General features: G+C 37.1%; 6 protein-coding genes, 2 long non-coding RNA genes and 2 pseudogenes across 13 annotated transcripts in view; 4 read left to right on the top strand and 6 right to left on the bottom strand.

The window, feature by feature from the left end:
• The window catches only part of LOC109950430, a 1,591-nt gene extending 1,182 nt beyond the window's left edge, over positions 1 to 409 (top strand). The window contains exons 4-5 of the long non-coding RNA XR_002272619.1: positions 6 to 69; positions 172 to 409. This is a non-coding gene — a long non-coding RNA (uncharacterized LOC109950430). The remainder of the gene's footprint in view (positions 1 to 5; positions 70 to 171) is intronic.
• Positions 2,168 to 4,276, bottom strand: LOC18770180 (heat shock cognate 70 kDa protein). Of its 2 annotated transcripts, XM_020569067.1 has the most exons (3): positions 4,206 to 4,276; positions 3,860 to 4,101; positions 2,168 to 3,775 (listed from the first exon to the last, which is right to left on the bottom strand). In XM_020569067.1, exons 2-3 carry the CDS (start codon positions 4,065 to 4,067, stop codon positions 2,418 to 2,420), a joined length of 1,566 nt encoding a protein of 521 aa, XP_020424656.1. In that variant the 5' UTR covers positions 4,068 to 4,101; positions 4,206 to 4,276; the 3' UTR covers positions 2,168 to 2,417. The 2 variants fall into 2 exon arrangements, with proteins under 2 accessions (XP_020424656.1, XP_020424655.1); XM_020569066.1 differs by lacking the exon at positions 4,206 to 4,276 and having other exon boundaries at positions 3,860 to 4,173.
• Positions 20,063 to 22,731, bottom strand: LOC109950398. Its single transcript, XM_020568988.1, has 5 exons — positions 22,522 to 22,731; positions 21,134 to 21,271; positions 20,439 to 20,534; positions 20,237 to 20,352; positions 20,063 to 20,120 (listed from the first exon to the last, which is right to left on the bottom strand). Exons 1-5 carry the CDS (start codon positions 22,729 to 22,731, stop codon positions 20,063 to 20,065), a joined length of 618 nt encoding a protein of 205 aa, XP_020424577.1.
• On the bottom strand, positions 23,752 to 26,523 carry LOC109950429. 4 transcript variants are annotated; one of them, XR_002272615.1, is made up of 5 exons: positions 26,189 to 26,523; positions 25,573 to 25,643; positions 24,603 to 24,767; positions 24,242 to 24,490; positions 23,752 to 24,160 (listed from the first exon to the last, which is right to left on the bottom strand). It is a non-coding gene; the product is annotated as an uncharacterized LOC109950429 (long non-coding RNA). The 4 variants fall into 4 exon arrangements; XR_002272616.1 differs by having other exon boundaries at positions 24,603 to 24,731; XR_002272618.1 differs by having other exon boundaries at positions 26,283 to 26,523.
• On the top strand, positions 28,508 to 30,057 carry LOC109950397 (nucleolin-like). Its single transcript, XM_020568987.1, has 3 exons — positions 28,508 to 29,056; positions 29,379 to 29,510; positions 29,749 to 30,057. Exons 1-3 carry the CDS (start codon positions 28,508 to 28,510, stop codon positions 30,055 to 30,057), a joined length of 990 nt encoding a protein of 329 aa, XP_020424576.1.
• Positions 32,577 to 35,428, top strand: LOC18771024 (annotated as a pseudogene).
• Positions 35,678 to 39,493, bottom strand: LOC18771496 (annotated as a pseudogene).
• Positions 47,497 to 48,572, top strand: LOC18769929. 2 transcript variants are annotated; one of them, XM_020569068.1, is made up of 4 exons: positions 47,498 to 47,840; positions 47,967 to 47,990; positions 48,094 to 48,237; positions 48,349 to 48,572. In XM_020569068.1, exons 1-4 carry the CDS (start codon positions 47,559 to 47,561, stop codon positions 48,454 to 48,456), a joined length of 558 nt encoding a protein of 185 aa, XP_020424657.1. In that variant the 5' UTR covers positions 47,498 to 47,558; the 3' UTR covers positions 48,457 to 48,572. The 2 variants fall into 2 exon arrangements, with proteins under 2 accessions (XP_020424658.1, XP_020424657.1); XM_020569069.1 differs by lacking the exon at positions 47,967 to 47,990 and having other exon boundaries at positions 47,497 to 47,840.
• LOC18771172 (heat shock cognate 70 kDa protein) lies at positions 49,318 to 51,588 on the bottom strand. The gene is made up of 3 exons (XM_007202834.2): positions 51,311 to 51,588; positions 49,644 to 51,029; positions 49,318 to 49,537 (listed from the first exon to the last, which is right to left on the bottom strand). The coding sequence occupies exons 1-2, from the start codon at positions 51,516 to 51,518 to the stop codon at positions 49,669 to 49,671; spliced, it is 1,569 nt and encodes a 522-aa protein (XP_007202896.2). The 5' UTR covers positions 51,519 to 51,588; the 3' UTR covers positions 49,318 to 49,537; positions 49,644 to 49,668.
• Positions 53,839 to 60,312, bottom strand: LOC18770120 (heat shock 70 kDa protein 18). The gene is made up of 6 exons (XM_007204084.2): positions 60,242 to 60,312; positions 59,898 to 60,128; positions 58,743 to 59,734; positions 56,940 to 56,957; positions 55,807 to 56,011; positions 53,839 to 55,460 (listed from the first exon to the last, which is right to left on the bottom strand). The coding sequence occupies exons 2-6, from the start codon at positions 60,103 to 60,105 to the stop codon at positions 54,058 to 54,060; spliced, it is 2,826 nt and encodes a 941-aa protein (XP_007204146.2). The 5' UTR covers positions 60,106 to 60,128; positions 60,242 to 60,312; the 3' UTR covers positions 53,839 to 54,057.

Genomic DNA, 70,875 nt, shown 5'->3' with positions numbered 1-70,875 from the left:
AACAGGCAAATTATAATTTGTGGACCTCAGACATGCATGAATATTTTGCTGGTCAAGCTACACAAGATGGTATTGTTATAAGAACTTTTTATTTATTTATTTATAGAATTTTTATTTATTTATAAGAACTTTGTTTATGCTTGTTTGACCAATTGAATTTTGTGGTAATAGGAATAGTTGATACATATTAGAGAAGATTTGCATATGAAGCCTCGGAAGATGAGTAGTGAAGTCGTATACTTTTGAAGAAGAGAAGTGAAGCGAAGTCTGGGAAGATTAATCATCTTTCGTTTCTACTACTACTAGACTCTGGAAATTTTTGGGAAGACTTTAATATTGTATAAAGATTTCACTATTTGTGTTTTGTAACCGTTGCTAATATTAAAATGTGTTATTTTGTTTCTACTCAGATTTGGGGGACATTTTTGTTTATTTAGTAGTATAAGAAATGCAATCAAACCCTTTGTGTTAAAAAAAAAAAAAAAAAAAAAAACCGAACATTACTTCTTCTTTTTTTTTAAAAAAAACAGACATTTTCTTTTTAAAAAAAAATTAATAAAATGGTAAGAAAGTTATGATTTTTTTTTTGGGATAAATTGAATACATTTAATAAGGGTAAACTTGGAAAGTAAAATTTAGCTTGTATAATATATTAATGGTTTTATGTGTAAGGAGAATGACACATGTCAAGCAAAGAAGGGAGAAGGTCCAAAGAAGAAGGTTAGAGAGAAGGTTGCTAGCATTCTCCAAAACAAAAGGCAAAAGTCACGATGACTACTACAAATAAATGAACGGTTATTTACTCAAATGGTCCATCAATTATATATTAATCGGTAAATTAGTCCTACCGTTAAACTCTATCAATATTACCATTAATTTGAGAGTTAAAATCCTCAATTTATACTAAAATATTAATTAATTAATTAAAATCTATATAAAATACTATAAAAATTAGATAAGACCATTTGAGCAAATAACCCAATAAATTAAAAAGGGCAGCTGAAAAGTCTTGGTCGTGATAGAAAGCTAAAAAGGTAAGGAAGAATGCTCATGACAGTGGCCATAAAGGATCAAAACAAGAAAAAATATTAGATGGTATGCATAACAAAACTAACACAATATAGCAAAACTGGAAAACAAAAATGTTCATTTAATTTGAAAACATTTTTCGACAACAAAAACAGTAAAATCATGTTCAGTAATAATTTGTGAAATTGTTATATACTCATTTCAAAAATTATTTGTCAGAAACCTAAACTCACATTACCCTTCATGTTTTGCCACTGACACGATTTAATTATTTCTTTACAAGCACAACTAAAATGACTCACTAAAAACAAAGAGGAACAATCCTATAGCTCTATTTTTTCCCAAAAATCTAGTTTGACATATATAAAAAATGAGTCACTAAAAACACATAAAAAAATGTGTCAAGACATAACTGGTAAATAAGTTGACTACTTCCAACTTCCAAGGGAATGAATATGAATAAAATATTTTCCAACAAAGAGATAAAATAAAATAAATTTTTTTGGAGCTGCATGGTCATTTATCTGTGTCATGCGAGGTTAAGAATTTTTATTTTATCTTTTGGGGTCAAGTAAAGAACTTCATTGAAAGACTCCCTTCAGAGTAGGAAGAAAGGTTGTGCCACTCATATCTCCTCATCCAATCATGCTGCGTTTCCATATTCTTAGTGAGAAAGAATGCATTTTAATAATTGAGTAAGTGGATATATTATTTCCATTTAGCTGTATAAAAGCGAATTGATGGTGTTCATATACTAATAATAATAGTTTGCCTTAATTAATTAGCTTTTAATTCAGAGTTATTTATCTTCAGTTGGTTGGAGGAGATCTCAGGTTCTACTCACATAAACGACTGATGAGGTGAGAATGATATATTTTTGCGATGATGAGTTTGATATCTAGTTGTGATTTTATTGTGGGTGTATTGGACAGTTGTGTGAATCTATTGACCTATTATAAAATTACCCTTGTAAATATATTTCTATCATTTGTATAAAAAAAGAAGAAAGAAGATAAATTGCCCTAGACGTCTGTAATATGTACCAAATTAAACTTTTGAACAACGTTATAACAAATCCCCTTGATGATTATAAGGAGCAAGACACAAATTTAATATAAAAAAATGAAGCTCTCCTGAATGCTTGCGGGAAGAAATATGTTTTTACTTGTAAGATGTCTGCGCTACAAATCAGGCAAGTCTTTTACAAAGCACAGTCCCCACACCCAACCCAGAGAAGGAAAAACCAGCCAATCACGAAATGCACAAGCAGCCAGCAAAAGAAGTTCATATCGACTTCCTTATTCCATGCTATCTTAAACATAGATATGAAATCAAAGAAAATAATTATTTTATAGATGCTATCGTAATCCTTAATATTCCCTTAAGAGTTAGTTCTTGGTTCTGTCACGGTTGATTTTGATCCCTTTCTTCTGGCCAGTGGACATATCCTCCGCAGAGACGCTCAAAACTCCATTTGCGTCCATATCAAAGTAAACAGTGAACTTGGGAACATGCTTGGGAGCCCGAGGAATGCCATGGAGGGTAAATTTACCCAAAAAGTTATTATCTTTGGCTATTCTATTTTCACCCTCATAAATGGGGAAGGTAACAGACTCTTGGTAGTCATAAACAGTAGTCACACTTGTTGTCCTCCTCACCGGAATTCTTGAGTTTCTTGGAATCACAACATTCATGTAAAGCTTGGAACTATCATGTTCCATACTCTCCAACCCAAGTGATAGAGGGGTGACATCCAAGAGAGTGAAGTCTTGAAGCTTCCCAGTTACGTTCCCACTCAAGGCTGCAGCTTGAACAGCGGCTCCATAAGCCACGGCCTCATCAGGATTAATGCTCTTGCACAACTCCTTACCCTTGAAAACCTCCTGCAATAGCTCTTGAACCTTGGGGATTCTAGAAGACCCACCAACAAGAACAACGTCATCGACCTCGCTTATGTCCATTTTGGCATCCTCCAAACACTTGTTAACAGGCTCCATGCACTTGTTGAAGATGTCCATGTTCAGTCCTTCGAATTTGTCGCGTGTAAAAGTTGTATGAAAATCTTCACCCTTATACCAAGAGTCAATTTCAATATCAGTGTCAAAGGAAAACGAAAGTGCCTTCTTTGCTTTCTCACACGCAGTTTTGGCCTTCCGAAGAGCTTTGGCGTCTCCACCAATGTCCACGTTCTGTTTTGTCTTGAATTCTTCGACGCAGTAGTTCACCATTCTGTTATCCAAGTCTTCACCGCCAAGGTGAGTATCTCCGGAAGTGGCCTTCACGTCAAAGACACCATGGCCTATGCTAAGTAGTGACACATCCAACGTACCACCACCCCAATCAAATATCATCACATTTCTCTTTTTAAACCAACCGGCCTTCTTGTCGATTCCATAAGCAATGGCTGCAGCAGTTGGTTCGTTGATAATACGCAGCACATTTAAGCCCGCTAGTTTGCCAGCCTCTATTGTAGCCTGGCGCTGTGAGTCGTTGAAGTAAGAGGGGACAGTGATAACTGCATTTTTTGCTGAAATCTTTGAGCAAAGGTAGGACTCGGCAATCTCCCGCATCTTTGCCAAAACCATGGAAGAGATGTCTTCAGCAGCAAATTTTTTCTCTTCACCCTTGTGGTTAACCACAATCAAGGGCTTGTCAGCAGGACCTTCAATGACCTTGAATGGCCAGCACTTGACATCTTTTTGAACAGTTTCTTCATTAAATCTCCTACCAATTAACCGCTTTGCATCTGTAAAATCATTTTTAGATTATTATGTCAGGAAGGAAACAATTAAACAATTAAGTATAATTGATCATATCATTTTAATCTTACCGAAGATTGAGTTGGCGGGGAACCTCCCGACTTGGTTAAATGCTTCATCTCCTACCAACCTCTTACTATCAGTGAAGGTAACATAAGATCGAGTTGTTCTGTTACCGTGATCGTTCACCAGGATTTCTACATGATCAGCCTGCCACGCTGCCACGCACGAATAAGTTGTCCCCAGATCGATCCCAATTGCATGGTTATCTTCTGTCATTATTAATTTTCTCGGCTGAAAATCTTGAAGAAGACTGTAATAGATTAACAAGGAATTTAAGTAAGTGCAGAAAATAGATGTGGAAGAAAATTTATGCACGGAGGAAGTGAAAAGTCTAATAAATCAAAGCTTACGCACTACAATTGTAAGAGAGACTTCAGATCTGCTGTACCCAAATCCTCTGTACCCTATTTGTCACCTATCCAAAATTTTGACATTTGTCCCTCCACTTAATTGAACCCTCCATACCACCAATGTGGTTTTGACACGTTCAAATTATTTGAATATTCTTTTTTATTAAAATTTTGTCATTGTTAATGAAATTTGTACTACAGACGGAAAAGGAGGGTTTAGGGTTTAGGGTGTATTGAAAGTCTATTGAAAGTCTATCAATGATTCGTATGAGAGAGAATTTAGAGTGTATGTATCTTCCCAGTAGTTATTGCTTATTTGTTAACTTGGAATCAGAATGAATGCATGACACTACCCCGTCACCATGGAGTCTGATCCTTCTTTTTTCAAGAGTATGGATGCGGGCCCCACTCTTGTTTTGATTCCTAAAGTGTTAGCAAACACTGAAATGATCATGATTTGCCTCTTAATCGGTTTTCGTTTGCTGCTTGGATTCCCAGGCTTTTGTATCGTTTCTTCCTGCTTGGGGTTAGCTTAATGAGATCAAATATCAAAGAACCTTGTAGAACCATGCTAGCTGTCTTTAGCTCCCCAAATTCCCCCGCAAGACGACAAATAGCCCAAAAGGACCCGGGTCTTACGAAGTTCAATAGAACTCTCGAGTCTTACAAGTAAAGGTAAGATGATTTCTAGTTGCCATTGTAGTCTACCAAGCAGGGACGGGCCTAAAATTTTAAAATAAAATGAGTTAGATTAACCTTAAGGTGAGTTGTTAGATTTTGAATTAGGCTAAACTTTAAACATATATACTAACTAATACTATAGATATAAAAAAAGAGGGTGGGGAGAGGAAATCTCACTTGGGCTATAGCTCTGATTTTGATTGTCCATGTCATAAGACCGTCCCTTCCAAATAAAAAGGAAAAAGAAAAAAGAGAGGAAAAAGTATGAGTTCAACATTTCTATTTGAGGAAAATAGATGACAAGTATTTTCTTAAAAAAATTTCTTCTTGTGGTGATGCCAATACTGAGAGTATAAATTTAAATCCCACACGGAGAAATTGGGAAGACACAGAGTTTTAAAAATGTTGCCATGAGTTCGTTTTGCAATTAGTTTTTGAATCACATATGGCATAAAATCTTTGGGACTATTTCAATGTGATATAAAAAGGAGTATGAGTGAGGGTTTAAAGGAAATATTTTTGCTCACCACTTTAACCTTAATATATACTCTCACCACCATTCTCAACACTTGACATGTGTCCATTGGCATAACCATAGTTAATTCTTTACTTTGTATTTATAGAACCATGGTTATGTCAATAGATACGTGTCAAGTGTTGAGAATGATGATGAAGGTACACCTTGAGTTAAAGTGGTGAGCAAAAATACTTCCAAAGTTTAAATAGCTAATTATATGTGTTATTAGATTAATTCAAGGGTCTAACTCCATAAATTTTTGTACGTGCATTTAGTTCATTATAATTGTCCTCTATGATAATAAGGAAGGGAGACACACACAAAATTGCTATGAGATATCAAACATTCCGATTGAAGCTATAAACTAAATTGTGACAAATTAGCATATGTGGGTTACGCCAGTTGGTCAAGACAACGTGTTTGCCCTTTTGCACCCTAGTTAGACATCCGCTATATGCATTAGAATAATTTAGCATATCGTATTCCAAAAGAAAAATTGTGATGAATTATAATTTAGATGTTAGATTCAAAAATAGCCAAAGTTCAGGCATGAAAAGTGTATTGAGAAAAAAAAAATTTAATCAAAGAAAATTCAGAGCCTATTGAAATTCTATCGATGATTCGTATGAGAGATAGTGTATGTGTCTTCTCATTATTGTGTATTGTAAGATCCCACATCGACCAAACGGAGAGGGGGTGATGTGCCTTATATGGCACACCTCGCATCCATCTAGTACGAGGCCTCTTGGGCGCTGCTGAGAATGTAGGCAGGCCCAGGAACAAAACCGTGCGGGCTGGCGCCGTCCAGGCCCAGAGCGGACAATATTGTGCTAGTGTGGATGGGGCCCACCTCCAACTTTCACGAGGCCTTTTGGGAGCTCACTGGCTTCGGAGTTGTAAGAACTCCGAAGTTAAGCGAGTGGGAGGCTGGAGCAATCCCAGAATGGGTGACCACCCTGGGAAGTTGCTTCGTAAGCTCCCAGAAACAAAATCGTGCGGGCAGTGAGGGAGGCCCAAAGCGGACAATATCGTGCTACGGCGGAGTCGGTCCGGGGTGTGACAATTTGGTATCAGAGCCACTCTGCCGTGTGGTGCGAGTGTGCCGACGGGGACGTCGGATCCCTTAAGGGGGGTGGATTGTAAGATCCCACATCGACCAAACGGAGAGGGGGTGATGTGCCTTATATGGCACACCTCGCATCCATCTAGTACGAGGCCTCTTGGGCGCTGCTGAGAATGTAGGCAGGCCCAGGAACAAAACCGTGCGGGCTGGCGCCGTCCAAGCCCAGAGCGGACAATATTGTGCTAGTGTGGATGGGGCCCACCTCCAACTTTCACGAGGCCTTTTGGGAGCTCACTGGCTTCGGAGTTGTAAGAACTCCGAAGTTAAGCGAGTGGGAGGCTGGAGCAATCCCAGGATGGGTGACCACCCTGGGAAGTTGCTTCGTAAGCTCCCAGAAACAAAACCGTGCGGGCAGTGAGGGAGGCCCAAAGCGGACAATATCGTTCTACGGCGGAGTCGGTCCGGGGTGTGACAATTTGGTATCAGAGCCACTCTGCCGTGTGGTGCGAGTGTGCCGACGGGGACGTCGGATCCCTTAAGAGGGGTGGATTGTAAGATCCCACGTCGACCAAACGGAGAGGGGGTGATGTGCCTTATATGGCACACCTCGCATCCATCTAGTACGAGGCCTCTTGGGCGCTGCTGAGAATGTAGGCAGGCCCAGGAACAAAACCGTGCGGGCTGGCGCCGTCCAGGCCCAGAGCGGACAATATTGTGCTAGTGTGGATGGGGCCCACCTCCAATTTTCACGAGACCTTTTGGGAGCTCACTGGCTTCGGAGTTGTAAGAACTCCGAAGTTAAGCGAGTGGGAGGCTGGAGCAATCCCAGGATGGGTGACCACCCTGGGAAGTTGCTTCGTAAGCTCCCAGAAACAAAACCGTGCGGGCAGTGAGGGAGGCCCAAAGCGGACAATATCGTGCTACGGCGGAGTCGGTCCGGGGTGTGACATGTATATTACTTATGACACGTTTACTAACTTGAATCAAAATGAGCATGAATCGGAGTAAATACTGAATTATTATGTATTTTACTTATGACACGTTTACTAACTTGAATCAAAATGAGCATGAATCGGAGTAAATACTGAATTATTATGTATTTTACTTATGACACGTTTACTAACTTGAATCAGAATGAGCATAAATCGAAATGAATATTGATGACCGATGTTTAGTCGTCGTCTGTTGATTTTCAGGAAGATGATTTTCTGTTGTGTTTTCTTTATCTTATTGACTGACTGTGCAAGGTCGTTGCTGAATTACTGTGCAAGGGATATCTTTAATCTACTTTCTTATATTCCAAAATGATATGATTCCTTCCTAGGATCCTTATCCTACTTTTGTTGCTTTAAAGTCTTTTTCTAGGTCACCAGAAAAGCAAATGAAGCTACTTTTTATTTTCTGCTCAATTATTAGTTCTCCATTATTTGCTGCTTCAGCCAAAGGGAAGTTGCCATCCAACAGCCTTATGAGCGAAGAAACCATGCAGTGCAGCTCCCCAAATTCCTCCTCCAGAGCCAACAAAAAAGAGCAGCCCCACAAAAGTGTACCCTGAAAACCCGATCAAGTGACACATACCCCAAAACATGTGATAAAACATGGAAAGTTTGTCTCCCACCAAAACAAAAGAAATATTACCTCAACTAGGAGGACCCCTTCCTCTTAGTAAAGCAGCCGAATCGTACCGTGCCCACTTTTAAAAAGCAACGCTACTAAAGCAGCCGAATCGTACCGTGCTCATCCCTAAAAAGCAACACTACTAACTAGCAATGAGAGAATTATTGGAAACTTCACCATCAACACAACATGACATTGACGGTGACCATGAAAGTAACATATATGTAGCTTAAGACCCAAGGAAATCAAAAACATATGCAGTTGCATGCAAGTCAGCTGAAAGTCTTTGTAATGATGAGAAGCCGACAGGTCACCCACCACAGATGTGAACTCAAAATGACTAGCGCTAAAAAAGAAAAAGAGCACGAAACCCAATTCATTATGTCTCTATATCCAATCACAATTAAGGAATAAGAATAAAAGATTCCTTGTATTAAGTTCTTTTAAATACTGTTTTATATTTGTACAAGGCAAGTTTTGGGCCCGTGAGTGGTGCTCAAGGATTATAGGGTTCAACATTTATATTTGATGGGAAAAAAAAAAACCCATGTCATAATCTTCTATATTGTAGTTCCTCTTCAATCGTGAATTTGGTTGTCGAATTTTGCAAATCTCGGATATGATATGGTCTGATTGTGGTTACTGGCCCGAGAGTAGTTTTTCATTCGTCTACCCTAATTTGGTTTATTTTGTAATGGGCCTTGATATTGGCTTAGCCCAAATGTGCCTTATTTTTGACTCTTTTTTATGCACTTACATTTATTTTGTTCTTTTCCGTTTCAAATCCACGTCGATGTTGCTAAGGAGCAGGGTTGGTACTGCATCCGTTTCAAATCCACGTGATTGTATTCAGTTTGTGAATCTTTTAACTAAGATTATGCTCTTATTCCAGATCATGAATTGTGGATCGACTATTTTGGTAAATTATATCCACAAAAAAAAGGTCTCCAAGTAATTTTTCATTAAAAAAACCCAAATGTAAAGGCCTAAAGGGGAGCCCAACCTAAACATGAAAAAAGACCAAATGGATTAGAGAACTTAGTGGGTTTTCGGGTCTGACCCAGGAAGTTAACAGAGTCTTGCTTACGGTTTGGTTTTCGCGCCCAAAATTTCAGGGCGGACTACATCATCTCCTATTCCACATATCTCTCACTTCACTTCCTCTTGATCATTCTTGGGCTGACACGTTGCTGAGAATATGTTGGAAAGTAAGGAATAAAAATAAATATCTTGATCATCGAAGCACCATTTCAGAGTTCACGAGGTCGAATTAATATTTTTTCTTTCTTTTCGCTGAATCTATTTTGGGTAAGCATAAGTTAGTTTCATGCAACACAAGCATAAGTTATTGGCTACTGCAATTTCTCAAGCTCAAGTACCTTGTCCTGACAGTATAATAGACAGGTTCAGTAATCTTCCAGATGAAGTTTCTCATCAAATTCTTTCTTTTTTCAATTTTAAAGAACTCATTCGAGTAGGCAGTGTGTCCAAAAGGTTCAGAGGGCTTTATCTCTCATCCCTGTCATTGGATTTTTGGTCATGGTATTCAAACAAGCAGGAGCAGTTAAACATGCTGAATTCTTTTGAAAGGTTCTTGATTCATTGCGGGGATAACAAGATACAGCACTTTCGCATATGTTTGAATCTATGTTCAACCTTGTGTGATGAGATTTTCCGAGTGATCACATGGATCCACATTGCAGCAAGGTGTAATGTTGAAGGGCTTGATCTTCAATTAGAAATAACGAAAACAGATATGCCTATGATGGAATTGCCATCTTGCATCTTTCTTTGTGGATCTTTGAGGTCTCTATTGGTGGACTTGTATAAAGTTCTTAAAGTGCCCTCCTTTTCCGGTTCCACTAATCTCCAACACTTAAGCTTGAGTAGTGTTAGAATGGGTTTAGAATAGATGAGGGGTTCTCCAAATTGATCTCAACTCATCTTTGGAATAATTTAGGTTTGTGTCTCATTACAGTGACCTCTGCCAACTTAACATCTCAGGTGAAAAACTTGAAGATATACATATAGAGTCGGGATTTCTTTAACATGGCAGCAGATCACTGAATATTTATGCTCCAAGTCTCAAATATTTCAAATGGGTTGGGAATTTATTGAAGAGCCAAAATCTTGGGAAGGGAAACTAATGTGTTCAGAAAAGGAGGAGATTTTTTGAGGCGTAAGGCAGATGCTGATGACATTGACAATGCAATTGAGTTTCTCTGTAGTATATGTAGGGTTGAAGTTCTTTATCTAAGTGATGACATATCACTAAGGTAAAATGCACTACCCTACAGACAAATATTCTCTTTTGGCGAAAGTAAGACATTTTGCGTTATACATTTCTGTAGATCAAATTTGTTTCATTGTTTCTTTTCTCTCCCTCACCTCTCCCATCTTGTTAATGTATGCATTTTGAGTTTTTTCTTTTGGCTTCCCTTGACAATTTTGTAATAGGACAATCATTGTAGATTCCCAAGCTCTAAGTTTAGATTAAGAATTATTTCTTTAGGTGTTCTTATCTGCCCACATTCTGATGGAAAACAATACGTTTGACAAAGGTAAATTCTACATTACACTACATTGCATTCACTAAATTTCTGAAGATTATGACTAGTCATCTTTCCTTCATATGACTAGTCATCTTGCATTCGTATGACTAGTCATCTTTCCTTCGTATGATTAGTCAACCTTTGTTTCAATTAGGATTTCCAGCTCACTGTTTCCAGCTGAGGCTTAACCAATTTTTTGTCATTTTCTATGAATTTCTCAGCTGCCATGTGTCTATTCTGACCTAGGAATTTTTAGTAAAAGCCAAAGAATTCCTCATTTGACAGCCGTCACTTTTATAGGCAAGTTTTGGAAAGTTTCTCTGTAAACATTCTCTTTTTCCTCAAGTGTAACCTTCATTTGAGTTTTCCAAAATGTTTCTTTTTGAAAACTGCATTTGAAATATGAAAACCTCATCATGCTAGATCAAACACTCTCTCATATATATCTAGGTCAGATTCAAGATTGATTTCTTCAAGAGTATGGTTTCTTGAAGAAATTAGTCATCCTCCTTTGAATCCAAATTTTGGTTTCTGTCTGAGTTGGAGCTTGCAAGCTGGTGCCATGGGATGAATGAGCTGGAGAATGAGCTGTCATTGCCATGAAGAACTGAGCTTCAAGCTTTGCTAAGTTGGAGAAGAAGACTGCACAAAGGAGGTATAGCTTATCTTCCTAAATAGATCTAGGTTTTTCTTGAGCTTGCTTGTGTTCCTTTGTAAGAATTTTTTTCTACTTAGTGGATTGCCTGGTCGGTTGATGACTCCCAGTTTTTCCCAATGGTGGGTTTCTGTTCTTGGTGGTTGACTAGTCATCGTATGAATTCTGGGTTTGTGTTCTTGGTGGTTGACTAGTCATCGTATGAATTGTGGTTGACTAGTCATCGTATGAATTCTGGGTTTGTGTTCTTAGTGGTTGACTAGTCATTTTATGAATTCTGGGTTTGGGTATAGCCGCCCGGCTATACTCTGTGCTTTTTAATATATATATTCTTTTTAAGTAGACACGTGGCGCCTGTCCTCCTTTTTATATTAAAATAGTATAGCCGCACGGCTATACTCAGTTTTTAAATTTTTTTTTTTCTTTTTTTTTTTAAATAAAATAAAATAAAATTTTTATGAAAAGGTAGGCTACACCCTTTAAGTAGCATAGTATGTATTTCACTTTTTTAATTACTTTGATTAGTAATTAACTTTTGTGAATATTAAAAAAGAGAAATTGAATTACTATTCATTAAGTAATATAATTCATGATGTTAATTAAAATATTTAATCATAATCAGTCATTAAATAAATAATAATTAAAATATAATTTCTAATTCAACTAATTAAATCTCCAATGCCCATTATGTAGTTACTAAAAATAAAATTTTTAAAAATTAATTAACCTAAACATCCTAAGTTTATATTTATTTTTCGAAAACAAGACCTCTCGCGACGACATTTCGTCGGCAAAGATATTTTCGTCGGGGGAAACCTAATCCGGCAAATTTTGTCGGCATAGATCTTTGCCGACGAACTTTCGTCGGGAGAAGTGTTCATGTGTTTTTTTTTTTTTTTTTTTGAAAAGTATAAATTTTAAAATTTTAAAATTAGTTTCTTTACTTTTTCTTTTGGCCAACTTCCTCCATTTAATATATGTAATTAAGTAATATCTTATCCTTTTTGAATTACTTTAATTAGTCGTAATATATATGTGTGTGTGTACGTACGTACGTACATAGTTTCCAATAATACATTCGTGTTCTATACGCATCTCCTTTTTTTAAAAAGCAAACGTACAATAGTCGTATTGTACATGTTTGTACGTATTTGTAATGCTTAATACACATACTTTTTACAAAATTTTCATTAAGACACACAAAGTTCACGTATTATACAAATAATTTTCACATATTATTGAATAAGAATAATGTAAGTTATAAAAATTATATTAAAATATTGTATAGTGGCCTATTAATATCTACTTTGGATATGTTTAAACTAGCAAATTAATATCTATAAAGTACAAGCTAATGCTTTCTTTTATTTATTTATTAAATACTATATTTACATAGTATAGCCGTGCGGCTGTACTATATTTTTCTTTTTGAAAAACTAGTCTACCCGGGCGGCTATACCTTTTTGGGACACGTGGCGCCTAATCGCTGCAGGCTCCTCTTCTTTTTTTTTTTTTTTTAAAAAGGTACGGCCGCACGGCTATACTCTGTGCTTTTTTAATATATATATTCTTTTTAAGTAGACACGTGGCGCCTGTCCTCCTTTTTATATTAAAAATAGTATAGCCGCAAGGCTATACTCAGTTTTTAATTTTTTAACTTTTTAATTTTTTTTTTTCTGAAAAAATAAAATAATTTTTTTATGAAAAGGTAGGCTACACCCTTTAAGTAGCATAGTATGTATTTCACTTTTTTAATTACTTTGATTAGTAATTAACTTTGTGAATATTAAAAAAGAGAAATTGAATTACTATTCATTAAGTAATATAATTCATGATGTTAATTAAAATATTTAATCATAATCAGTCATTAAATAAATAATAATTAAAATATAATTTCTAATTCAACTAATTAAATCTCCAATGCCCATTATGTAGTTACTAAAAATAAAATTTTTAAAAATTAATTAACCTAAACATCCTAAGTTTATATTTATTTTTCAAAAATAAGACCTCTCGCGACGAAATTTCGTCGGCAAAGATATTTTCGTCGGGGGAAACCTAATCCGGCAAATTTTGTCGGCATAGAGCCTTGCCGACGAAATTTCGTCGGGAGAAGTGTTCATGTGTTTTTTTTTTTTTTTTTTTGAAAAGTATAAATTTTAAAATTTTAAAATTAGTTTCTTTACTTTTTCTTTTGGCCAACTTCCTCCATTTAATATATGTAATTAAGTAATATCTTATCCTTTTTGAATTACTTTAATTAGTCGTAATATATATGTGTGTGTGTACGTACGTACGTACATAGTTTCCAATAATACATTCGTGTTCTATACGCATCTCCTTTTTTTAAAAAGCAAACGTACAATAGTCGTATTGTACATGTTTGTACGTATTTGTAATGCTTAATACACATACTTTTTACAAAATTTTCATTAAGACACACAAAGTTCACGTATTATACAAATAATTTTCACATATTATTGAATAAGAATAATGTAAGTTATAAAAATTATATTAAAATATTGTATAGTGGCCTATTAATATCTACTTTGGATATGTTTAAACTAGCAAATTAATATCTATAAAGTACAAGCTAATGCTTTCTTTTATTTATTTATTAAATACTATATTTACATAGTATAGCCGTGCGGCTGTACTATATTTTTCTTTTTGAAAAACTAGTCTAGCCGGGCGGCTATACCTTTTTGGGACACGTGGCGCCTAATCGCTGCAGGCTCCTCCTCTTTTTTTTTTTTTTTTTAAAAAGGTACAGCCGCACGGCTATACTCTGTGCTTTTTTAATATATATATTCTTTTTAAGTAGACACGTGGCGCCTGTCCTCCTTTTTATATTAAAAATAGTATAGCCGCACGGCTATACTCAGTTTTTAATTTTTTAATTTTTTAATTTTTTTTTTTCTGAAAAAATAAAATAAATTTTTTATGAAAAGGTAGGCTACACCCTTTAAGTAGCATAGTATGTATTTCACTTTTTTCATTACCTTGATTAGTAATTAACTTTGTGAATATTAAAAAAGAGAAATTGAATTACTATTCATTAAGTAATATAATTCATGATGTTAATTAAAATATTTAATCATAATCAGTCATTAAATAAATAATAATTAAAATATAATTTCTAATTCAACTAATTAAATCTCCAATGCCCATTATGTAGTTACTAAAAATAAAATTTTTAAAAATTAATTAACCTAAACATCCTAAGTTTATATTTATTTTTCAAAAATAAGACCTCTCGCGACGAAATTTCGTCGGCAAAGATATTTTCGTCGGGGGAAACCTAATCCGGCAAATTTTGTCGGCATAGATCTTTGCCGACGAAATTTCGTCGGGAGAAGTGTTCATGTGTTTTTTTTTTTTTTTTTTTGAAAAGTATAAATTTTAAAATTTTAAAATTAGTTTCTTTACTTTTTCTTTTGGCCAACTTCCTCCATTTAATATATGTAATTAAGTAATATCTTATCCTTTTTGAATTACTTTAATTAGTCGTAATATATATGTGTGTGTGTACGTACGTACGTACATAGTTTCCAATAATACATTCGTGTTCTATACGCATCTCCTTTTTTTAAAAAGCAAACGTACAATAGTCGTATTGTACATGTTTGTACGTATTTGTAATGCTTAATACACATACTTTTTACAAAATTTTCATTAAGACACACAAAGTTCACGTATTATACAAATAATTTTCACATATTATTGAATAAGAATAATGTAAGTTATAAAAATTATATTAAAATATTGTATAGTGGCCTATTAATATCTACTTTGGATATGTTTAAACTAGCAAATTAATATCTATAAAGTACAAGCTAATGCTTTCTTTTATTTATTTATTAAATACTATATTTACATAGTATAGCCGTGCGGCTGTACTATATTTTTCTTTTTGAAAAACTAGTCTAGCCGGGCGGCTATACCTTTTTGGGACACGTGGCGCCTAATCGCTGCAGGCTCCTCCTCTTTTTTTTTTTTTTTTAAAAAGGTACAGCCGCACGGCTATACTCTGTGCTTTTTTAATATATATATTCTTTTTAAGTAGACACGTGGCGCCTGTCCTCCTTTTTATATTAAAAATAGTATAGCCGCACGGCTATACTCAGTTTTTAATTTTTTAATTTTTTAATTTTTTTTTTTCTGAAAAAATAAAATAAATTTTTTATGAAAAGGTAGGCTACACCCTTTAAGTAGCATAGTATGTATTTCACTTTTTTCATTACCTTGATTAGTAATTAACTTTGTGAATATTAAAAAAGAGAAATTGAATTACTATTCATTAAGTAATATAATTCATGATGTTAATTAAAATATTTAATCATAATCAGTCATTAAATAAATAATAATTAAAATATAATTTCTAATTCAACTAATTAAATCTCCAATGCCCATTATGTAGTTACTAAAAATAAAATTTTTAAAAATTAATTAACCTAAACATCCTAAGTTTATATTTATTTTTCAAAAATAAGACCTCTCGCGACGAAATTTCGTCGGCAAAGATATTTTCGTCGGGGGAAACCTAATCCGGCAAATTTTGTCGGCATAGAGCCTTGCCGACGAAATTTCGTCGGGAGAAGTGTTCATGTGTTTTTTTTTTTTTTTTTTTGAAAAGTATAAATTTTAAAATTTTAAAATTAGTTTCTTTACTTTTTCTTTTGGCCAACTTCCTCCATTTAATATATGTAATTAAGTAATATCTTATCCTTTTTGAATTACTTTAATTAGTCGTAATATATATGTGTGTGTGTACGTACGTACGTACATAGTTTCCAATAATACATTCGTGTTCTATACGCATCTCCTTTTTTTAAAAAGCAAACGTACAATAGTCGTATTGTACATGTTTGTACGTATTTGTAATGCTTAATACACATACTTTTTACAAAATTTTCATTAAGACACACAAAGTTCACGTATTATACAAATAATTTTCACATATTATTGAATAAGAATAATGTAAGTTATAAAAATTATATTAAAATATTGTATAGTGGCCTATTAATATCTACTTTGGATATGTTTAAACTAGCAAATTAATATCTATAAAGTACAAGCTAATGCTTTCTTTTATTTATTTATTAAATACTATATTTACATAGTATAGCCGTGCGGCTGTACTATATTTTTCTTTTTGAAAAACTAGTCTAGCCGGGCGGCTATACCTTTTTGGGACACGTGGCGCCTAATCGCTGCAGGCTCCTCCTCTTTTTTTTTTTTTTTTTAAAAAGGTACAGCCGCACGGCTATACTCTGTGCTTTTTTAATATATATATTCTTTTTAAGTAGACACGTGGCGCCTGTCCTCCTTTTTATATTAAAAATAGTATAGCCGCACGGCTATACTCAGTTTTTAATTTTTTAATTTTTTAATTTTTTTTTTCTGAAAAAATAAAATAAATTTTTTATGAAAAGGTAGGCTACACCCTTTAAGTAGCATAGTATGTATTTCACTTTTTTCATTACCTTGATTAGTAATTAACTTTGTGAATATTAAAAAAGAGAAATTGAATTACTATTCATAATTAAATCTCCAATGCCCAAGAGCCCCAAGGCCCAAGGCTCAAGTCTTTGATTAATATTATTATTGTTTATAGTGCCAAATTCATGACATCCTTTAGTAGAGCCAATAGCCCACTCCACAGTTACCACACTTACTAATCCATCATATTGCTTGCTTTATAAAGACTTTTATAGGGTTGTGGAGTTTCGATGTGGGATGTTGAGAAAAGGCACCTCAAATCAAGATCCAACATAAAAATCTTGCTAGGATCATGGGGCTGCTGCGTCAAAGAAGATGAGAAGTTACTGATTTATGAGTTCATGCCAAACAGAAGCTTGGACACTCATCTATTTGGTTAGTTTCACTGGACTTTATCTTTGTAATTTGCCTACTTTACTTAAAGCCACAATTCAATTCACTTGAACTAAATGTTCAGGGCACACGGAATCAAAATTATTTTCGATTGATACACAGAATCACTGAATTATTTTCAATACACAAACAGTCAAGCAAGACATCCTGCAGATTTAATGCTCAGAACTGTAAACTGAACTGTATAATACATGAGTACATTTCAGTTCTCTATAAAGTAGAAGAGACAATGTTGAACTGGACCTGAAATCAATTTTGAATCTGATTATACCCCTTTTTCACTATTGTTCATACAAATGTTTCAATATCTTCCATAGCAACGTTTTCATTATACAATGCATGGGATATATGAATGAAACTATTGGTTATATTTCGAATGTTTGCATTTACAAGATCCAGCGAGGAGACCTGAGCTTGATTGGGGCAGACGCTTCAATATTATTCAGTGTGTTGCTAGAGGGCTTCTTTATCTCCACCATGATTCGTATTTGAAGGTCAGTAACATTCTCTTGGATGAGAACATGAACCCCAAAATTTCAGATTTTTATTGGCACTTATCGTTCAAGGGACACAGCATCTAACAAATACTCAGAAGGTTGTGGGAACACTGTAAGCATCATTCCTTTTCCTATTCTTGGAAGAGCATCACAACTCAGATTTCAATGTTCAGCATATTGTCATTCATATCAGTGTATTAGTGAATTTATATGGAAGCAGAGATAACATGTAGGAAATCTAGCTGTACCATTCATTTTATTTAGAACCCTGCAATCTTAACTGAAACATTTGTTGCATGCCATTAAGATATAAATTTTGTGGCACTTTTCTGATAAAGAATAAATATTGTCAGTTAAGTACTAATGAATTGCCTTTGCATTGGCTATATGTCTCCAGAGTATGCCACAGGAGGGATATTTTCTGAAAAATCTGATGTCTATAGCTTCGGGGTCTTGATATTGGCGATTATTAGCGGCAGGAACAATACCAGCTTCTATTACTTTGGAAAACATCTAGGTGTCCTAGCTTATGTAAGTTCACACTCTAAATCCTACAAGCTAAGTACAGCAGAGTCTAACAAGTCTAGCCAACATACTCGAAATTTTGTCGGGCATGGTACTGTGGAATGAAGGCAGGGGATATGACTTGGTTGATGAAGTATTGGCTGATTCATATTCCTCATCAGAAGTGATGAGATGTGTGCACACTGGGCTTCTCTGTTTACAAGACAAGACAATGCTGCAGATAGGCCAACCATGCCAGATGTATTTTTTTTTTTTTTTGTGTGTGGATATAAGTTGTGTGTTGTATTCATTGCAAAATTTAGCTTCAGTATAGGAACCCCAAAAGCACGATACAGTATATAAACATGTTAGTTTATGGGAGAAGAGGTTTAGGAAATGGTTGGTTTAGTGTTTAGGACAATAGCTTAACTTGGAATGGAAAACTCTTGAAAGAGTAACCAAGTAGTTCTATTTGAATGAAGTAGAGGAAAGGTGCAAGGCTTTGGATATAGGACAGCTGTAGTTTTCAGCTTAATTACTTGAGTTGGCTGTAGGCATATTTATACAGATGCTAAGTCGGCAATTTTGCTTGGACAAGTCGGTTGCACAGTAACCGACTTATCTAAAGTCATTTTTAACCACAAGTTAGTCCTATAATTCTAGAATTCTCTAGTTACAATAACAATAGATAATTATTAGGATGGTTCTAGTAAGAGTCAACCAACTTTTACTTAGTAATTCTCTCAATTATTTTAGAATTTTCTAGTTTTATCACACAAGTGTGCATTAATATTTAACACTCCTCCTTAATGCACATTTGTGTTATTCCGAGTATGTTTCGTAGCAGTTCGAATTTTGGTCTTTGAAGTGCCTTAGTCAACATGTCTGCGATTTGCTAATTTGTCATGCAGTACTTGAGCTCAACTTCTTTCTTTGCTGAAGTGATGCTTGATGACGATATGCTTTGTCCTGCTATGGAACACTGGATTCTTTGCCATTGCTATAGCAGACTTGTTGTCACAAAGTATTTCAGTAGCTTTTGTTTGGCACTCTCCCATATCTTCAAATATTCTTCTGAGCCATATAGCTTGACATGCTATACTTGCTGCTGCTACGTACTCGACTTTTGCTGATGATTGTGCCACGGTATCTTATTTTCTTGATGACCATGAAAATATACCAGACCCAATTGTAAATGCATAGCCTGATGTGCTTTTCATGTCATCCACTGATCCAGGCCAATCACTGTTGTGTAGCCAAATAGTCTTGGATCTGTAGTGGGCTTATACTGTATGCCATAGTCAATTGTGCCTTGCAAGTATCTTAATATTCTTTTTGCTGCTCCATAGTGTATCTGGCTTCGATTTTGCATAAATCTTGATAGTAAGCTTGTCGAGACCAAACAAGCAGGGTCTTGTTGTTGTCAAGTATAGTAAGCTCCCAATGAGACTTTTGTAAACTGATTCTTCTGGTTTACTTGATCCATCTTCCTTTCTTAATTTCTAATTGGTGATAAGTGGAGTAGCCACAGTCTTGCCTTTTGAAAGTGAGAACCTATCATCTCAGGTGAAATTTTTTAAGTCATGTAGATTTGTCATACAGAACTTTAAAATCTTGGTCGCTTATGTATGTTCCTGTTGAAGCCTCTGCTTTTCATCTGCTACGAGTATATACACCCGCAATGTAGAGAGAGAGAGAGAGAGAGAGAGAGAGAGAGAGAGAGAGAGAGAGAGAGAAAAGAGCTAAGAAGTGGTATTTTGATACACTGATTATATATAAAAATATCAAACAGCTTGCACTGAATTAGTATGAAACCTTCAACTTGAATGTCAGTATAAAATCTAATTCCTTGTTTAAGCGAACAGCAGGAGGTTGTTTACTTAGATCAAGTCCAGGCCTGTCAGTCGGGTAGCTCCTGCAGAACCTAAGTGTACGAACCTACACGGATCACAAGCAAAGAGATTCTTTAAAGACTAAAACAGAAAGTGCACCTAGCAGATCAATTATGTTTAGTCATAAGAAGATAATCCAACAAAATGAAAAGAATGTGAAACCTGGGAGTAATAGGCTCTTTTAGATATGCTCGTATGCTTGATAATGGGAGCTTAAATGCCCCTTCCACAAAAGTAGGATTCAGTTTCCCATCAAATTCAAACTTGCTAAACATGAGCTGCCATAATTTTGAATCCCATCAATAAACATAGAAGAAAATGAAGTGAAAGAATAGACTAAAATAAAATGGCTGTAGAAATGTGCCTGCAATGACACAATATTGCTGGGGTCAAAAGGTGGTGCATCTGATACAGTTCTTGCTTGAAATATCGGCTTCAAAGAAGAAAATGGCACACATACCTGGAAAAAAATGTGACAGATTACTAATGGAGTCTGAAATATGTAACTACAATTTTAATGTCGATCAAGGAGCTAGTGTGTTACTTACTGTCTGCCACTGGTCTCCAACAGTGTCAAAGCCTGCTGTGTAACCAACAGTATCCCAATCACGACTTGTGCGAACAATTAGCAAAGATAGATGCACAGAGAGATGAAGTTTGAAAAATCGCTAGGCAATAGGCTAAAAGAAAAAAAGAAAAGAACCCGACCCGCCCAGCGCCGCCTAGACCCGCCCTGCAGTGCATAAGTTTGAAAAATCGCTAGGCAGTAGGCTTAAAGAACAAAAGAAAAGAACCAGAACCACCCTGGCACCCAGACCCTAAACCCTAAAGAACCAGACCCACCCTGGCACTCAGACCCGCCTAGACCCGCCTAGCGCCGCCCTGACCCGCCTAGGCCCATTTTTTGTAATGCAGAATATGGATTGGAAGGAATGGTTTCAACAAGAGGGGATGTGTACAGTTTTGGAATTGTAGTGATGGAAACATTCCCAAGAAGGAAGCCAACAGATGAGATGTTTGTTGGGGAAATGAATTCTAAGCAATGGATTGCAAACTCACTATTACCAGATTCAATGATAGATGAAGCTGTGGATGCCAATTTGCTTGGGATTGGGACAGAGCAGGAAGATGATGATCAATGTGTGTCGCCAAGGCTGAGTATGAAGAGCTTGGATCTGCTCGATGTCGTAGGAGATTCTTTTAATCTGGGACTACAAATTAAAGTTACTAAAAAAGAGAAATTTAGATTATGATGTTCAATGGGTATATCCGAGCGGCTATAACTTTGAAAAATTCTTTTTACAAATTATGGCCGCACGGCTATACTTTTGAAAAATTCTATTCACAGAATATCGCCGGGCGGTTATACTTAAAAAAAAAATTCTATATACTGTTGGAAAATTCTATTTATGGAGTATAGCCGCCTGGCGATACTGTGGAAACATTTTATTTATAGGATACAGCCGAGCAGCTATACTGTTAAAAAAATTCTATTTCTAGCGTATAGTCGCGCGGCTGTACTCTTTTCTCAAAACACGTTCTCAACGCTAGGCAGATCCTTTTTTCTTTTTCTTTTATAAAGAGTATAGCCACTTGTGGGCTGTTGACCTCGTAACCCTTGGGGCAGATACAATATTTGCTTCTCTTCATATGCTGTATGTAGTTCATTTTTTGATTGCAACACCAGGAGGCATTGGACCAAAGATCTTCATACCAGGGTCTTTGTCCTTCCAGTGCTCTAGAATAATTGGACGTAAATAGCCATTCACATTTCCAACATAAAAGGCAAGAATCTGCCTCTTAGAAGGGGGGTTTGCCTCCAAGATCTCTAAGAGGATTTCTCGCAGAAGGAACATATGTTTCAGGAAGGTATAGCTCGTCGGCTATACTCGAGTGTATTTTTCAAAATAATATAGCCGCGCGGCAATACTCGGGTATTTTTTTATTTATCAGAAAATCGTATAGCTGCTTGGCCTTACTATGGTAATTGTTTAAAATAATAATAATAATGATAGTATAGCTGTCTGGCTATACATGTTTTGACACGTGGACACCCGCTAGGCGGGTCCCATTTTTTCCCTATAAATAGTATAGCAGAGCGGCTATACCCGGGCGTATTTTTCAAAATAGTATAGCCGGACGACTATAATAGGGTATTTTTTTTTATTAAAAAAAAAAATTTCCTGTAGCTGCACGGCTATACGTGTTCTCACACGTGGACGACTAGGCGCTGGGCGGGTCCCTTTATTTATTTATAAATAGTATAGCCGCGCCGCTATACTCGGGTATATTTTTTTGTCTAAATAGTATAGCCGTTTTAAAATTATTATTTAATTTAAAAAATATATAGTATAGCCGAACGACTATACGCTTAACAGCTTAAAGCTGTATCCTCTCGTTGTTGCAGCACATCCATCTGAAACCAATCAGTTTGCATAAGGACTTACAGATGGTGGAGTGCATGTACTTAAGCCATTAGAATCAGAAGGAAGATGGGGCACTTCCCCTCCGATTGAGAATGGTGCTGGGCCAAGCACCACTTCTGGAGCAGCGTTCAGATCAACCCCAAAGGTGACATTTCCATGTGCATGACTCCCAATGAAATGAGGATCTTGAGTGTATATCTTGTGTGTGATCCCTTCTCTTGGTCTCACCATAATTTATTTATTTATTGAGGGGAAGCTGCAGATTTAGGTATTTATAGTTTTAGAATACTCGAATTAACCCAGTAAAATTCATTATAGTAGCATTTGAAGGTGAGGCAATTTCCCCTCATTTAGGATAATTGGAGAAGTGATGCAACTATAGTTATAAGTTTTGAAGACAACGCAGCACCATCGGGAAAAAGGTCGAGATCAGACAATGAGGAATTCAGCAAAAGATTTTAGTTGCTTTGGTTGGTTCGTGTCTAGACTGTTTTATCCCTTTTTTCTTCTGAAGTTGTTAACAAACACGATTACTCATTTATTTTCTCTACTCTTTAGTTAATCTCAGGTGTTAATACGAAATCTGCTTTTTGCATCAATATCTTTTCTCCTTAAGTTAATGTAGACACGAACTTAAGCCAATGTTTCATTCACATGCAATAGATTTTCTTCTGTATTAAAATTTTAAGAAATTTTTTCTTTTTGAAAGTTATAATCAACTGGAACAAAAGTGGGTTAGTTTCCATTACTCAGATAATTCTCAACAAAAAATACAAAAAAATTTATCATTATTGGTCAATGAAATACAAAGATTTTAAAATGGAAATTGTAACACCTTTCTTCTTCTCTCCACAGTATTTACTGACCATTTAATCATCTCACAACATTTGGGTTCTTTTAGTTTTCGTTATTCTTCTTCTACGAGAAAAGTTACCACTCCTCATTGAGCATGTTGCCCTCAAACACGAAGTGATATCCTTTTTTCATAGGATTCCAAACAATTGAAATTAGAAAATCCTCCAATACAAGGCTTACAATATTACTATTGTTTGTTTTTTGACTGAAAAACTAATATTTTTTTATTCCAAAAGGAAAATTAATTTTCATTGATTTACATATATAGTCATCCACATTATGAGGAATGATGTTTTAGTTTCCTCCAATATTTTCATGTTTATGTACAATACAAATTTTTTATAGAATGTAAAAGGTGAAGTAGCATTGGGTGTTATGAAAATGCATTGCATTCTCATGAGACAAATGCAGTATAACATTTACGTTGGGAAAACGAATTTAAACAGATAGTTGGGAACTAGAAATGATACGGTTTTTCATCCAACATTTATGTACATTTTAGTTTCATGAAAAAAGGATTTTTGGTATTGTGGAATAAACGTGATTGTTAGGTAACTGTATTTCATAAAGATTTTGCTCCTAACTCAATCTATGAGTAATGGAACAAGATGCGAAAGCTAAAATAAAGAAGGAAAGAAAAAAGCAATGAATGTATCATGCATAAGCTTTGTCGGCATTATACTTCGTTGGAATACAGGCTTCTCACCTTCCTTGTTTTGCCCAGCAGCATCACACGCTTACCGGATTCCCAGTAAAACTCCTCAATATATTGCTTGAGTTCCCATGCATTGTGCTCAACAGATGCCTTCATAAAAGAAAACATATGAAAAGGAAAGACAAATTTCACAAAACTCACAGCAATGATCACAGAGTAATGACTCATTACCTCACTCTGAATTTTTGCAATATGACAAGCTAGATCCATCTTCGAAAAGAATTTCTTTGTTCCAACAAAGTATACGATGCCGTGATTGCCAGAGGCTTGGAAAATCAAAGTTCCCATAACTATAGGTGCCAAAACACTAAATGTCGATTGAACAGGGGAGAAGAACAAAGTCCAAAAGAGAAAAATAAATTTTCTTCACCCGGAATAAGCAGATAGACAAATGAGCTAGGCAATGTGTGCTCCCCATTCCTGAAGTATATAGCACCATAATAGATTAAACAGATATGATAACAAAATTGAACACAGTTATTGAATAGGTCCAACCATCTAGTGCAGTGGAGCTATTATATTAGCTTCGTACCTTATTCCTGCAAGCAGTTCCAAGAATCTTGCTGTACCATCCTCCACACCAGGCATGCCAAGAGCGCGCGGCAACCATCCAATATCGTCAGATGAACCTTGCAGTGTTTTCTGTACTCGAGCTGCCAGGCTAACAAATGCAAAAATGAAGCTCAACCATGAGAACCTAAAAGAATGAAACAATGAGTTGTAATTAAAAGCAATGAATTATTTGCATTGAGTAAAACAGAATCCAATCTGAACTAAAACTAAAAGAAGCTATTCATAGACTCTATGGAATACGAGTCCATCAGTTTGCATCATTGAAATATACTTCTTTTACCTACAAATTCGAAGATGAGCACATCTAAGGGCAACTCCAGCGACATGACAGAGCCTCGGGCTGGGGAAAAAAAAGCCAAAATCTGTTTCCAGCGAGGAGCCCAAGCCCAGGCGCAAGGTGGGACCCAGCAACCTAGGTTGGCCCGAGCTCCAGCCCTCGTTTTGGTGCTGACGTCAGCGCTACAGTGCCACTACAGTACTGCTATAGTGCCACTACAGTGCTATGCGCTACAGTGACGCTAAAGTCCACGTGTTGTGCTCTGGGCTCTCCGATTAGATTTTTTTCTCCAATCCAACGGCATCCAATTTTTGTGCAATAAAAAAATGAAAAAAATCGAATTTTTTTTATAAAAAATACCAAAAAATTACTGATTTTTTTTCTTCTATAAATACCAAAATTTTATCCGATTGAGATATGAATTTCATAATAAATATTGACATGTACAAACCCAAAAATATTATTCGAAAATATTATCCAAATTAATTGTTTAGGTAAACAAATTTGTGAAAAAAACAAAAAAAATGAATATAATTGCCCTTTGCCATGGCAATGGGTAGAAACACGCAACCACTATTCACGTGAATAGTGACTGCCCTAGCTCCCCCCTTGCCATGGCAAGAGGTAAATGGGTGGAGTTGCTCTAACGTACATGACAGAACTTCTCCAACAAGAACTGCTAATCTCCAAGCAAATTGTAAACCGTGTAATGGTAGTGTCAACCTACATCAAGATGAAGCAACATCACCAATCTAACAATGAAGATGACTAGATTGAGATTTGAGAAATGCAAAACAGTTACAGTAAGTCATACTTCTGATAAACACTTGTAATTAGAAAGGGAAGATGGTGAAAAAGATTAAATATTACAATTAATCATTCAGTTCACTTAGATGGGCTCATGATGTTTTCTCATGAAAACTAGATTAATTGCCTGACCTCAGTTTTTTAAAGCATACTCAAGTCTTCAAAGATTGATATTGCAGGAAGCTAATAGCACAGAACGGTATTACCCTTTAAAAGAAAAAAAGAAAAGAACTCGACCCGGCCCCCAGTGCCGCCTAGACCCGCCCTGCAGTGCATAGTTTGAAAAATCGCTAGGCAGTAGGCTTAAAGAACAAAAGAAAAGAACCAGACCCACCCTGGCACCCAGAGCCGCCTAGCGCCGTCTAGTGCCGCCTAGACCCGCCTAGACCCACCTAGACCCACCTAGCAATTTCAGTTACATTGGCAGGCATTCTAGTCTAGTTCATGAATCAAAGCCTTACCAGAGTGACTGAGAAACACTAACATTCTGGAGGCATTAGCAACAAGAAATGCTATTCTTGTTTGGTTCCCGAGAAATGAAAGATCACGACTGACCTGAGCACTGGAAAGTACAAAACTTGAGGCTGAATTTCCTTTGAAACCAAACAGAAAAACCCAAACCTGAGCAGATCAAGCTTTTTGCAAAGAACAGTATGTATGAGTATGACCCAAAAAAGGAAATAATAAGAAACCTTTTGCAAAGAACACGGCTTTTCTTTGTTTTTGGGAAGTAAAGAACACGGCTTTCAAAGTTGGGTTTGGTTCCCTGAAAGTCTGTTCAAGGAAGGAAGAGCGTTTCATTACTCCAGTCTCATCCAATTATTGATTAAAATATTTTTCCTTAAATAAAATATCAATTTTACTGTCACGGAGGCTCAGAGACCGCCTCCAGGCCAAGCATTCAATATATTTTTTTTTTCGCTGACGTTCATTGGTTTTTGCTATCACTTTGTCTTCACTCTGCAACGCCATCTGGCTTACTGATTGTTTCATTCTCTTATTATTATTTTTTAGTTTTTTTTGTTGGCTTATTAAAATGACAACTATAAAAGTGGAAGTACACTTTGGTTATTAGTTGTTACTCAATTTACACGACTGCCACTATTCAGTGTTGTTGACTATTAACTGGTTGTGTTTGTTTTCTATTTCTGAGTGGTGTTTGTTGTTTTTGGGCAGGAGTTTGACTTGACAAATGAAAGGTTCCTTGTGCCGGAGATGATCTTCCCTCCTGCTGATTTGGGTTTGTCTTATATTCTGGTTTCGAAGTACACACTTTTGGGGTTTTAGTTTGATTCTTGAAACAAATACAACGTATGATTCTTTGTTGTTGAATGAAACAATACAGTATCCTTTTGTTGTTCATGTTGGCTAGGGGTTATTACTTCTGCAAGTTGTTGCTTGATTCATGTAGATTAGTTGATTCTGTAGAATACGATACTGTGTGGCATAATATGAGGTATTTAGAAATTCTATAACTTTTGTGAACATTGTATGTGATTTAGTAATGATTTTTGCTCATTCCTTTGGGATGGGAACTCTATGATTTCTCACAAAGCAAAAGCGCTAACTTGGACCTGTTTTGCATGAATGAATCAGGTTGGGCTAGCAGAGTGCATAGTTCGAGCCCTGATGGGACACATTTATGTAAGCATAGGTGTCCTTGTTTGTTTAGTGTCCGTTTAATTTGATTCTCATATTGTGAAGTAGACACCTGCTAGTTCATCACAAGAAAGTATTATCGAGAAATAGGAAATGAATCTTAAGCTGGTTATGATCAATCAGGTTTCTGCTGCAGGTGTAGCATACTCTAAGCACATCGTGCACACATACTCCTATGGTGGTAAATTAACTTTAGTATTGCTGTGGTTGTCCTCTTGTTTTTAGATCGAGGCTCATGTGTGTTGTCACGTGTGGGGAGGATACGGTCGTTAAGGTTTGATCTATGACTTAACTAATTCTAAAGTCATTATGCAGGTTCAAGTTCAATGTCAGTTATGATTTTTCAATATTCTACAGGTGTGGGATGCAGTCATTGGGACTACTAATTAACATAATTGAAAAAGAGAAATTCAGATAATGGTATTCAATTGGTATAGCCGAGCGGCTATTATTTTTAAAAAAATTCTATTTACACATTATAGCCGTTCGGCTGTACTTTTGAAAAATTCTATTTATAAATAGTATAGCGGCTATACTGTTCGGCGTTACTGAGGTCTCTTTTTTAATTATGTTTTATAATTGTTTTTCCTTGATTTTTGTTTATCGATAAGAGTAGTTTAGAGCATTATCCATTACTATTAGGCCATTACCCGTGTCTCTATTGTCCCCTTTCGAGTTTTTACTTTTCCAGAGTTATTACCAGAGTCACTAATTTAGTCGCTAGTTTACTGTCATGTTGATTAATGGCTATAAAGTTCCAGTATAGGGTAATAATACTACTTGTTTCCTATGAAATCCCCTTTGTAATGCTTGTCTACCACTGTAAAGTTCCAGTATAGGGTAATAACACTCCTAGTTCCCTATGAAATCATATTTCTAACGCATATCTGCCACTGTAAAGTTCCAGTATAGGGTAATAACACTACTTGTTTCCTATGAAATCCCCTTTGTAATGCTTGTCTACCACTGTCAAGTTCCAGTATAGGGTAATAACACTCCTAGTTCCCTATGAAATCCTATTTCTAGTGCATTTCTACCACTGTCAAGTTCCAATATAGGGTATTAACATTGATACTTTACTGTCATGTTCCTATTTCTAATGCAGGTATACCAATTAAAAGATGAAGAAAGAACAAACTAGAAGAACCTCCAAACCAAAAGGACAACAGTCATCATCCAAAACAAAAACAAACAAGAAGCCAAGCAGATGGGAGGACCCAAATTATGTGCAGATCAAGAGCAACATGCTCTCCTTTGCAACAACAATTGACAATATCAGACAAAGACTTGAACGTCGGAACGATGTCTTAACACTGCTATCAAAGACACCTTTTTGGACATTGATAGATGCATATATGCAGAGAAGGTTAACAAAGGTAGAGTGCATGAAGTCTAACTATGACATCGTGAGACTCATACAAGTTTATGACACAAAGACAAAGAAGGTCAGGTTTAATGATGGTGACAGTGAGATGAAAAGCCAAGATGTGGATGAAATTTTTGGCTTGCCAAACAGAGGCAAGAAGCTACCAAGCACAACAACCTCAACAAGGCCAGATTTGCAATTTGTAAAGAAATACTTCACGGGTTATAAGAAGATAACAAAGAGTTCAATTGATAAGTGCTTGAACTTAGCACTTGAAGATGAAACAGAAGAGGGTGCTATGGATGTAACAAGATTGATAATCCTACAACTCTTCATGACCAATCTCTTATGCAACTCTGGTTGTACACTTGCTTGGACATATACAACCACAATAGACACCTTAGAAGAGATGGGGAAATATAATTGGGCTCAAGGAGTTTTGGATTACATGTATTTTGGATTAGAACAAGCAAAGAAGAACAAGAAGGACAAAAAAAAAAACAGCCAAGCGTGAGTGGCTGCCTATCCTAATACCGGTAAGAACAAAAATCTCCAAACTGCAAATTCGTAGCATTATTCTAATGATATGAATTGACACGTGATATTGCAAAAAAAATATTGTGCAGTATTGGCTGTGTCAAATATCTAACTTGTTCACTCCAATTCCTGGAAGAGAAGAAATGACACCAGCGGCTGTCAAATGGAGTCTTCAAGAACTCAACGCGAAGCTTAATCATATAAAGAACAACCAGATAAGGGTACTCTTTCCTTTCAAATAATCTGCAGCTGATATGACAACATTGTTAATACCATGTCATAGACATACATTCTTAATACCATGTCATAGAAGTAAACTATGAATACCATGTCACATAGGTAAACTATGAGTACCATTTCATAGAAGAAGCACACTATTAAAACCATGTCATAGAATTACATTATTAAAAACCATGTCATAGAAGTACACTCTTAATACTAACTCTACTCAACAAATAGATAAAAAGCACTAAAGCTCAAGAGCCGGATGATGATTCTGAAGAAGAGAATGAAGAGAATGATGACGATTCTGAAGAAGAGAATGAAGAGGAGGATGATGCTGCTAAAGAAGTGAATGAAGAGCATGATGATGCTGCTGAAGAAGAAAATGAAGAGAATGATGATGCTGCTGAAGAGGTCAATGAAGAGCATGGTGATGCTGCTGAAGAAGAAAATGAAGAGGAGGAAGATGCTGAAGTGAATGAAGAGCATAATGATGCTGCTGAACATCAAGTCCAGCAACACCACCAGAGAAGACCTCCAAACTGAAATTCCAGAATACCGGAATTCAACGTTGTTTGAGGAAATTGTTAGATCAATTCTAGAATACAAGGAGGATGAAATACAGCTTACAAAAGAGTATATGATGGCGATCAATAATGCTGCTGAATATTGGACAAAGAAAGGAAAACATCAAAAGATCCATGATGCAATAGCATCTTGCATAAAAAAGAATAAATTGATTCAGATGTTGTACAATGAAAAAGAAGAATTAAGGAAGCAACAACAGCAATTGCAGAAGATGGTTAAGGAAGCAGCATATCGCAAGAATGCCATACAACTTGATGTTTATGACGAAAAATCCTACGTAACAAAGCTAAAGCTAGAAAATGATCAACTTCTTGCAGAGAAGATTTCCTACTTGGATATTATTAATGAAAAGGAAGCTGTTATTGCCTTGTTGAGAGATCAAAAATTAGCGCAAGAAATGCAGAGTAAAGACGATAAAGGAAGGCCTGGGTGCCATGTGTCGAATGAGTAAAGCCGAACGGCTACACTATTTTTGAAAAAAAAAGTGGGAAAATGAGTATAGCTGCGCGGCTATACTATTTCTTAAAAAATTCAAAAAAGAATATAGTATCGCCGGGCGGCTATACTATATATGCATGTACACACAGACCCGCCTAGCGCTTATGCACCACGCGTCAAACCAGTAGCACACGTTTTCTTTTTAAAAAAGTATAGCTGCACGGCTATACTATTTTTAAAAGCAATTAAGGTGATTTTTTTTTAGTATATATCATTTTTATTCAATAACATGTGAGAATTATGTGTTCAATGGTTAATATATATATATATATATTTAAATTAATGAAAAGGTTAGCCTTGGGCTTTGGGGCTCTTGGGCTCTGTGATTTAAATTAAACCCGATTAGTTAATTAATTTAATTTTATTATTCAATTTGCTGTTTAAAATGTAATCACTAATTAAAGTAATTAAAAAAGGCTAACATATTACTTAATTACATATATTAAATTAAGGAGGTAGGCCAAAAAACAAAAGTTAAGAAACTAATATTATCTTTTCTAATATTTTTATTTTAAAAAAAAAAATCCCAGATTTAATTTTCATTTTAGAAAGTATCGCCGCATGGCTATACTATATATAAAGGGACGCGGCCAAGGCATGGGTGCCACGTATCGAATGAGTAAAGTCGAACGGCTACACTATTTTTGAAAAAAAAAGTGGGAAAATGAGTATATCCGCGCGGCTATACTATTTCTTAAAAAATTTAAAAAAGAATCTAGTATAGCCGGGCGGCTATACTATATATGCATGTACACAGACCAGCCCAGCGCTTAGGCGCCACGCGTCAAACGAGTAGCACACGTTTTTTTTTTAGTATAGCCGCACGGCTATACTATTTTTAAAAGCAATTAAGGTGATTTGTTTTTAGTATATATCATTTTTATTCAATAACATGTGAGAATTATGTGTTCAATGGTTAATATATATATATATATATATTTAAATTAATGAAAAGGTTAGCCTTGGGCTTTGGGGCTCTTGGGCTCTGTGATTTAAATTAAACCCGATTAGTTAATTAATTTACTTTAATTATTCAATTTGTTGTTTAAAACGTAATCACTAATTAAAGTAATTAAAAAAGGCTAACATATTACTTAATTACATATATTAAATTAAGGAGGTAGGCCAAAAAACAAAAGTTAAGAAACTAATATTATCTTTTCTAATATTTTTTTTAAAAAAAAAATCCCAGATTTAATTTTCATTTTAGAAAGTATAGCCGCACGGCTATACTATATATGGGTGCCACGTGTCGAATGAGTAAAGCCGAACGGCTACACTATTCTTGAACAAAAAAAGTGGGAAAATGTGTATAGCCGCTCGGCGATACTATTTCTTAAAAAATTCAAAAAAGAATCTAGTATAGCCGGGCGGCTATACTATATATGTATCTATACATACCTGTCCATCGCTTATGCGCCACGCGTCAAACTAGTAACACACGTTTTTTTAAAAAAAAGTATAGGCGCACGGCTATACTATTTTTAAAAGCAATTAAGGTGATTTTTTTTAGTATATATCATTTTTATTCAATAATATGTGAGAATTATGTGTTCAATGGTTAATATATATATATATTTTTAATTCATGAAAAGGTTAGCCTTGGGCTTTGGGGCTCTTGGGCTCTGTGATTCAAATTAAACCCGATTAGTTAATTAATTTAATTTGATTATTCAATTTGTTGTTTAAAATGTAATCACTAATTAAAGTAATTAAAAAAGGCTAACATATTACTTAATTACATATATTAAATTAAGGAAGTAGGCCAAAAAACAAAAGTTAAGAAACTAATTTTATATTTTCTAATATTTAAAAAAATATATATATATTTGTTTTGTGTTAAGGTTTCATGCTTATAAAGCATTTACAACCTTTTGTTTCCTCCAATGTTGGGAGATTTGCTTTCAAACTTGCAACACTATTTTCTGCAATTTACTTACTGTTCCATTTGTTACCTTCCACGTACGTTTGAATTGTAGATGGCAAAACAAACAACGGCCTTCTCTTTACAAGCACTTCGCTATAGTGTGGACCAAAAGTTGTATCATCTTCAGGTTGGTTCTGTTTTTATCTTCTTGTCTTTTAGTCTTATTTGTATATTTTGATTGTGAGCTACCTTCCTGCACTAACTCATACTTGTTTCCTTTTCATCATGGTTTTAATGCTTTTCTTACTCACACTAATTCATTATTAAATTGAAAACTGGGGCATTGCCAGACCCCTCAATCTCCCATTGTACACACAAGTGCATATAAGAAGTACTGCATCGATGAATATCCAACCGGCACAAATGCAATCATTGCTGTATTGTCATATACCGGGTGACAAACCTTGAGACGAAAAAAACTTATATATATATAGTTGTTTCTTTTGATTTGTAGCATCATATGAAATCTAGGTATGATATGGAGGATGCCATGATTCTAAACTAGTCATCTGTGGAGCGTGGAATGTTTCATGGACAAATACATCAGGTTTCTTCTTGCAATGTTGCACTTGCACTGCACTACTATATATAGCTTTTAAAAAACTTTTTTATTCATCTTTTAGGTCTATTTTAGATGGCACTATGAACATTCATGTTCCCAAAAGTATCGTTAATTTGCTCTGCTTTTTATTAATTTTTCACTGGTGCTTCTTTAGCTCACCAAATGATGGGTTTTGCAGACAGAAACAGTTGACTTGTCTGATCAAATGAGCAGGTCAGATGGTTCTCGGAAATATTTCATGGAAAGTAACATTGAGAGGCATCGTTCAATTGATTCAGATGGGCTTCCTTGTGTTGGTCAGGTTAGCATTCATGTTCTGGAATTTTATTTTCTGGTCTATATTATCTTGTTCCGTATTGTGTTGAACCCATATAGTTGGGATCACGGTAACTGGAAATGATGGTCTGAGTAAATTCACAAAGAAATATATAAATGTACATGTACAGAGAGAATTTAATTGATGGAATCACGCAAATGTGGGATGTGAGAGGCTGGTTACACGGCCATGTTTTTCCGATCGCCTTGCCTCTCACATCCTGCACTGCTGTCCCTATGTATGCATGTACTGACTCTATTCTGTGCTAAATTTCAGACAATAAAACCAGATGAAGAATATTATAGCATCTATAATGAGGTAAATAATGAGCAACATGCCGTCAAACAAAAAGGTTCAGAGGATGTTATCGTTGACTATGTTACTATGGATGGGAAGAAGCATCTTCAGAATCATCTGCAGAAGGTAAGTGGACAACCCAATTGCAATATTAAGCTACTTGATGTGTCATTGTCGAGTCTTTACATCTATATTCAAGAATTCTTTATCCCATAATTCATATTTTACATCATAGCATATGTTTTTACTGTCTGGTTTTCCTTTGTTATGCCCTTTTTATGTTGCAGGGTTTCATTTCCTATGTTAAATTCTTTTCTTTTGAGCACATACGCTTTTGACACCCTAGAAACCCTGTCATTGGTGATAAGTTTAGCAGCCGACATGGACAAAAAGGTGTTTGCTCCCAGTTGTGGCCTGATATTGATATTCCATTTTCTGAGGTTACGGGAATGTGTCCAGATCTTATCATCAATCCACATGCATTTCCTTTAAGGATGGCAATAGGAATGCTCTTGGAATCGATTGCTGCAAAGGTACTAGCACCTAAAGAATTTTCCTTTTATGATTTGTTAACAGTCTATTGACAAAAAGAAATGCATCGCTGGTGCTCCCCCCGTAGACAAAGTACAGATGTTTATGTTCTGTAGTGGCCTGAACTGTTGTATTGCAGCAGTAATGAAGTGATGGAAGGCTAATTTGTGCAATGGTTGGGGAAAATGTGAGAGTTTATTAGGATTTGGAAATGTTCAAATAGGACTTTAGGTGAATAAATCTCGATTGCCATCGAGTTGCTGAAAAGGGAAATTCAGATAACAGGATTTTTGGGAAGTTTCTGGAAAATAAAAATTAACTATTAGTTGCTACTCTTGGGTTATAGAGTTAAGTTTTAATTACTGGATGAGCATAAATACTAGGACATAAATTTGCATTTTGATAAAGTATTGCACAGCAGAGTCCATTGAACTTCTTGAAATAATAGTTTGTGCATCATATTTCACAATGAAAAGAAAACAATCAAAGATGCTTCCTTATTTTTTGTCGCAAGGAGGTAGCTTGCATGGAGAATATGTTGACCGTTTGCTAATTCAAAGAAGGCTAATGAAAACACTCAACCAAAATCCAAAACCCTTGTTGATGAACTTGGTGAAATGTTAAAGGGTTTAACTCTAAACCGAACTGACATGTGAGATCTTTATTGGTCCTGTTTATTATCAACGACTACAACATATGGTTTCAGACAAATTTAAGATTTTCTCAGTATAATTTTGCATGTATATTTCTCCAATTTCGTTTATCGGTTTCCTTACATGCCACTCCAATTGGCGTGCAGGTTCATTCCACTGGAATGGTAGATCAGATCACCAGCCAGCCCATTAAGGGACGAAAGGGAGGTGGAGGTATATGTTTTGGTGAAATAGAACGAGACTCGTTGCTTGCGCATGGGGCAGCCTATCTATTGCATGATAGGCTTCATACATGTTCTGATTATCACATTGCTGCTGTATGTTCCACATGTGGAAGCATCCTAACACCCTCAGCCATCAAGCCAGAGAAACGGGTTGCACGTGCAGTTAAGGAACTGCCCCCTGTAAGAACTCCCAAGGTCTTCTGTCATGCTTCTGATACGAATAAAGGGATGGAGACAGTTGCAATACCCTATGTCTTCAAATACTTAGCTGCTGAGTTAGCAGCTATGAGCATAAAAATGACCCTCCAGCTAAGTATTTGAAGCTTGATCCTGTTCCTAGAGGGAGGATCAGTGTAAAAATTATACACTGAGATGAATAGATCTTAAAGTTTTTTTTATTAGTTTTTTATTCTTTTCTTGGTTGGGTCTCATTTCATGCAGAATTATCCACCAAGCACACAAATAATTAGTGAATTTCTTCATCTTTCTATTAAAAAATTGGTATACTTCACAAAGAGCTTTGTCAAAGTATTCCCATAAAAGAGCAATGCAGCGTGAAATTGAATATGTAATGACATGAGCTGTGTATGCATAAGCTTCTAACCTAATTCATATCAGAAGACGACCCATGAAGTTATAATTGGTGTGGATGGCTCTGAATCAGAACTTCTGATCAGGCATTATTACCATTATCAAGACTCATTCTTGAAGATGATTGATCAATATGTCTTCTTTTGGAGTTGTACATTGATTCATCTTCACTTGCACTTCTATTTGACATCCTTTCCATTTGCCGTCTTTTGGATCGACTTTTTACTTCCTCTTCCTTCTCATCAACAAATGAAATAAAGGTTTGAAGACGTGCAGATGTCGAGCTGCCGGCAGAAATCACTTCCTCAGTGTAGTGCTTGCTGAACTGGTGCAGCATATTGATGAAATATATAATCAGAGCAAGAAAACAAGCTGAACCACAAAGAACAAAGAGGCCCCAGAAGCTTTTAAGTTGAAGCCTGTCAACTTGTAGCTTTGCGCCTTGTGAGGCACAACTACTGCTTATAAGCCATTTATCATGGATCCTTTGCATATCCCCATTCTCTGACAGCTTCAAAATAGCAGTAGACATGTCCACTGATAAAGGTGAGTCCCTTGCAAAAGCCTGATTTGAAATGAACATGACAACTATGAGAATCCGGAACATAATATTTGGGCAACCAGTTCTGCTTATATAACACTTTAGCAATATTAAGGTTGTTTTATCAAAATGTCTTGAAGGGCCTGGTTTGGTAATATAACATGTCAGGTTATCTGATAAAAGAGTATTACCATGGTCATAGATATAATAGATAAAAGAGAAACTTACAAATTCCCCAAGCGGTTTTGGTGAATTCTTGACCTACAATACTGAAATCACATCTGCTTGAGAGGAATAGCTCAATGAATGCATGCTCATCAATCACTGCAGCAACACCACCTCTTTGGGGACCGTCTTTCAAGGCTTTAGCATAATCGTCTGGCATGATAAGAGGAACGAGTCCGGACTCGTCAACGTTGAGTTCACCAGTTAGATAACCCCTGGCAAATGAACCTTGCTGGTAGCCAATGGGGTCATTGCTTGCAAGCAAAGTATCAAGGCCTTTGATGGAGGAAGAAAGCTGTTGCACTGTAAGGATTGAGGTCAAACTTGCAGTGTAGCTTGAATTGATTATAAGAACGACAAACAGCCATATAATTAGTACTAAGCGACCCAGAGTGCTGACTGTATTTTCTCCTGCATAAGATCCCAACAAAAAAAAAGAGAAAAAAGAAAAAAAAAGAGTAAATAAGCATTACTGAAGCAGCTATAACCCATGGTTGCTGGAAAAGCTACTAAATTAGTGCGAATTTACTTACTATGGGCAAAGAACCAAGTTGAAAAGCTAAACCTGCAGAAGGAAAGCACAAATTTTAAGTGATTGTGGGATTTATACCAAGAAGATGCCAATCCTAGTATGGTGAACTCCACAAATAGACATTATGAGAAAGTAACACCAATTCACAGACACTATCTCAATGTCTTGAACACAGTAGAGAATTATAAAGCTTCCAACATAGAATGAGATAACATGAGATACTTCTTATTACTCACCACAGAATAGTGACAATTTGTTTTTTAGGAGGCCCCCGAAAATCATCGTTCAACCTATGCTCTAAAATCCAAACAACTGTTCCAACAATGAGAAAGAAGGCAGCCGTGACGCCCCACATCGTTGGATTGAATGGCCTCAGAAAAGCCCAAGGATTAGAATTCAACGTTGTCCTAACAGGTGCAACAACTACTAGCCCAGATTCAATAAATGGCTATGTAAAATCTGCCATCCTTGTTAGGTTGGTGATGATTGCAATGTCACCTATTGCTCCATCAAATTCCTATAGGGAAGAAGCAAATGGAAAATCAGAAAAAATATTTACCTTCTTAAGTTTAAAGAAATGCTCTGTATATGATACTCACACCCGTTTGGATTTTGTGCACAAGTTCAGTGCTTGTTGGGTTCTTAACGCCATCACCAAAAGGAATCAACTTGTATGGAACAGCATAGGGCAACATGTTCAATGCAGCAGTAAAAACATCAATGCAGTACCCAGTGAACATGTCATTGCCTTCTGCGTATGAAACAAATTCACGAAAACTAACACGTTTTGGGACTCCAATCTTCAAGTGCCTTCCATTGTTTGGAAATACCCAACCACGAGGCTTCTGTGTTGTTTGTCCAGGCCAAATTACGCCGTACAGGCTTTCATTTGAACTAGAACGGTTTGGTGGCTTTGTGTATTCTGGAGGCACAACTGATAAACCCGAATAATTGGACCAGTAACCAATCTTCCTAATCCCTGTGCCAATCACATTTATGATTTCAAATGCAGGATGAATGAGGTTCCTATCTGGAGTGAACTTAACAGGGCCAGTTATGCCAGTCATATTAACCTGTAAAATGTTACGCAATAACAGATTCCCTCCATTAAAGATACTCATGGCATCAAGATTCAGATCCCCTCTGCGCAGCTGAGTCAACCTTGAATCATTTGAAAATGAAATGTTTCCTCCTTGATCAAAAAAGGCATTAATTGCATGAGCAAGCAACCACACAGTGTCGTAGGCATAAAGACCATAAGCATTCAACCCAAGTTTGCCTTTAGATGTCTGTCCACTAGTCAAGTTGCTCCACCTAGAAACAAATTTTCTTTTCAGTTCTGTCTCTGGTGTGTACATGCGCAATGTTAGAACTCCTTGCATATCATCCATCATACTTGATGGGAGAGGAGAGTTGGTATCTATTTGAGTAGTTAGCCAGTGAGTGGCTATCCAGACATAGCCAGTTCCCATCATGCCAAGATACTTGGCCACAGTAAACACCTGAGGACCCCAACCAGCATAAGCGTGAAGAACAATAATCCGAGACTCTGTCAAAGCCACTTTAACCAGTAAATCAGTGATGTTACTCTGGTTAGGATCAAGGACCAAAGGTGCTTTGTATGAGATCTTACAACGTCTCTCAGCAAGCATATCCCCTAATGCAGCAATCCCATTTCTCCCATAGTCATCATCAACATAGAGTGCAATTACCTCTTTCCATCCATAGTGGTCAATCATTGCGGCTACTGCAGCCATTTGATGCAGATCATTCTGGGTGGTTCTAACAAAGAATGGGAACTGAAGTGAAGACAGGGTGGGGTCCGTTACTGAAAATGATAATAGAGGAACTTGGAGCTCATTTGCAATATGAGATATTATATGAGCTGTGACAGCATTCTGAGGTCCAATTATGGCCACTGTGTCTTTCTCCATGAACCGTAAGGCTGCAGCAAGAACAGCTGGATCAGAATTCACAGTGTTCCTATATAATGCATTTAAGAGAGATCTTACGAACTGTGAACAAAGTCGCAAGACGTACCTTCAACGATGCCCAGAAATCCACTGTAATTTGAGTCTTGCATTTGAACTATCATCTTAGTTCCACCAAGAACAGCTGGATCAGAATTCACATCTTCAATGGCAGCTTCTATTGCCACTTTAGCAACTTTGCCAACAATGGAATTGAAAGAGAAAACAGCCCCAACATTTACAAATTCTGGTCTTGTAGAGACATTCGTGCTTACCCCATTTGAGGCAACCCCATTATAGAAAACCATCAACACCAAGAGCCAAACTATATTCATCGTAAACCCCCAATTTTCAACTTGCTTTGCAAAGGAAGCAAACCAGCCACCCAGAAAGCGGTAGAAGCAACTGGACTTCAAACTCATACACTGGCATAGTTAAGAAACACCGAAAAATAAGCAAGCAACTAAGAATTTCATCCAGTAACATGAAGAGAACAACTAGGTGCTGAAAGAGTATGTACACGTAAGCTCAACATCATAAACTCCACAAGAAGTAGATAAATAATTAGAAATTCCCACTAATAAATAGATCTAATCATGAAACATAAACAGACAAATGATAAGTTGAGCCCATAACCTAGAGTTTTCTGCTAAATTACCAACTAATCAGACCCATGAAGAGACAACAGACATAAAATGAAAGTAAAAATCAGCTTGTGAGGAAAGATTTTTACTTTGAGGAAAAAGGAAGAAAATTTAATACGGACACGATTCTGGGCTCACACCAATATGCATATTCTAGCAACATTTAACAGTAAAAGAGAATTAGAGCAAGGGAAAAAAAAACAGTGAAAAAGGGACCTTTAGAAGTTTGATTCCAGATGAAAAGACAACTAACAATGCAGCCATTGCCTTAATCCAAAGAACTGAACCAGAACTAGACCCAGAAATTTCTTCTTTCTCTTACTAGATTAAAACAGTAACACAGCATTTGTGACGAACCCAAAGAACCCTTTTGGGGAAAAAACTCATTTCCCTAGGTGTCCCCGAAGGACAAGTATAATCAGGAAATTGGCCAACTGGATTTTCTAGTAAAGAAGAAAGGAATTTATAAAGCAAAATGTTATAAACTCCAGAGCTTTATGCATCAAAGAGGTAACGTTATATGCTAAGCGGTCAAGCATTTACACCCAAGACTATAATAAGTAGAAAGTTCTGAAATTGCTGGTGTATAATGAAGATAATAGTATTGTCATGCAGATAATGTGGGTTGAAAATTTATACTAGGTAGAAAGAAAGAGGCACTATTGGTTGTGATGAGAGCGTGTCCCATGACATGGAGATGACGACCTCTGAATTTTCAGTGGCAAAATGGTTTTGTCTTCACCGTTAAAAGCTGAGAGGTGCAAAATTCTCATAAAAACACACACAAAAACAAGAAGAAGAAGTAAATAGGCTCCAAAAGACAGATACTGGCTCATACTAAAAAAAACATGGCTTGAAGTTGTACAAATATCTCATTAACAAATATGAATAAGGTAAACTTGAAGAAGGACATAAGTAAAAATGAATGAAGCTTACATTATTTGCTGTCTTAAGCCAAATATATATAAGATCTCCAACAAGCAGGGCCAGTAACTGTAAGTATATTTACTTTACACTAGGAGGAGTTAGTGTGATGTCTCAATCTCAGTCCAGAAAGCTCTAACCTTTGAATGGTTGACAGCTATAACCTTTGTTTAGTAGTTTATTGTTAGTTAGTTGTAAGCCTGAGTTTTGACCAGATCAGATCAGAATCAGGGGTTACCTACTGATTTAGGAAATTTTCAAAATTTGAACTTTTTTTTTAATATGTTCATGATACAGAGTATGAACCTTAAGGTTTAAAGTGCAGAGAGAGTTTCACTGTCTGTCGTTTTGAGAGGTGAAGGCCAGCAGTTGAGATGGAGCACAGCTGCACAGGGAAATGAAATGAGCAAGAAAGATTATCATTTCAAGTATTTCAACTCAAATCATTAACATAACGCCAGCCATTGTGCTGCAGAAAACAAATAAGAACATAACCCATTATAATTTAAGTATCAAACTATCCAGACAAACACATACATACATAGCTACATATATCATATATGCATAGACGTGTTCTTGATCTTGACTGAAGGACATAACAAGGTTTTTTACACAGGAAGGTTAAAGGTTGAATATTGGAATTTACTAGGAGCTTTTGGAAATTAATAATTAATTAAAATGCCTTTTTGGACCACCATTGCAAGTTGCAACAAAGAAAGCAAAACACTCGCATGCACGTTATTAACACAAAGGCACCTGTATATCTATCAGTCTTCCACAGAGAGAGTTTGATACAAGTTACTTCATTTAACTTGTCATCAGTTCATAATTAAATAGACTGAATTAAGTTTCTTCAAGACATACTGATGTAAAAGAGAACTCTGTCATCTGATTAAACAGTTTCATGCACTATTTTGTTTGAGGCTTTCTCAGTCCTCCTTCTCTTGGGTCGGCTTTTCACTTCTTGTTCCCTTTTATTTGCAAATGAAACAAATGATCGAAGACGTCTAGACTGTGGGCTCTCACAGCATGAATCTGAATACCTGTAGAATTGGTGCACAAGGCAAATAACATGAAGAAGGAGAGCAAGAAAGCAAGCTATGTCGCTGAGCACAAAGAGGCCCCAAAAGCTTTTCGGTGGCAGGCGGTCTACCGATTGCTTTGCTCCTTGTGCACTGCAAGCACTTTTCATCAGCCACTTGTCACGAATCTTTTGGAGATCCCCCTTCTCTGATAGTTTCAACACCGCGGTTTACATGTCAATTGCTAGTGGCGAATCTTTTTCTACTTAGTGGATTGCCTGGTCAGTTGATGACCCCCAGTTTTTCCCAATGGTGGGTTTCTGTTCTTGGTGGTTCACTAGTCATCGTATGAATTCTGAGTTTGTGTATTTGGTGGTTGACTAGTCATCGTATGAATTGTGGTTGACTAGTAATCGTATGAATTCTGGGTTTGTGTTCTTAGTGGTTTACTAGTCATTGTATGAATTCTGGGTTTGTGTCCTTTTAATTGACTAGTCATCATTATCTGCAGTTTGGTGTTTACTTGATTATGATGATTTCACACACTTTCACCATAGTTGTTGCTAGCATAGGGGATGCCTAGATTGACGGGTCCTTCTGAGTGCCTAGGTTGTCAATAGTAATATTCTAGAGTTGCAGGTACATTGTGGCATGCTCTGTGTGTATTCTTGATTGTAGTTGTTCATGCCTAGCAGTTGACTAGTCATAAGTGTACTTGGTCAAGGTCTAAAGTGTTTGAAGATTGTTGCGTTTTGTTTAAGTATCGTAAAAGTTACCCCTCGTCACCTAAATACCAATTTCACATCTCAAATTATAAACCTTACTCAAATTTAAGAAGCAATTGATTTGACAAATGAATGTAGGAGCATGATATGGCCTTGAGTATTTGAGTAATTGATGATATATTGTTTTTTGCTCAACTCTGTTTCTCTACTCTCTCGTAGGATGTTTGAGTGGTCATAATTTTTCTGTTCAAGAGTTGGCCTCTATACTATTGCAGGTTCTGTTCAAGGAAGGTTCCATGTCTGCACAATTTGATAATATTTCTTATTTGGGTATGCATATTGGGAGCTTGAGTGACGACCTAGTCCCAGCTATGGTCTCTCTTCTGAGAGGAATACCTACTTTGAATACTTTGCACATAGACTCTGACATTTACTCACTCTTCCATAAACCTGAACTAAGTTACAGTCTAGGTTGCTCTCTCTCTCTCTCTCTCTCTCTCTCTCTCTCTCTCTCTCTCTCTCCCTAAAAAATGCACCACATTTTACTGTTTCTCAAATGAGGAGCATATTGAAGTAGTTGTCTGGCAAGAACGATATTTTATGGCTCAAAGTATTGTTTCTAAAGCGTTGTATGACCCTCATGTGCATATCATCAAATGTAGGCAGGTAGTGTTTGAAAGGACCCGCCCCGAATTTTTCAAAACCCGAGGCGAACCCTTTGGAATTCCCGACATCATCCCGATGCCAGGCCCTCTTACTAAAGACCGAGACTTCCTGCCGAAATTTCGGCAGAGTCTCCCCTATAAATTGGATATTTCCCAAAATTACAACCTGCATAAAAACGCATTTAATATTCACAACTGGCAGCATGCACAATATAATTTCATGCAATTCACATAAATGGCCTTCGGCCTTCCAATAATTCTCAGCCAACTACCAAACAATTCAAATATAAATTATGACTAACATTTAGTCTGCGGCTGCACCTAATAACCTTAGGCTGCCTACGTACCCTCCTTGAGGGATCAAGCCACACGTAGTTCTTCCATAAAACCCAATGCCAGACTTGGGCGATACCTTATTGCATTTCTCTTGATTTCATATAATCTCCCCATACGCCGGTACAACCAACGCCACGTATGGGGCCTGTCAACACGCCGGATAACCTACGCCATGTGCGACCATGCCATACTATCATAATATCTCCACATACGCCGGTACAACCAACGCCACGTATGGGGTCTGTCTCAACGCCGGATAACCTACGCCACGTGAGACCTGCACATCACATCACATATCTCCCCATACGCCGGTACAACCAACGCCACGTATGAGGCCTGTCCCAACGCCAGATAACCTACGCCACGTGGGACCTCAACATCATATCACAAATCTCCCCATACGCCGGTACAACCAACGCCACGTATGGGGTCTGTCGACACGCCGGATAACCTACGCCACGTGCGGCCTCAACACAATATCACAATATCTCCCCATACGCCGGTACAACCAACGCCACGTATGGGGCCTGTCTCAACGCCGGATAACCTACGCCACGTGAGACCTGAGCATCATATTACAAATCTCCCCATACGCCGGTACAACCAACGCCACGTATGGGGCCTGTCCACACGCCGGATAACCTACGCCACGTGGGACCTAACTTTCACTTTATGGTACTTGTAATGAAACCAAAATCCGGGGAGGTACCTAAGGTAGTGCGTATAGCACTCCAAATTGACATTCTAGACTCTTTTGTACCATTGTACAAACATATATAATTATACTTATATATGTACCAATTCTATTATCGTGTAACCCTCCACCATAATCTAGCAGGTGGGATTACTCCGGGAGACTCATGGTCAACCAAGGGTCAAACGGACCTGCGGAGCTCACGACCTCAAATTTCCGATCCGAAAGTCCCTATGGGTTCTACCAGGTATAGGACACTTGTCCTGCAAGTTTGGTTCAGATCGGACGGTCGGATAGCTCACGATCGCACGATCCGACAGTTAATATAAAATAAAAACTTTAAATTATTATTCGGAACATTCGGGGCTCCAATTCACAATCTGTGAATTCCTACACGATCCTAGAAATACCTAGATTATCATATATTAAATTTGGGACCATCCAACGGTCCCAACCTATCGAATTCGGATAATGCACAATATGCGATCGTCCGTTCGATAGTCAAACGACGTTCGAATTGAGATCCGTGAAATCCTACGCACTCGTGACAACCTAAGGATCTCATCGAGACACAGTGCTACTTTTTCTACAGTGCCCACGAGCCGCTGCACTCGCCGGCAGCGAGTGGGTGCCCAAAGCGATAACGCTTCGCCGGAAAATCTCAAAACCATGGCTCCAAATTCCTACCCTAGGTATAACACCCTATTTGGAGCCACTTTTGTTCTTGGACCTACCCCAAAAACTGACCGGAAGTGGCCGGAATCGCGATCTCAAAACCGGCCGAATTTCAATTCGAAAATCGAATTGTCTACGCTAAGAATCGATCTAATCCTACCCAACCATCAGCTAGAGCATGAAAAGTAGGTGAGAAACCATACCTTGCTCGTCGGATTTGGTGGCCGGAGGAGGGAGATCGACGGCGGCGAAGATCGGACGACGCCGGCCGCTTCTTCTCCATTTTTCGGCGAAACCGCGGCGGCTGGAGGCGGGAGACGGCTGGGGCTGGAAGACGACGACGCCCCGGTCATTTTGGTACCGGCCCTGTCCACAGCCGTGGCCGGTGGCCGGAGTTACGAGGAGAGAGAGAGAGAGAGAGGTCGCGGGAGAGAGAGAGAGAGAGGTCGCGGGAGAGAGAGAGAGAGAGAGAGAGAGAGAGAGAGAGAGAGAGAGAGAGAGAGAGAGAGAGAGAGAAAACCAGATTTTTATAAAAATCCCATTTCGAAATATGTACGATTTTGCCACTGGGTTTCTTTTGACCATATCTCTCTCGTTACAACTCCGATTCGAGCCCACTACGTGTCTATGAACTCGTCTCAGTACGACTTATCCAAAAATACTAGTCACTGCCCCAAACTCTCTCCGGTTAAGAATATGACCAAAATGCCCTTATCTCAAGGGTAAATTTGTAATCTCCTTTAAATTATTAAATAATTAAAATAAGGGATTAAATTTGGGGTCGGGGTGTTACAGTGTTATAGTTCAGGGAATAATACCTTCCCTTCTTTATTTTCAGAGAAAAATGTGATTTGGCTTGGCATGATTAGTTTGGATTTGGATAATCTAATGGTTGAGTGGAATCAAGATATAGCTTGATCTGGCATAAGGGTTCACTCTTCCGACAACATGAATATAGAGCTTGTATTATTTTCCAGAAACATCTCGTATAGCGCATCATTATCTTCCATGTTTTGCTTGGCTTGAATCTTGGTTATTGGGGTTTTAGAATTGCTGCTGGTGGTGATTGCAATGAATTCCTTCCTCAGCCCCCAAGTGCACCACAATCATCATAAAAAGATTTGATTAGCATGAGTTGCAAAAACTCTTGCAGCGTGGCCATTTGAGTTTTTATATGTTTTTTTATATGTTTTTTTTTTTTGGGTCAAAAGGATTTATAGGGTCTAGGGAAGTGGTTGTCAAGTTGTAACAAGCAAGGTCTTAAATATCGATAGTTTCGGAAATATCGGTGGTTCAAAAACACGGAAATATCGATGGAAATATCTGGAAAATATCGATATTGATAAAAATTAGATAAAAACCACATAAATTATGATAAATACATGGAAATTTTTAATGAAACTTTAGAAGAAGTTTATTTAGTCAATCATCTATTATTTTGACACAAAAAATTGGAAGGAAATTCATTGCATAGTGGGTTTGTGTGATTTAAGTTAATTATATTGTGACCTGAGAAACTCTGTGACTTAGAAAATCTGAAGTAATTAATGAAAGAGAATTAAACACCCCTTAGTAATTTATTTATCATTTTTTAGTACTTTTGAGTTTTTGTTGTTGATTTGCTTATTGCCTTTTCTGGCACGCGGATGTAATAGGAAGTACTGGAAATCCCAAAACCTGAAGTTTACTGATCAGCTTAAGGAGGTAACAATAGTTCTTTCCAATGGGTTCAATGGAATGGAGTTAGCAAGGTATATTCTTGAGCAAGCAGAGAATTTGGAGAAAATGGTCACTTCGTATTCTTGTTTGTCATATTCCATATCTTTTTTAATATCATACTGGTAACTTTGGGCTATTTAAAGTTGGACCCTAAAAATGTCTGGACTCTTATAACTAGATTGGACAATGGCTCAAACAATAGGAAATTTCTTGGCCCGCACTTCGTTTCATCTCCCTTTCTAGCTTTTTCTTTCCCAGGGTTCTTCAAAAAGTAATGCAAAGTCTCAGCAACTTCGTTTCTGATTCCTTTTGAAAAAAATAATCAAATATGATCGTGACCATATAAAAAAATAGTAAATACAATTTGCAGCTGGGCTTTTGTCTTGATGTACAGAAAATAATTAAGAGGCCGACGGCCTGTTCACCACTAGGGGTGGGCATTAATCTAGCCAACCGATGAAACTAACTGATTTAAATTGTAATTACCGATTTAGTTTGATTTTGATAAAAAAAAGAGTCAAATAGTTTAAAAATTAGTTTGGTTTAATTTGATTTTGAGCTTTTGTAAACTAGCCTAAATCAAATTGGACGTATATTTATTTATTATACATGTATAATACTCTAATTAAGTGATATGGATAGTTATTGAAATTTAAAGTTTTATGATATGTTGAGCTTTAGATGGTTTCATATTCTAGAAAATGATTTAAGTACGGAGCAAGTTGTGAATTTATTAGTTGTATTTGGACTTAACAATGTTGCAAAAATATAAAAGGAAAGAGAATTGAGCTTTGGCCCAAACTGACCGAAACAAACTGTTTTAAACTGGTTCAATTTGATTTGATTTTCTTCATGACTTTTGTAAAAACCAAATTAAACTAAATTATTATATTATAATTGATTCGACCACGATTTTGAAGTGAAACCAATCCAATTCAGATCGCGCCATCCCTAGACACCACCAATATATCGGTGTGCAAAGTCTAAGTCAATACATAAATACAATAATGGAAAAGATATTTTTTAATTTTATGAAATGTGGAGGGGCACCCTAAACGTGTTGAAAAGTATACTTGATTTTCCCCCACTCACATAAAATTAAAATTAACAGAAATCTAATAGCTTCTGCTACACACACAGAGAGAGAGAGAGAGAGAGAGAGAGAGAGAGAGAGAGAGAGAGAGAGAGATGGAAGAAACACGGGAGGCTGCTTTAGCTTGTTTTGATAATTTGTCAGAGGAGCAAAAGGATAAGGCATGGGAAGATTTTGAAGCAATGGATTTAGATGGTGATGGGACAATAACCCTCATCGATTACCAGCAGTTTTATTATGGCAGCTCTTACAGGATCCCCTTCCAGCAGCTCGACACTAACAGAGATGGCAAGTTGAATTTTCAGGAATTTAAAACTCTTTTCTATTTGTTGCTCAATTCCAGGGGCACAACACCATTAATACCAACACAAGATCAGGTAACATTCAACTTATCATCGATTCATTTAGTTTCTCTCTCTCTCTCTCTCTCTCTCTCTTAATTTGGTTAAATAGCATATATATAAGAAATCAAAATGGCTGAAGCTATTTGTTGATGCATGTAGCCAGAATCTTCCGAGTCCAATCAAGTAAGGATCTAATCTATCTTTTCAAAACTTAATTAATCTTGGCCTGTAAAATATATTTGGTTCCATAACTTATCATTACAGTTGAAGCGTTTTGTTGGTGCAGCCAAACTCTTCTCAGTCCAATACAAGGACATTCGGCTTATCAGAGGCAAAAATGGTCTTCACCTACCTCAAAGACAGCCGATTCGTCCTCCTAACATGTCTTGTGCTGGGATTGGGTGTCTGGTATCAAGTTAGCCGATCTAGTGTGAGTTCACTTAGCTATGTGTATATATATATATATAATGTACTCCAATGTTACATATTCTCTATGTTTAAATTTCACAGCATTCTGATGGGGTAGTTGTTATTATTTCAGGAGGTTGTAATGAAAGCAATAGAGGATTTCAATAGCTGTTGGGCCTTTGCAAGTGCTGTAGCTTCGGTAGCTACTGGTCTCTTCGATTATGTGATCAATATATTATGATTCATCCTATAAACTTTTATGCTCGGTTTTGCGGTGTGTTTCAATTGTATACCAAAGTTACAATTTGTTATAATTTAATCCGTAAAGAAATTTCTTTTTCTAACAAATAAGTACCACATATTAAACTTTCGTAGAATGAAAAGTATAGTTGGAGTTGGTTTTATTTGAAGCATTCAAATAATTAATATATATATATTAGGCTTTTGTTTCGTAGGATCTTTGCTCATCAAATTAGAGGTCAACTAGCTATTTGATTATCATAATAATCTTCGTAGTGTTCTCATCCAATTCATTGTGCCTGTCTATTTGTTCTAGGAAAACTTAGATGATTATTCATTTACGTCTGATCAATTTTTACGGGGGCCCCGAAAATAGGAAGTTCATCTCAGAAAATACATTAGACCTAAAATGGTTGTTTGTGCCCTATTAAATTACATATCTGCAGTACAAGAAAAAAAAATTGACATTAGTGACCAACAGAATGGTCACTAAAAGTAGGTAAATGTAGTGACCAAATAATGTTATTTATTGAGTGGTCAATATATAAACTTGTCACAAATTCTTTTTGGTGATGAACTGAAATTACTGTCGCTAGAACGGAGACTATTAGTGACTTACCTAGCGCCGATAATATTATGATACTCCACAAATCGCATCGACTTAATGCAATTCACGTTTATGTTTTTGCTGCATTAGTTCTCGTTAGCTTTAATTTGTAGGGTTTCAGATTAGCTAGATTTATCAAACACTTTGTTTTTGCCAAACAGTGAATCCTATGGAGCAATATCCGTCATCATTTGTCACCAAACAAACAGCTTGGAGTTTGAGTTCCAATCTACTAATCTTCTACTGATTCAAGCATTACCATAACACCATGGTCTCTATATATATATATATATACGTCAAACTTTTCTTTTTGGATGAAATATATGTCAAATATTTTACAAAGAAAGAAAAAGAAAACATGTCCTTTGTAAAAAGAAGAAAAACCATATAAAAGCACCAGCTATCACAAAAAGGACAACCAGCCAGCAAAAGGAGCTCCCGTCCACTGCCTTCTTCGCCAAAATTTTGATTCAACCTGAAACAACATAACCTGGCATGAGCATTCAAAGGCCGAGGATGTAAAAATCTAGGTACAAACAGATACCTATAGTACTTAGACACTAAAAATTATCATTTCTTACCTCTCATCTTTAATTCTCAAATCCCTCAAGCGTTCTTCGGTGTGTCACGATTGATTGTGATCCCTTTCTTCTGGCCAGTCAGCATATCCTCAGCGGAGACACTCAAGATTCCATTTGAGTCAATATCAAAGCAAACATTAAACTCAGGAACACCTTTGGGAGCGGGAGGAATGTCATCAAGGCTAAATTCACCCAAATAGTTATTATTTACCGTTGATGTACTCTCACCCTCATAAATGGCGAATCTGATACTACGTTGGTTGTCATAGACAGTAACTAGAGTCGTCTCCTTCACCACGGGAACTCTCGTGTTTCTTCGGATCACAAATTGCATGGCATTTTTATCACCCGTGCTTACAATCGTAACCTGCACCCCAAGTGACATAGGGATGACATCCAAGAGACTGAAGTCTTGAAGCTTCCCTGTTACATTGCCAGTCAAGACTGCAGCTTGAACAGCCGCTCCATATGCCACAGCCTCATCCGGATTAATGTTCCTGCACAACTCCTTACCTTTGAAAACCTCCTTCAATAGCTCTTGCACCTTTGGAATTCTTGAAGAACCACCAACAAGAACAACATCGTCGACATTGCTTATGTCCATTTTGGCATCCTTCAAACACTTCTTCACAGGCTCCATGCACTTGTTGAAGATATCCATGTTCATTTGCTCAAATTTCTTCCGGGAAAAATTTGCATAAAAATCTTCACCCTGGTACCAACAGTCAATTTCAATATCAGTTTCAAACGAATATGACAGTGCCTTCTTTGCCTTCTCACACTCAGTTTTGGCCCTCCTAAGAGCTCTGGAGTTTCCACTAATGTCCAATTGATGCTTTCTCTTGAATTCTTGGACACAGTAACTCACCATTCTGTTATCCAAGTCTTCACCGCCAAGGTGTGTGTCTCCAGCAGTGGCCATCACTTCAAACACACCATGTTGTCCAATGATAAGCAGAGACACATCTAACGTGCCACCGCCCCAATCAAATATCATCACATGTTTCTTCTTATACCAACCAACCTTCTTGTCAATGCCATAAGCAATGGCTGCAGCCGTTGGTTCGTTGATAATACCCAGCACATTTAAGCCGGCCAAGGCACCGGCATTCATTGTAGCCTGACGTTGCGAGTCGTTGAAGTACGACGGCACAGTAATAACTGCATTTTTCACATTTGAGCAGAGGTAGGTTTCCGCAATCTCTTTCATCTTCCTGAGAACCAAGGATGATATTTGTTCAGCAGCAAATTTTTTCTCTTCACCCTTGTGCATTACCACAATCTTGGGCTTGCCACTAGGATCTTCAATCACCTTGAATGGCCAGAGCTTCACATCACTTTGAACAGAGGCGTCACTGAATTTCCTACCAATTAACCGCTTTGCATCTGCAAGTTGACTTCAAGTTAATTTTAGTTTAAAATATTTCTAGCATGAAACAATTTAACTATTTAAATCTCCATATTAAGAATCAATCAAATAATATATATTGCAATTTAGTGTCAGATCAAATTTGAACTAACAAATTAAAACACCCGAAAATATGAAAAGTTGCATAAAATATTACACCGCTGTGTTAACTATCAAGGGTAAAATGGTTATTATCTGGAAAGTTAAAAACTCGTTGACCTATGAAGTAAAAGAGAAAACAATTTATTGATATTCTTACCGAAGATTGAGTTGGCCGGATTTCTCAGGATTTGGTTAAATGCTTCGTCGCCTACCAACCTATTACTTTCAGTGAATGTAACATAAGATCGAGTTGTCCTTTTACCCTGATCATTTGCTATGATTTCTGCATGATCCTTCTGCCACACCGCTACACACGAATATGTTGTGCCCAGATCGATCCCGATTGCAGGACTCTCTGCTGCCATTATTAATTTCTCAGCTAACTGTTGAAGAAGCTGATTGTGAGCAAGAAGTAAAATGATTGTAGAAATTAATGGATATTGAAATGAAGTTTGTATATATATGGAAGAAATGAGAAGTCTAAGTCAATACGCGTTCAAAAGTGTACTTCAAATGTTGAGCAACAAAATTAAGTAATGATATGTGACTCAAACGCAACCGAAACGGGTGGGTAGCAAATGCAAAACTCAATTGAAATTTTGATTGAAAAAAAAAGTAATGATATGTGAGAGAACTTTTATTTGTATTTATTTATTTTCACATTAGGTGAGCATACGATCAAAGAGAAGAAAGTTAAAATGTATAAGGATGGGACGCAGTGAACACAAAATCAAAGGAGATGAACGGTGATGCGCATAGTTCCAACAATAATGAGTTCATATCTTTAGAATTTTATATATTCGGCCAAAAAAAAAAACCAAAAAATAGTAAATATGAATATTTCAAAATTTGCCAAATCCACTAATTTTGTGTCTTCTTTTTCAGACTTGTCTTTTAATCCAATTACTTTAAAAGGGAAATATTTTGCTCCTTAAATGTAAGCGGTCATCACAGTCGGACATGTACGCAGAAAACCCAATAATGTTTAGGTCATCAATTTGACTAGGTTATGAATCCTATCCGGTCATATAATTTAGCACACCAAAAGGGAAAAAATTAAGGGAAAAAAAAGTATGCGGATGGATGGATACTCATAAGATACTTTGATTTGAAATGTGGAAGAAGTAGCCTATTGATGAATCTAAGTCAATGCTTTGTTAATATATTAATGAATATAATTTAAACTTTAAAACTTGTCATGTAGAGCAAGTTGAATAGATCGTAGAAGTTTCGAAACAATTTAATAAATTTAATGATTTGTTAGGAAGGAAGGATGGAAATAAGGGGAGGCTTCAGCACCAAGCAAAGTCACAGCAACTTCGTTGCTTATTCCGTTTGAATAAAAAAACATGATGGCGACCATGAATATAACATATCCAAATCAGCCGGAACAAGTCTTTGTCTTTGATAAATGGAAAATAAGCGGAACGTTGTTTTGAATTTCGATGTATCATATTCAAGTCCTTGTATTAATTTAATTTCTGGTTGGTTTGCTTCGATAATGGCGCAAATGTGTTGGACCCAATCTCTTGATCCTTAACAATAACAACGACTAGTACTATTATATATATTCGAAGTAGGAATAAAAATGGGTCGAATCATGGTTGCGCACTCCCCTTTTCCATTAAGTTTTTTTTTCATTCCAGCCTCAATTATTCCCATAATACTCAAATCGGGTCCCTGCCTTCGTTGGGGACAAGTTCCCATCTCGTCTCGTCCATTACAAAAATACAAGATAAGACTAAATTTACTATTTTAAAAAAAAACTAAAATACATTATATTGAATATAATTGAAATAACTATATCTAACAGTCCTGATCTCTTGGAATATAGGGGTCCAAGAGATTTGTGATCACTTACCATTGGAAGCAAATTCAACGGTTCACTCACTCTTGCACTTATTTTAAAAAACTTTTTTGAACTATTGTATTAATATCCAACGGTGGGTGACTACAACATCTTGGACTCCTGTGGTTCAAGAGATCGAAATTGCTATATCTAATATATTTGGAATGGTTAAATACCTAAAATATTCCTCTCTCTCATCCGACGTACACACTTTCTTAATCACCGTCTTCTTATTATACGGGCGTAAGAGTTCCAAGCCAAGTATAGAAAATCATGGAGCTTGGCTTGTGATGCGTGAGCATTTCACGGGTCAATGTATATGAAACCAACCCCGAAGCCGTCCATAATTTTTGCAAGTAACGGCATGTACATCCTCACTTAGTTAATGATTATTTACTTGAGTAGGAAGATAACGTGATATGTCGCCTTGTTATTTATTTATTTATTTTAAAATAATACACCCACTATATTTTGAAATAATACCCTCATGCTCATCTAATGTATCACCGATCGGTTGGTGATGTAGGAGCATCTCACTGGTCAATGCCTGTGCACCAAGCTCCCAAGTGGAAAACCAAATCCCCAAGCCATCTAATATTACTCTATTATTTTCACAAGTAATCCTCTCTTAGTTTACTTGTGTATTCACGAACTTGTTTCCATCAGAGAAGCGTGGTTAGGTATGGATGAATGCAATTTAATCCAAGTGACCCACAAAATAGAAGAGATTAGAGTGACTGCGTTGATAATCTGATCCGAGATGGTGACTGGGAGTTTTGGATTTATCTTAAAACAACATATAACCTGGTACAAGTAAAACAATTAAAAGATATAGCTGAAGTGCATAGACTAATTTTTTTTACAAGGGTGATCTTTGAATGACGAGACGACCTAAGCAATGAACAGTTCATATCATGAGATGACGTTGTGGAGTGGATCCAAACAAGCGGTTAGTGTTGTATTAACTTACTAAGCAGTTATAACTTGAGTGTGTTTTTGTATATATATATCAAATTGATTTTATAAATATATCTTATTTCAACGTTACTATAGTACTATAGATTATCATTTCTTACTTCATCTTGATTCTCAAATCCCTCAATCTTCTTCAGTTTGTCACTGTTAAATGAGATCGCTTTCTTCTGGCCAGTGTACTTATCCTCAGTAGAGACACTCAAGATGCCATCGGCATCAATAGCCAAGCAAACCTCAAATTCAGTAAGATTCTTAGGCGCTGCAGGAATTTCTTGGAGACTATATTCACCCAAAAAGTTCATACTCTCAGGTACGCTACTCCCACCTTCATATATGCAGAAGTTGATTGAAGTTTGATTGTCCTGAACAGGAAAACGCACTTTCTCCATCATAGGAATTCTAATGTTTCTTGGAATAATTAAATTCCCGAGTCCATTGAATCTATCATAATCGGTAATTTCCAGAACAAGTGGCAGAGGAGTGACATCCGAGAGGGTGAAGTCTTGAATAAACTTCCCATTTACATTCCCACCACTTAGGACTGCAGCTTGAATCGCGGCACCACATGCCACTGCCTCATCCGGATTAATGCCCCTGCAAAGCTCCTTCCCCTTGAAAACCTCCTTTAATAGCTCTTGCACCTTTGGAATTCTAGAAGAGCCACCGGAGAGAACGATATCATGGACACTGCTTGTATCTATGTTTGCATCCGTCAAACACTTCGTCACTGGCTCCATACACTTGATGAACAAATCCTCATTCAGTTGTTCAAATTTGTGACGGGTAAAAGTTATAGTGAAATCAGTACCCTCACACAAACAATCAATTTCAATGTCAAAGTCAGACTCAAATGAGAGTCTCTCTTTTGCCTTCTTACATTGGTTTTTTAACCTCCTAAGAGCTCTGAAGTCTTCACTAACGTCGAATTTCTTCTCCCTCTTGAATTCCTCGACACAATACTTCACCATTCTGTTATCGAAGTCTTCCCCGCCAAGGTGAGTGTCTCCAGCCGTCACCTTGACTTGAAAATCACCAGAACTAGTCATGGTAAGCAACGACACATCTAGAGTGCCACCACCCAAATCAAATATCATTACGTTTCTCGTGCTACTCCAACCGGACTTCTTGCTAAGGCCATAAGTAATGGCAGCAGCACTCGGTTCGTTCATAATACGCATCACATTTAGGCCAGCAGAGACGCCAGCTTCTTTTGTAGCCTGACGTTGCGAGTCATTGAAGTAAGCAGGGACGGTGATAACTGCATTTTTCACAGTTGAGCCCAGGTAGGTCTCGGCAATCTTCCGCATCTTTTCCAGAACCATGGCTGAGATTTCTTCAGCAGAAAATTGTTTATCTTGGCCATTGTGGGTAACCACAATCATGGGCCTGTCAGCTGGACCTTCAACGACCTTGAATGGCCAGTCCTTCACATCACTTTGAATAGAAGCATCATTGAATCTCCTACCGATTAGCCGCTTTGTATCTACAAATTGATGCCGAATTTATTTAGACTTTTATTCTATCACATAGGAATAGAATATTTCATGGTTGAGTTAAGTAGGTATCTAATATAATAGCTTCTTTACATACTTTTTTCACCTTGGAAGGATCTTAACTGAAAGTCAGGGGAGGCCCTGAGCACAAGCAGGCAAGGCGGCCACTAGGGCCTCCAATTTATGTCAATCTCTATATATACACCAAGTGTATATATAACTATAACTTATGATGATTAGTTCTTCGAAGTGATAAGTGCAGAAATATGAGTGAATAGAATTAAAAAGGAGACAGTGAATAGTTATAACAAAAATTGATCATTTAATCCTACATACCAAAGATGGAGTTGGCTGTGTTTCTGACGACTTGGTTAAATGCTGCATCACCTACCAAATTAGTCTCATCAGTTTCAGCGAAGGCAACATAAGATGCAGTCTTCCTGTTCCCGTGATCGTTCAGTATAACCTCCACATGATCCTTCTGCCACACGGCTACTCGGGAATACGTTGTCCCCAGATCGATCCCGATAGCGTGGTCTCGCTGTTCATCCAGATGAATTTCCTCTTTCAACAATAAGTCATCCAACTCATCCCAACTACTTACTGCAGAGACTTTCATCCTTGCACGAATGGGATTGTACTCCTCTGGTAATCCCGCCAGGATGTGTACATGAAGTAGGTCGAGATCATCCACAGGAGCACCGGCAGCTGCGAGATCAGCCGCCAACTGTTTGATAGTTTCTAGATACGTAGTCATCGGCATGTCGGGATCTTTCTTCACGTTGTGTAGATCTGATTTAAGCTGATAGATGCGAGCATGATCGAGACGGGCGAAGTGTTCCTCGAGATTGAGCCAGACCTGTCGCGAAGAGTCAACTCCGGCGGGCATGACAATTTGTTGGAGACTTTCAGATAGAGTGGCTTTTAGCCATTTCAGAGCCTGTTGCTCTCTGCCATACCAATTAGTAAGGGCAGACTGAACTAGCCCAAGACGAGGCTCTGTTCCATTAATGATTCCAGAAATATGATGATGGTGAAAATGTGAAAGGGAGAAAGTTTTCCAGTGTTGATAGCTATATATATCACTCGTGAGTTTGATTGGAACCAGTAATGGTGACATGTTCTCCACGGCCATGGAAGCACCAGGAGATTGGCTACAAGTAGAAGTTGGGGTCTGAAGTTGATGAGTTGATTATCTTAATGTGAAATATATACATATATTTCAAGTACTTTTCAAGTCAACAAATGAAAAGTCTAAGTCAATACACAATATATACATATATTTGAAACCATTATCGTTTAGCACAAGTTAATTAGCCTCATCACAGAGAAATTCTTGTGTCCGCTTGCCGTGTATAGAGATACATGATTGATAAAATTTAAGAAGTTGAATGACAACAAATGAATTTCAGGAGGCAATTACATCTACTCTTATGATGTGAGGATTGCAAATTACTTCTATGCGGGACAATGCTTTCAACACCCACCTCACCTCAACTAATGTTTTTTTTTTTTTGTTGGGCACCTACCTCACCTCATTGTAGGATTGCTAATTCATTTTAATAATCACACGATTGTCATCAAAGATATTATATAAGCAAAAACAGCTGGAAGTCTTCGTCACTAGCTATAAGCAAAAGTCATCTCATGTGGGAAACCCATTCATTAGCCATGGCCGCGTGCAGCATATCCAATCAAAATATACAAAGGAAAGCGTAATGATTCTTAATTATATATATATAAAAGCTAATCATACACAAGTTGCATTTAAAGTTCGATTTTAAATTTGCTTAACAAAAACAATATAGCAAAACGAAGTTGCAAAATACAGCCTTGTATAAAAAATTAAAAATTAAAAAAATTAAAAAAAATTAAAAAAAATTAAAAAATTAAAAAAATTAAAAAAAATAAAGTAGTCGCTGGCCCTTTCGTATTTTGTCACACTTAATATAAAACAATTGGAATAACAAGTTTATCCTCGCATAGAATTACTTTAAAGAAAATATTAAATTTAAGAAAGGAAAAAGAAAAAGCGACACACACTATAAACAAAAATAAAAAACTTCCAACATGGTGGAAAAAAGCCTTGATTTGCATATAAGAGGTCTCAAGTTCGAACTTCCATAACATCTTAAATGTGTGTGTGTGAGAAATTTCATCTCCCTTATAGTTTAGACTATTACTTGTATTAAAAAAAAATAAAAAACTTGCAATTTAGTTTTTACTTACCTTGTAGTCACATCCCCTATTACCGTGCAGGCGTTGGTTTTTTAGTAACAAGATGATTCTTTCGCTCCTCTGATTGAAGGAAGTTGAGGTTCTACTCCCAAAATAAATTGGCAATGAAGGAGCAGTACAACTCCTTAAAAGTATATATTAGGTGTCTTAACTTTCTGATGTAGGACAATACTCAACACCATTTATTTATTTCTTTACAAACACTTCTAAAAAAATTCAGGACTTTAGGTATAGCCAAAAGGTAAGGAGTATTAGTTCCGGGCAAAATATTGGTAATTCCGTTCGGTCTTAGAAAACAAATTTCTTTTCAATTTAACTATCGAGATTTTTACTCTTGAGAAAGAAAAAAAAAATTATAGCCATTTACAAGTTGCTGACGGTGATATATTGTTGAGTCTAACACCATTTACATTATGTAATTTCTTTGACTTTTCAACTATTAGTAAAACTTAAATCTAAAAGGTTTGTAATTTAAAGTGGCACAAGCAGCCAGAGACAGCAACCCATCGACTTCCTTATTATTGATCAACCAAATTTTTTATTATCATCACAAAACAACATAACCTGGCCTCAGTAAAACAATTCAAAGATATAATACTTAAACGTATGAAATAAAATCTTCGGCAGAGAACACTCAGTTCCCTACCTTATCTTAATCCTCAATTCCCTCAAAACCTCTTTCGTGTGTCACTGGTGATTGTGATCTCTTCCTTCTGGCCGGTGGACCTATCCTCGGCAGAGACACTCAAAACTCCATTTGCATCAATATCGAAGTAAACAGCGAAACTCGGAACACCCTTGGGAGCCGGAGGAATGCCTTCGAGGGAAAATTTGCCCAAAAAGTGATTGTTTTTGGCTATTTTACTTTCACCCTCATAAATGGGGAACTCAACAGCATCTTGGTTGTCATAAACAGTAGTTACGTTTGTTTTCAACCTGACAGGAATTCTTGAGTTTCTTGGAATCACAACATTCATGTAAAAATTGGAACTATTATGTTCCATGGTCTCCAACCCAAGTGATAGGGGCGTGACCTCCAAGAGAGTGAAGTCTTCAAGCTTCCCTGTTACATTGCCAGTCAAGACTGCAGCTTGAACAGCGGCTCCATACGCCACGGCCTCATCCGGATTAATGTTCCTGCACAACTCCTTACCCTTGAAAACCTCCTGTAATAGCTCTTGCACCTTTGGAATTCTTGAAGAGCCCCCAACAAGAACAACGTCGTCGACATCGCTTATGTCCATTTTGGCATCCTCCAAACACTTTTTCACAGGCTCCATGCACTTGTGGAAGATATCCATGTTCATTTGTTCAAATTCGTCCCGGGTAAAGGTTGTATAGAAATCTTCACCCTGGTACCAACAGTCAATTACAATGCTGCTTTCAAACGAATGTGAAAGAGCCTTCTTTGCATTCTCACACTCGGTTTTGGCCCTCCGAAGAGCTTTGGAGTTTCCACCAATGTCCACTCGATACTTTTTTTTGAATTCTTGGACACAGTAATTCACCAATCTGTTATCCAAGTCCTCACCGCCAAGGTGAGTGTCTCCAGCAGTGGCCTTCACTTCAAACACACCATGACCTATGGTAAGCAGAGACACATCTAAAGTTCCACCACCCCAATCGAATATCATCACATTTCGCTTATGCCGACCAGCCTTCTTGTCAATGCCGTAAGCAATAGCTGCAGCTGTCGGTTCGTTGAGAATGCGCAGCACATTCAAGCCGGCTAATTCACCAGCCTTTATTGTAGCCTGGCGCTGAGCGTCGTTGAAGTAAGAGGGGACCGTGATAACTGCATTTATCACACTAATATTTGAGCACAGGAAGTTCTCAGCAATCTCCCGCATCTTTGCCAGAACCATGGATGAGATATCTTCAGCAGCAAACCGTTTCTCTTCGCCCCTGTGTCTAATCACAATCATGGGCTTGTCCTCCGGACCTTCAATGACCTTGAATGGCCAGCACTTGATATCACTTCGAACAGACATCTCACTGAATCTCCTACCAATTAACCGCTTTGCATCTGTAAATTATTCCCAGTTTAGATATATATACTAAATGTCTTAATTTTTAAATTTATACCGAATTGCTCTAAGAAAAATTTGAACCAAATATATATAGTTGTGTTGAGACGAGACCAAAAATAAAAAAGGAATTCAAAGATTGAGTGATCATTTTATTCGTACCAAAGACTGAGTTGGCGGGGAATCTGACGGCTTGGTTAAAGGCTTCATCACCTACCAACCTGTTAGTATCCGTGAATGTAACATAAGATCGAGTTGTCCTGTTACCCTGACCGTTCACCAGGATTTCTACATGATCAGCCTGCCATACCGCTACACACGAATGAGTTGTCCCCAGATCGATCCCAATTGCATTTCTATCTTCTGCCATTGTTAATTTTCTCGGCTCAAGAGCTTGAAGAAGAATGTTAAAAGACAACAAGGAAATTAAATAAGTGCAGAAAACAGATGTGCAAGAAAAATAATATATGGAAGAAAAATGAAAGTCTAAGGCAATGCTTACGTACTACAATTGTAAGATACAATCACTCTAGCGCGTTGAAAAGTATGCTTGATTTTGGAGCAATGAGATAAAATCCTGTTTTGGGTTTTGGGGGGTAATATGCAAACTCCTAGCGACAGATTCAAGTCAACGATGAAGAAATGTTATGGAAACTCATCTGCATTTTTTTAGGCCAGGCATCTTTATTTTAGCAGGCCCCATTTTGAAATATAAGAGCTTTTCCTTACTATATTCTTAGTGAGAGAGAAGATGTGAAAGTGTCCAATTTGGTAATAGAAAGAAAATAAGGATTGAATATCAATTTTGAATAGGTTTTAATGTTCAATTTGAGATAATTTAATAATTTGTTAGGAAACAGATAAGGTAAGGCTTCACCATCAATGCAAAGTCATCGCAACTTCGTTGCTGATTCAATTTAAATGTTCAACGTGATGGTATTCAACATACTCATATAGTCTTTGTCTTCAAAGGAAGGAAATTGATGGGAAGCAGTCCGACAGGTCACCCCCAATCACTACAAGGCAAACCCATTTTCAGAGACAAAACTGCTAAAATATTAAAACTATGAGAGAATATTTGTTTGTGGGAATTTTCTGTGTATTCTTCTCCTTGTAGGAGGTCATATTTATAATACAACGAAACCTAAATAGGCAAGTAAATAATAAATTCCTAAATCTATTTGCAGTAGGAAATCAGAAATTAAAGTAAATCAATTACAATTATAATAGGAATTCTTGGTGTGTAAGGAAAGTAAGTCAATATCCACAAGTCACGCCAACACTCCCCCTCAGTTGGTGCATAGATGTCGCCAATGCCCAACTGATCTAGTGAATTATGGAATGCTTTACTGGAAATCGCCTTTGTCAAAATATCCGCCAATTGATCCTCGGATTTCACAAAATGCGCAATCTGGTCCATATGTCGGGGTCGTTAGTCGAGAAGTCATAATCTGTGCAGCGGAAGATGCATAGGATACAGGTTGAGTAGGAATTAGGATCGGAATCTGAGCCTGAGTCGAGGCCGGAGTCGGAGTCGAAATCGGGATCAGGGTTTGAATCAGAGACAAATTCGGGGTTGGGGTCATCATCGGAGTGGGGGTCGGGGTCGTCTTCGGAGTCGGGGTAGGGGTCGAGGTCGTCGTCGTCATAGTCGGGGTCGGGGTCTGGGTGGTCGTCATCATAGTCGGGGTCGGGGTCGGGGTCGTCAAAAGAGGATCCTGATTCTGGATCGGGTTCGGGGTCAAAGTCTACATCTGTAGGAGCGGAGCCATCTGGGCACTCAACTCAACGATGGTTGGTGGAGAATGAGAGAATGAGTCGGTGGTGCTACCTCCATGAGGGTTGAAAAAATCATCAACCCTCATAACACTAAATAAAATAATCTCTATTACAATAGGACAAAATATAATTGGTAAGTAACCAAAATTCTAATGAAATAAGGAACCAAAATTCTAACTAAATAAGGACTCGCCAACACTTCCCCTCAAGTTGGGCAAAGATATTTCGCACGCTCAACTTGACAAGCGAGTCACAGAACACCATACTTGAGAAGTAACAATTGTAGAGAAGATCTTTTAGTCAACCACGAGTAAAACAAGTGACAAACTAAAACAAAGTTCACAGCGGAAACACAAGAGCAAACCCTAAAAAATAGGGCACATAGCAAAACACAGAAACCCTGTGAGCACGGGTGTAGATAAGGCAGAACACAAAAAACCTGTGAGCACGGCAATAGGTAAGGCAGAACACCGAAACCCCATGAGGACGGCAGTGGCAACAATAAATTCTTCCATATAAACTTTAGCTAATTCACTCAGACACAACTTCTCTTCAATCTTCCTTAGGGGGAGAAGAGCACTTAAATTTCAAGAAGAACACAAGCACAGGTCCCTAGATCGAACCTGGCTCTGATACCATGCTAAAATATTAAAACTATGAGAGAATATTTGTTTGTGGGAATTTTCTGTGTATTCTTCTCCTTGTATGAGGTCATATTTATAATACAACGAAACCTAAATAGGCAAGTAAATAATAAATTCCTAAATCTATTTGCAGTAGGAAATCAGAAATTAAAGTAAATCAATTACAATTATAATAGGAATTCTTGGTGTGTAAGGAAAGTAAGTCAATATCCACAAGTCACGCCAACAAAAACATTTTGTCGCCAAAATCAGAATGTCGTCGGCCAAAGCTTTATTGGCGACGAAACGTAACATGGCATTTGGAAAATGGATAGTATTTGTCCTTATAGATAGAAAATAGGGATTAAATATCAATGTGAAAAGGTTTTAATCTTTAAGATTTGTCATATATAATACAATACTTGGAAGTTTGAGATAATTTAATAAATTCAATAATTTGTTTAAAGAAGTAAAGGGAGGCTTCATGTCTGAGCAACTTCGTTGCTGATTCAGTTTAAACCTTCAATATGATGGCAACACACTCAAGTCTTTGTCTTCAATTGAAGGAAAATGATGGGAAACCCATCTCATATGTCTATATCCAATCAAAATAAGGAATAATAACAAGTACAAAAATAACAGTATGTAGTGGTTTGGAGCAATTGCTCTCCCTAAATCTTAGGTTCGAATCCTATAACATTTACTAACTGTTCATAAATGTGTTAACTAAAAGTTTTTCTTCTAATATTTATAAAAAGTCAATTTACCCAGCCTTCTCCCCCAGTAATCTAGGATTGAGAATTTGCAATTTCTTAAATTTAAACTTAAAGAACTCAATTTTAGTTAATGTTTTATTCATCACTAAGTACAAATTACCACTTATCTTTCAGTTTCATCTTATAAATAAATTTCGAGTAATTAAGGGGGCGAAAAAACCAAGTATTTATCAATTGTGAAGCGATATTTTTCAAAATTTCTCTTGCATTTGTTGAAGAAAAAAAAAAGTCTCCGTCTTACAAGTAATTTCAGTACGTAGCATTCTTCAGTCTTACAAGTTGAATATAAGAAATTAATGTAACGTGATTTGGTCTTAATGTTATTTTGCAATCAGTTTTTGAATCATCACACTCATATATATTGCATTAAAACTTTGGGACTGTTTAAATGTGGACCTGAGTTATCGTTAGTGGAGACCCACCACAGATTGTTTTAATTTTGATGTTAGATTCCTCCGTTATTGTAATGACCGTTTGTGCCTAGTTTGTATTGCCCTTTGTGGGTGGTGGTTTTTTTTAATTGAATTACAAATACAATGCCAGAATTTCTATAAATAAAAAAAAAAAGTAGTTTAGATCCAAACTATCCTCGAACATATGGGAAGATTAGTTTCTTATGTGTCTTTGGAACTGTTCAATGGTTTGTAATCTTAGATCCACCCATATAATACGATTATAAATCTTCAATCACAACATTAAACACACACGAGGGTCGAATTTAAAAACAATTAAAAAAAGTAAAAAACAGCAAAACTAAAGCTTCTACGTTGCTAATATTATTTTCCTGTTTTTCTTTCTTTCATAAAGCCCAAATATAAGGGCCCAAAGGGGAGCCCAACCTAACAAGAGCAAATGGATCGGAGGACATAGGAAGTTAAAAGGGTCGTGCTTGGTTTTCGCGCTAAAATTTCAAGGCAGAGCTGAGTGGTCATAGGGTGCACTTCCTCTCCCATTCGAAGCTTCTTCATCGTTCTTGGGCTTATACGTAGCCGAGAAAATTTTAGAAAATGAAGGATAAAAATCAACTTTGAGCACCGAAGCACCATTTCAGAGTTCACCAGGTTGGTTTTTTATTTTTTCGCTCTAAGTTCCTTTCTTTTCTATTTTTCCTTGCAATATTTGATTTGTTACCCCTATTTTCTGTCTTGTTGTCGTGGAAAGTTGAAATCTTTGAAGAGAAAAAAAAAAAAAACCCATGAAGTTAAAGCAAAAATCCCATTTACATTATGTGAATTCATTTAAGTCTTTAATGAGACCGTCGATGGCGTTTTCTGGGTTTCTTCTCTGTTTGGTAACCAAGAGGCATTGGTTTTTTTAAAATTTAGTTGCTGTCAAATTTTTGTTGCAAACTTCAGTATGAGTGTTCAAGTATTCGGGCACAAAATATCAAGCATAAAACATGTACAGAGTAAAAGCAGGATAAAACAATCTTGCAAAAGGAATAGGGGATTGAAGTTTGTCAATTTGTTTATTTGGTTGTTTGGTTTTCATTGTATATGAATTTGGAGTTTAGTTCTGTTCGTATGTGTTGTTTTATTTTCAAATTGCTGAAGTTCAATGTGGGAAGGCAAATTTGTGAAAAGTTATATTTATCATGTTTGTTCTACAACTGCGATTAATTCAATGATTATAGTTAATTCAGTGATGCCTTTCTCTTGATATAGGTGACACAAACTTTCCCAACCTCTGGAGGCTCTGGTAAATTTTTTATTCGTCCCTTCAGTCTTAGACTCAGATGCAGAACCCTTTCCTTTTCTTTATCTAAATTAGTATAAATGAGATATTACTATTTAATTTGGGCAGCTGTAGAACTCTCATTGTGACAGCATGATAAAGATGGTGAAATATATTGGTTCTTTCAATGTTGCAGGAGAACGATAATGCTTGTAGCTCCGCTGCCGCTTCCAACAATTCTATAGATCCTATTACAATAACAAAATAGGAGCACAGTCTCATGGGGAAAAAGTATAAATTCCGAGCAGCTCCAAGTCATCAAGCTCATCTAATAGACAGATTTAGTAATCTTCCAAACGAAATTGCTCATCATATCTTTTCCTTTCTCACTTTTACAAACCTTACTAGAGTGGGCGCTGTGTCCAAGACATGCAGACGATTTTATCTATCAATGCCATCAGTGGTTTTTGGTGAAACTTACTTTGTGGAAAATAAGGAGCAGCAAATAGAGTTGTTGAATTCTTTGGATAGGTACTTATTTAGTCGTGGTGATAATAGGATGCAGCGCTTTTGCATTAATTGGAGTTTATGTTGGGAGATTGCTGATGAGAATATTAAAATAATCACATGGATTCATAATGCAGTAAGGTGCAATGTTGAAGTGCTTCACCTTGCTCTCTCCGTAAGAACTAACACGGTGTTTGAGTTGCCATCTTGCATCTTTCTTTCTCAATCTCTGAGGTCTCTCTCTGTGCACTCTGAGATTATTTTTCAAGTGCCCTCCTTATCTTTTTCTGGTAATCTTCATTACTTGAAGTTGAAGGAAGTTAAAATAGAAGATGAGAGGTTTTTCAAATGGATTTCATTTTCCTGCAAATGCATTAAGGAATTACAACTTATTAGGATTAGAGGCATGCCAAATATCACCATTGAAAGTGCGTCGTTGGAATCATTTAAGCTTTGGAGTAGTAACCTCTTCCATCTCAACATCTTTGGTGAGAAACTTAAAGATATCCATATAGTTTGGAGAAAAGCTTCTTCGTCATCAAACACAAAATCTTTTAATATGTTTGCTCCAAATCTCAGAAGTTTGAAGTGGGAAGGCAACTTTATGAGTAGTCAACATCTGGGAAAATTAACGAGTTTGGAAAAAGCAGGGATCTTTATGGACTCTGAGCTAAATGACTGCGATAATATATTTAAAGTTATTTGCAGTATGTGCAGGGGTAAAGTTAGTCTAAACCAGTGGACTGTGAAGGTAAAGATACTTATCCCTTTAACAAATTCTCTTTCATTTAAGGAGCCATTTTGCAAATCAATATTATTTAGATTTCATATTTCCTAGAATCTTTTATAAGGATGTTAAACGGTGCATTTCTTGTTTATCAAGAGTTCTCACTCTCAGTAATGGTGATGATAATGGTGTTATGATAATTTTGACAATAAAAGGAATGAAGGTTCATATCTATCCTGCAAGTTTTGTTGGAATCCTGCTTGTTATCTTAGTTGCAAATGTAGTGCTAGACTTGACAAATAAAGTAAACTGAGATATATGAGGTATCCTGCAAGTTTTTCCCTTCTAGCGTACGGGTTCTTGTCCTTCTCGTATTTTATATTTTTCCTTTTAAAAATTGGATGCAGGCTTTGGTGAGGGGTGGTTCCATGCCAGCAGCACCATTGGTTGATATTTGTAACTTGAGTCTGCATATTAGGAACTTGAATGATGACCTAATTCCAGCAGTGGTATTTCTTCTTGGAGGAATGCCGAATTTGAATACTTTGCACATAAAGTGCACCTTCAGCTCAGGAGTGGCTAATTATTTAGTAAGTGATCTCACTGTTTTGCCTCTGGATGTCCCACTTTTACACACTTATGCATTGACAGCCCTTGCAAATTGCCCCTCTCGATAATTTCTCCCTATTTGTTTGGGAAATTTCCAAATGATTTGCTTGTTTCCTGTTGCCTTGTTGCCTTTTCAGTGTTCCGGGATTGATATGGAATATTGGAAACTACAAGGCCTTGCTTTCATTTATCAGCTCAAAGAGGCAACCCTGGAGCTTTCCAATGGGTTCAATGGAATTGAGTTTGCTAGGTGTATCCTCGAGCATGCCCCAGATTTGGAGAATATGGTCATATTTCATTTACAAAAGTATTCTGATGATGTATGGGAGTTAAAAGACAACGTCATTTCTAATGCCACGGTTGTCTCTCAAGTCAGAAAGCCAGAGAAGAAAAGTTGGTCTGATTTTGTTTAGTCTGTAACAACTTTGTCATGGGATTGTTTGATACATGTTGGCATTTCTATTTAGATTACATTGAACTCTTGTGTTTAGTTTACTGCTACTCTGTGGTGTTCAGTTGACTTCATTTTAGTTTATAGATTTGATTTTCAATATTTTCTGGAGCAGTAAAATTGAGGCCACCAACCTCACCATAAAGCTGTGAGTTTGCAATTGGTCACTCAATTTGCTCATGTGTCAAATATTGTAATAATCAAGTGGATTTGGTATTGAGATTTCTGTTCAATCCAACTTCTTGTTTTGTGTTTTTCCTTTTTTTGTTTCTGCTTAACATTTATATATAGTATTGAGATTTCTGTTCAATCCGACTTCTTGTTTTGTATTTTTCCTTTTGTTGTTTGTGCTTAACATTTTATATATAGAATTGAGATTTTTTTTTTTGTTTTTTTGTTTTTGGTCAGAATAAGAAATCTTTCATGAACTAGTATCAACTGACAATTCAAGAAAGAGTCAACATATTGAAAATTTCCAATTCCTTATATTTTTCAGATGGTCAAGTTTATTTAGGGTTTAGCACAAACACCCTGAACCCTTTATTTCCCTTTCGTTTTAAATTTTTAGTAAATTAGTACAAACACCCGGACAACTATATATTATATACAAAAATACGGCTTGATTACCCTTAGATAGATTTATTCTGTTGGCGAACAGAGGTCATTTCGAGCTTTAAAAGTGAGACGCCATTGTGGAAGAAAAAACTGTTTTGGCCACCACCACCACCTGTAAGTGATTGTTTACTTAACATACTATTTTTGCAAAATCTCTCATTTCAAGTTCGATAGCTGTCAAATTGTACACATTCTGAAAGGACCCGCTTCGAATTTTTTCAAAACCCGAGACGAATCCTTTGGAATTTCTGACACCACCCCGATGCCAGGCCCACTTACCAAAGACCGAGACTTCCTGCCAAAATTTCGGCAGAGTCTCCCCTATAATTTGGACATTTCTCAAAATTTCAACCTGCATAAAAACGCATTTAATATCCACAACTGGCAGCATGCACAATATAATTTCATGCAATTCATATATACGGCCTTCGGCCTTCCTAAAATTCTCAACTACCAAGCACGCTAACAAAACAATTTATGCCTTAAACAAGGCAACAATTCAAATGTAAATTATGACTAACATTTAGTTTGCGGCTGAACCCAATAACCTTAGGCTGCCTACATACCCTCCTTGAGAGATCAAGCCACACGTAGTTCTTCCATAAAACCTAATTCCACACATAGGCGATACCTTATTTCATTTCTCTGTATTTCACATAATCTCCCCATACGCCGGTACAACCAACGCCACGTATGGGGCCTGTCAACAAGCCGGATAACCTACGCCACGTGCGACCATACCATACTATCACAATATCTCCCCATACGCCGGTACAACCAACGCTACGTATGGGGTCTGTCAACATGCCGGATAACCTACGCCACGTGCGACCATACCATACTGTCACAATATCTCCCCATACGCCGGTACAACCAACGCCACGTATGGGGTCTGTCTCAACGCCGAATAACCTACGCCACATGAGACCTGCGCATCATATCACATATCTCCCCATACGCCGGTACAACCAACGCCACGTATGGGGTCTGTCGACACGCCGGATAACCTACGCCACGTGCGACCTCAACATAAAATCACATATCTCCCCATACGCCGGTACAACCAACGCCACATATGGGGCCTGTCCCAACGCCGGATAACCTACGCCACGTGAGACCTAATTTTCACTTGGTGGTACTTGTAGTGTAACCAAAATCCGGGGAGGTACCTAAGGTAGTGCTTATAGCACTCCAAACTGACATTCTAGACTCTTTTGTACCCTTGTACAAACATATATAATTACAATAATATATATTAATTGTAATATTGTGTAACCCTCCACAATAGTCTAGCACCCGATAATCCCCCTGGAAAGGTGAGATTACTCCGGGAGACTCACGGTCAACCAAGGGTCAAACTACCCTAACCCTGGTCAAACGGACCTGCGGAGCCCACGACCTCCAATTTCCGATCCGAAAGTCCCTATGGGTTTTACAAGGTATAGGACACTCGTCCTGCAAGTTTGGTTCAGATCGGACTGTCGGATCGCTCACGATCGCACGATCTGACGGTTAATATAAAATATAAATTTTAAATTATTTATTCGGAACATCCGAGGCTTCGATTCACGATCCGTGAATTCCTACACGATCCGTGAATTCCTGCACGATCCTAGAAATACCTAGATTAACATATACTAAATTTGGGACTATCCAACTGTCCCAACCTATCGAACCCGGATAACGCACAATAGGCGATATCCGTTCGATAGTCAAACGATGTCCGAATTGAGATCCGCGAAATCCTACGCTCTCGTGACAACCTAAGGATCTCATCGAGACACAGTGCCACTTTTTCTACAGTGCCCACGCACCGCCGCATGCGCTGGCAGCGCGTGGGTGCCCAAAGCGATAAAGCTTCACCGGAAAATCTCAAAACCACGGCTCCAAACTCCTACCCTAGGTATAACACCCTATTTGGAGCCACTTTTGTTCTTGGACCTACCCCAAAAACTGACCGGAAGTGGCCGGAATCGCGATCCCAAAATCGGCCGAATTTCAATTCGAAAATCGAATTGGCTACGCTAAGAATCGATCCAATCCTACCCAACAAGCAGTTAGAGCATGAAAAGTAGGTGAGAAACCATACCTTGCTCGTCGGAATCGGTGGCCGGAGGAGGGAGATCGACGGCGGCGAAGATCGGACGACGCCGGCCACTTCTTCTCCATTTTTCGGCGAAACCACAGCGGCTGGAGGCGGAAGTCTGCTGGGGCTGGAAGAGGACGACGCCCCGGTCATTTTGGTACCGGCCCCGTCCACAGCCGTGGCCGGTGGCCGGAGTTACGAGGAGAGAGAGAGAGAGAGAGAGAGAGAGAGAAATCTGATTTTTTATAAAAATTCCATTTCAAAATAATTACGATTGTGCCACTGGGTTTCTTTTGACCATATCTCTCTCGTTATAATTCCGATTCGAGCCCACTACGTGTCTATGAACTCGTCTCAGTATGACCTATCCAAAAATACTAGTCACTGCCCTAAAATCTCTCCGGTTAAAATATGACCAAAATGCCCTTATTTCAAGGGTAAATTTGTAATTTCCCTTAAATTATTGAATAATTAAAATAAGGGGTTTAGTTTGTAGTCGGGGTGTTACACATTCATTTTTGAAAATGAGTTGAGTTGATTGAGATAGTGTAAGATTTTAATTTGGGTATTTGGAATCTTGCTTGGCTGCAAAGTCTAATTGGGCGTTCTAATTTCTTGTGTATGTATGGGTATATATATATATATATATATAATTAGCTGGTTATAGTGAGAAGTGGTTGCAAAAGTTGGTTGCAGGGGAAGGATATCTCTTGTAGCTCCACCACTGCCTTCAACAGTCCCTATCAATCATGGGGCGTAAGCGTCAGTTACAGGTATCTGTAAGTTGTGAAGCTCAAGGCTCTACCACGCAAAATGCAATAGACAGATTTAGCAATCTTCCAGACGAAGTTGCTCACCGTGTCGAAAAGATGCAGGCTATTTCATCTATCAGTTCCTTCTGTGAGTTTCAATTTAAGTTTCCTACCATATAGAACAACCAACCAGAAGCGAGTGAGATTGATGAGCTCTTTGGATAGGTACTTGTTTTATCGTGGTGATCATGGGATGCAAGTTTTCAGCATTAAATGGAGCTTCTTTACAGCCGAAGCTGTAAGAATGTTTTCTGATGAGCATTTTCGAGTGATCAGCTGGATTCTTAATGCAGTAAAGTGTAATGTTGAAGAGCTTGATCTTCATTTCTCAGATGGTGTGGCCCTTGCATTACCATCCCGTGTCTTTCTTTCTCAGTCTTTGCGCTCTTTGTCAGTGCGATTGAATGGGGTTATTCTTGAAGCCCTCTTTATCCTCTTCAACTAATCTCCATTGCTTGAAACTGACACAAGTTAAAATAGT

Source organism: Prunus persica, chromosome G7 (genome assembly GCF_000346465.2).
Source record: "Prunus persica cultivar Lovell chromosome G7, Prunus_persica_NCBIv2, whole genome shotgun sequence".
NCBI classification, from domain to species: Eukaryota; Viridiplantae; Streptophyta; class Magnoliopsida; order Rosales; family Rosaceae; genus Prunus; species Prunus persica.
Note: the sequence above shows the minus strand (reverse complement) of the source record. Positions and strands in the feature narration are given on the sequence as shown.

Bases quoted from the DNA above. Each gene is read 5' to 3' on its own strand.
- LOC18770180 (XM_020569067.1), bottom strand. From the start codon at position 4,067: ATGACAGAAGATAACCATGCAATTGGGATCGATCTGGGGACAACTTAT. The intron at 3,776-3,859 runs GTAAGATTAAAA...ATGATTTTACAG, and splicing joins CCCCGCCAACTCAATCTTCG to ATGCAAAGCGGTTAATTGGT.
- LOC109950398 (XM_020568988.1), bottom strand. From the start codon at position 22,731: ATGGTGAGACCAAGAGAAGGGATCACACACAAGATATACACTCAAGAT. The intron at 20,535-21,133 runs GTGAGTTTGCAA...ATTTTTTTCCAG, and splicing joins TATCATTGAATCTGGTAATA to GTATGTGTGCCATTTTCTTC. The intron at 20,121-20,236 runs GTTTCACATTCT...TGATCCGTGTAG, and splicing joins AAAGAGCCTATTACTCCCAG to GTTCGTACACTTAGGTTCTG.
- LOC109950397 (XM_020568987.1), top strand. From the start codon at position 28,508: ATGAAGAAAGAACAAACTAGAAGAACCTCCAAACCAAAAGGACAACAG. The intron at 29,057-29,378 runs GTAACAAGATTG...AATATTGTGCAG, and splicing joins CAGAAGAGGGTGCTATGGAT to TATTGGCTGTGTCAAATATC. The intron at 29,511-29,748 runs GTACTCTTTCCT...CTCAACAAATAG, and splicing joins TAAAGAACAACCAGATAAGG to ATAAAAAGCACTAAAGCTCA.
- LOC18769929 (XM_020569068.1), top strand. From the start codon at position 47,559: ATGGAAGAAACACGGGAGGCTGCTTTAGCTTGTTTTGATAATTTGTCA. The intron at 47,841-47,966 runs GTAACATTCAAC...TGATGCATGTAG, and splicing joins TAATACCAACACAAGATCAG to CCAGAATCTTCCGAGTCCAA. The intron at 47,991-48,093 runs GTAAGGATCTAA...TTGTTGGTGCAG, and splicing joins AATCTTCCGAGTCCAATCAA to CCAAACTCTTCTCAGTCCAA.
- LOC18771172 (XM_007202834.2), bottom strand. From the start codon at position 51,518: ATGGCAGCAGAGAGTCCTGCAATCGGGATCGATCTGGGCACAACATAT. The intron at 51,030-51,310 runs GTAAGAATATCA...GTCAACTTGCAG, and splicing joins TCCGGCCAACTCAATCTTCG to ATGCAAAGCGGTTAATTGGT.
- LOC18770120 (XM_007204084.2), bottom strand. From the start codon at position 60,105: ATGGCAGAAGATAGAAATGCAATTGGGATCGATCTGGGGACAACTCAT. The intron at 59,735-59,897 runs GTACGAATAAAA...AATAATTTACAG, and splicing joins CCCCGCCAACTCAGTCTTTG to ATGCAAAGCGGTTAATTGGT. The intron at 55,461-55,806 runs GTATGTAGGATT...ATCAATTTGTAG, and splicing joins CACAGCCAACTCCATCTTTG to ATACAAAGCGGCTAATCGGT.